The sequence below is a fragment of the Petromyzon marinus genome, chromosome 1, assembly GCF_048934315.1.
Source record: "Petromyzon marinus isolate PM22_M1 ecotype Great Lakes invasive population chromosome 1, UKy_Petmar_22M1.pri1.0, whole genome shotgun sequence".
NCBI lineage: Eukaryota > Metazoa > Chordata > Hyperoartia > Petromyzontiformes > Petromyzontidae > Petromyzon > Petromyzon marinus.
In genome coordinates, this window is record NC_133667.1 from 9,504,037 (window position 1) to 9,575,199 (window position 71,163).

Sequence of the window (71,163 nt, forward strand, 5' to 3'; positions counted from 1 at the left end):
TTTCCCATACTTAGCACTCCCATTACGTGCTTTGTATTGTTTGTCGTCTTGACGTTCTGACCACGTGCGGGCGGCGGGGTGGGAAAGCGCTTTTATAGCTCATCGGATTCCCTCCACTTAAAACAAATCAACAATAATTTCGATTTAAAGCTTTCACGACTGCAAGGATTGAGAATAAAAAAAATAAAACAAGAATTGTATTTTTTTTTCGTGACTGCAGTAATTCATATTCTTAGTTTTTTCAGTAAAGTCACGTTGAAGAGAAACTAAGAATATGAATTACTGCAGTCACGAAAGCTTTAAATCAAAATTTAATCGCCTCTACGGGGAGGGTTTTCACATAACTTTAAGATCCTTCAACAAACTCCGGGATAAGAAAGCTCAGCTGATCGAGTCTCTCACCTTCCTGAAGAGATGCCGCGACTCTGGGGTAATACCAATCGCATTTACACTGACCTCTGCTGCTGTAACTTCTTCTAATGCGAAACGAATTCTTTTCAAAACTAGCTTAGCTCTTATCTCAGAAAAAAATCAGACTTATACGCACCGAACTAGATCAGTTAGACAAGACACTCTACAAATCACACTTATCAGTGACGGCAACAATGTCCACATCGGATTGGGAACATGTAGACAATATGACTGCCTCTTCAGCTGCTACTATGTCGACCAAATGTAAGGAAAACCTGATTTCCAAATTTAACCTCCTCTTCAACAAAAGACCGGACCCACACACCAAAAAGTTAGACGTTAATAAAGTCGTAATTAATCGCAGTAACAGTTCTATTTCCGATGGTCTGAAATCCGTTTTAGCTAAAGGTCTAAACTTTGCAGTCACACCTAAACACATACCAGTTAATGATATAATTGCCCAAGTAGACGTTGCTCTCAGGGGCCTGGGTCACATCGCTGCAGACGTAGCAAGATCTGAAATCGCTGCAACCCTCAAAAACGCTAAGATGCCAGCTAGCAACCTCAGCAAAGATGAGTGTTTTGAATTATATAAATTAAAAAAGAGGAATGATATTGTAGTCCTCTCAGCTGACAAAGGCAATGCTACTGTCATCATGGATAAAATAGAATACAACAACAAAATTAAAGAATTACTCGACGATGGTAGTTATACAAAAATAAAAAGAGATCCCACCAACAGCCTCGTCACACAAACCAACAAAATAATTTCTGATTAAACCGCATTAATTGATCAATCTAAACAGTTTTCGTTGAAACCTTCTGCTGCCAGGCCACCAAGATTATACGGCTTACCAAAAATACATAAAGTAGATACACCCCTTCGTCCCATAGTCTCTACTATCGGCTCCCCCACCTACAAACTAGCTCGTTTTTTGTCTGAAATCCTGCGTCCTTTCACTGGAAAGACCACCTCTGCGGTACAAAATTCTACTCACCTGGTATCGACAATCAAGGGTATTTCCCTGTCCCCAGACGACCTGCTTGTCAGTTTTGATGTAGTTTCCTTATTCACCAAGGTTCCTGTACCTGACACCATTGCAATCATTGAAGACTTAGTTCATCAAGGACTAAACACTGAGGTACCCCCCCTGGTGAGACACTGTTTAACCAATACATACTTCACTTGGAATGGAACTTTCTACAAACAAACTGAGGGCACCCCAATGGGCTCCCCCCTTTCTCCAGTTATAGCTAACATTTTCATAGAGAAATTTGAGACTGACGCCATCCAGACTGCCACTCTGCGCCCAACCTTATGGAAGACGTACGTGAAATGACACTTTTGTCATCTGGCCACATGGCCGGCCTGCTCTAGACCAATTCTTCGACCACATCAATTCCATACACCCAGCCATCAGATTTACCATGGAAGTCGAAATAGATGGCAAGATACCTTTTTTGGATGTCCTAATTAAAAAGAGACCTGATGGTTCAATGAGCCACTCTGTCTACAGGAAAGCTACCCATACGGATGCTTATCTGAAACCGGATTCCCACCACCATCCATCACAGAAGAATTATCTCATCAAGACTCTGTATCATAGAGCCCAATGCATATCCGACCAGGAACACATAAGCAGTGAACTCAAGCACGTACACCAAGCTCTTAGGGCTAATGGTTACTCCGACTATACAATCCGCAAAGCTATCACTCAAACCATGAAGAAGAACCCTCTTGAGGAGCCTTTCAAAACCATCACTTTACCCTACATTGCTGGGATCACAAAAAAGATCTCCAAAATCTTGAATAAACACAAGATCCAGGTCCGTTTCAACACATTACATAAAATCCGTGATCTGGTTCCGTCTGTAAAAGATGTGATTCCGGACATACAATACCCTGGTGTCTACAAACTAAGTTGCCTCTGTGGTAGTAGTTACATTGGAGAAACCAAACGCCATGTCTCGGACCGCATTCGTGAACACAAAGCAGACCTTAAACACGGTAGGACCAACACCTCGGCCGTGGCAGATCATTGTTCTAATTCAGTAGGCTCACATGCCATTGACTTTTCCAAGACAGAGGTTCTTTGTAAGCCATCTGGCTTCCATGAGAGATTCGTTCATGAGGCTATCCACATATACAAGCACAGAGACAATTTCAACCGAGAAGATGGATTCTATCTTAGCAATCATTGGAAAGATTTGATAAACCATTTCAGGTCTTAATTGATTGTTCACGCTTACAGTGGCTTTCAGACAGCATACATTATAAAAAATTTCGTCTCCCCCCTCCTCTTTTCAGAATATAGATGGACTAGTCCTGGGTAAACTGCCAAATCGTTGCGCGTGGCGCAAACGTTTTTTATAAATAAATAAATGCGCCGTTTAAAAATACATTTATGCGAACCAACACACCTGAAGACGACCGTTTGAGTTATGGTCGAAACGTCGTGAGATTTTTTTATTGTTTTATATATATTTTATTATTTTGTTGTTTTTCTTCAACGTGACTTTACCGAAAAAACTAAGAATAAGAATTGTATTGTTTTATTTATTTTATTATTTTATTCTCATTCTACGTGACTTTACCGAAAGAACCAAAGAAGATAAATCAACAATAACTCCACGTGTCCACGACAGAGGGACGCGTGCGCGCGCGTTTCTCGCTGCACGCGCGACACATCGCCGCGGTCCCTTAGGGGTCGAGGGGTGTGAGAGGTGGGGGGGGCACTCGCACGGGGGCCAACAGAGCGCGGGCGACCCCCTCCGTCTCCAGCTCGCTGCTGCTCTCCCCTCTTCGTCTCGTCCACCTCCTCCTCGTCCACCTCCTCCTCGTCCTCCCCTCCACCCTCCTACACCTACCTCACTCGTCCGTCTTCACCACCACCAACCACCACCACCGTCTCCTCGTCGCCTCGGTGAGCGGCTGGAAGACTTCACAGCTGAGGGGAGAGGCCTGGTCGCGCCATACACTCGGTTAGCCTGTTGCCGACGCCGCGGGGTTTTTTAAAACAAATAAAATATATATAATATCTGGCCATCCCTCACCACGTTGTTAATGTACATTTTACACTGGGATATAGATTCTACGACAGATCACACTCCGTTACAGATTGCAATGGACTATACCGTGCTATTGATGACGCTGTAGACTAATCTGTGCTTTACACTGTGACCTACAGTGTCCAAGATTACACTGTAGACTCCTCTGTACTGTGCATTACACTGTTGACTACACGTGTGCTTTAGATTACACCGGCGTACACTGTGTTATATATTATACTACAGACTGTACTGTGCTATAGATGGCACGATAGACTACACTGTGCTTTACATTACACTGTGACCTACAGTGTCCAAGATTACACTGTAGACTGTGCTGTACATTACACTGTTGACTACACGTGTGCTTTAGATTACACTGGCGTACACTAATATACATTATACTACAGACTACTGTGCTAAAGATGGCACGATAGACTACACTGCAGAATGTCAGTGCACCAACACGTCATTGCACTGTACTATGCTCCCAGTCTTCAATCCGCAATAACCAGGGTGGTGAAGTATGGTCAAATCACCCGCACGACCTGCATTGAGTAGGGAGGTTCTCATCCAGCAATGAATTGACAAAAGGGCCGTGCATGTAGGTGTTCATACAGGTTATATTTTAATATTAGCAATATTCGAGGTGTGTTTTGTTGTATTGCTGTAACCCTTGCTTACCACACGAAACATCGAATACACAACACATTAAAATATGGAATGGGCGAAATATCCCAAATATAGCCCTTACCCAGAAAGCAGTAAACTTCGTGCACAAGTACTTGAGTTTGAGCTGTGGCAACAGCGGTTTAGCACACTGCATTATGAACCTGACAACCTGAGTTTGATTTCAGGCCATGGCTAACATCAGTGATTCATATCTGACCCAGTCCTGGGTACCACCCCCGTAACTCAGCCGCACTGACCAGCATGACAGTATGGTTAACCATCCTCTTGACCGAAGGCATTGGAAGGCCTTCAATCAGCAGTGGATAGATAAAGGTCGGCAAACAAACTATCAGCTGTCAAGTTAATAGAGAACAAAGTCTGACAATGTTTCGTTCAATTTGAGCTCTAGAGCTCAGTTATTTTAGAATTGTATTGCATGTTGTTTAGCGTAATGTCCGACGCTTTGCTCCAAGCACTGGGAGCTGAGCAGATAAATGTAGTTCCTGCAGAAGGTCCAAAAATAAGGAGCGAAATATCAGATATGCCAAAGTACACGTGGTACAACCCGAACACATTTGAGAGAAAAATTCAAAAATCCACCACCCATCACCTAAAATTAACCATTTAATAACTGTTCTCACAGTGTGAGGAATGGCGTGCGCGGTGGCATCCGTCCCAGCCATCGCCTCCATCCTGGAGCCGGGCAGGGACTTCCCGGCATGGCTGGAGACGCAGGGCGTGAACGCGGAGGTGGCCCGGGCCATGGACTCGGAGCTGGGCATCCGGGACTACGGGGTCCTGCGCGCCTGTGTCAGGGATGGTCTCGTGCGGGCCGAGCTGCTGGCCGCGGCGCGCGACCGCCTGCCCTTCGGCTTCTACGCCGTGCTGCGGCAGGTGGTGAAGACCCTGCAGGGAACCGAGCCCCACGACACCGCCGGGACACCACGCTGGGACGACGACGCGGCCGCCTCCTCCCCTGGTGACGTGACGCTGGGAGGGCTCGTGGAAGTGCTGCTCGCGTTGCTCAGCGGTTTGAGCCGGGAGCTGCTGCTGTCCATGCGGAGGCTGGGAGGTGGTAGTGGTGGTGATGGTGGCGGTGGCTGCGGTGATGGCAGTGGGAATGGAGGAGATGGACGGGTCTTTTCTGGGGACTCCCCGCCAGACCCGGAGGGACTCGCATCTGATTACAGGGTGGCTGATGAGGAGGAGGGCACGGCAAGCGTGAAGGATGAGTACTCAGGCTATGGTGAGTGAGCACCAACAGTGTCCACACAGACCAGGCTATAGACTTTGTCTTGTTTCTGTCTGGAATGCAGTGGCATGTTAACTCTCATGAAGATTACCTAATATGGACTAAACTTTAGATAAAGTTGCGTTTCAGATGAGCATCACTCAACACTTTTGAGCATTGAAAATCAATCCGGCATTGCTGAGATCCTGGTTTCAAATTTTTATTTTAGCCATACGCAATTAAAAACTGGGTTCTCAAGTTTCACATGGTGATGGTCTGAGCCTCGTCACCAATGTTTATACCAAATAATAATTTAAAATGCTTTTTTTGCTTTGGAAACATGCCAGCTTTGACAATTCAATTTATTAGTTCTACTGCCATTCCATAATTTTTTTTCACTGTAACAGTGAATGTGGGAAAATGTGGATAAGAGGTCACCTGAAGGGATCTCAGAGGCAGACCTGTAATATTTGAATCAATTGGCCATTATCGAATACGGGTTGGTGCACTGCTCTGAGACAGTTCGGAAAGGATTTTTTGTTTCAGTGTGATGCCGATAGCACAATTAGAATATAATTTTTACAACACAGCCACATTTTATTTATATTCATGATATACAAAATCACTCTCCATGATTCAGTGAGCAACATCCTCGAAATTAAGTGACTAATCTGTATGTATGTATCTTTTTTTAAGAACTCCTAGGCCACTCCACCAATTTCACAGAATGAGGTGTCATATGAAAGGTCATGATATGGAGTTTATGAAAAATCGTGAAAAGATTGGACCTTTGAGCTGATAAATTTGGCTTATTAGCCCCAGAATTTCTTTTCCACTCTACCATTTGCAATGATTCCTCCATACACCTGATTTTAAAATCATAAAATTCATAGCTGTGTGCCATTGGGGCAGGTGGGCGAGCAGTTGAATCACATATGCTTATTTAGTTTAATTAGTACATTAGTTAACTTTACTTGGTGTATTATTTAACCTCTTATATCCAAAAACTCAACACATTTGTCAATGACACTGGAAAAATACGTAATAGGTTTCCCACTATATTGTATGAATTGGCGAGAAATAAGAAGTGAGTGTTAGGTTAGTGGTAAATATCTGACGAGTGTCAGGTAAGTACTATCAAGTGTCAAGTCACCCTCTTTGTGTATGTATTAAATATAACCCATCCTATCTTCATTGGAACACCTTACAATCCACTTTTCATCGTGTAATCCTTCCACAGATGGCTGGAGAATGAATTACAAAATTTTTGTTCATCTAGTTTATTTACTAACTCAAGAAAAAGCTGTTTTCTGAAAAACAAGATTTTGTCGGTTTTGTTTCCTGGAAAACCCCTCAGTTGTCATAGTTCAGAGTCACAATTTTCAGTGTGTATAACATACTGGTATAAATTAGTAGAATGTACAGTATAGTGGTACAGTACTGTATAAATGTAACTGTCTCTAAAATGGTAAATTATTACACACAGATGGATAGATATATCATGAGCATAAGGTGAAGGGCTCAAGGTGCTGGCCTGCAATTGGCCAGACCACTGTTAGTGGACAGGCCTTCACCAGAGTGAACTCCTAGAGATTCCTGCTTGGGGGTGTTTGGTCTATGTTACCACGCTGCGCAAATGGGCGTCTTGGAAGAAGTGGGCGTACTACCCACGCTTTACCCCATGAGCATGCAAATCCGTTTTCAAAATCCATTGCGCATCTAATGTTCAAATGCATTTTGTGTTATTGTTTTAGATGCCACCACAGTGTTTGCCAACGCTGAACACCACTCGCCAACACAAATGGAAGACTATGGTGAACACTACTACAATCACCTGTCCGGTATGGCGCAACAGAATATTTTTACATTTTCTTACATTATCACCAGACGGGCAATACCACATGTAGCAGACTTCGCAGTGATAATTTAGTAATTATCCTAATCGTACATTTCCTATTTGTAGGTAGTGTAATTTTGAAGGTAATTGTAGGTTAAGAAAAAAAATGTTCGTGGAATAATCCAATAGTTTGACACATATACAAAACTGAATTCACCATCACCATCCCAGCATGGAATAAAAAGTTAGGTCGTCTGATTATGTCCGACTCCGTGGCATTTTATGAACATTTTTTCCTTATTCTCACAGAGAAGTGCAACCCTTGCACTCACGTGCCCTGCTGCAGAGAGTAATATTTATCGCATGACACAAAAGGATATTTAAATTCTCAAAGCCAGAATTTAGTCAAATAATATGAAGAAACAAATTGAATGTTGTGGGTGTATTGTGCAGTTATTGGTAACCAAACTGAAACCATCAATTAACTATACACGAGAACTCAGTTTAATAACAGCAGTTTGAGACTTGAATTCGAACTCAGGATCTCAGCAATGCCAGCTTGGCACTGTGACCTCTGAGCCACCCAGCCACCTCTTAAACCAATGTTCTGGGATGTTTTTTTTTCTCATTGGTGACCAGGCTGAGGTCATCCACTCATTAGAATCCAGGAATCAACATTTATTTTTTTGATCGGTCTCTGGATTCCCCATGGGCTAAGTGTGTTTTCACTGTCATGATTTTTGGCAGAGGAACCTCGGCAGACCCCAACCACAGCTGTTGACGGGAACAGCCCCAATGGCGTGCCTCACAACATTAAACTGGAGACATTTGAAGGTACTGTTTTATAAAGGTGTTTGTTAAGAAGCATGCGTGCAGAGTTTCAGTGTTTATCTTAAGTCTTCATTTGGGTAAGGGATGAGGAACCTACGACCCAGCCCGCAACTTAAGTTTATGCGGCCCAAGGCCATGTAAGGCCTAAAACATTTAAATGACCCAAAAACAATATTGTCACCGTAAGCATCTCAGCCACATTAATATGGTTCTGGAACAAACAATTTTCAACCTGGAAAAACTTTTGTTCCTAATGTCACCACGCTTTTATGTCCTCATGCATTGATAGAAGTGACTAAAGTGTGTGTGATAATGTGTGGCTTATTAATCATGGGCGGGCAAAACCCAAATTGGAATGCAGGATCTTGACAGTGCCAACTCAATTCTCTGATCTCTAAGGCACCAGGTTACCTGTGATAAAGGCCTTCATGCTACAGCGTATTGACAACTGTTTTTATACAATATACATGTGAGTCCATCGAGATATCTTCTCACCATGTGAAGAGAAATCTAGGTCAAACAAGCACCAAAGTGGAACCACCCTGTATGTTCTATCAAACATGCATTCTTGGTGCATTCTGCCCTTGTGTAGTGTTTTGCACTTGACTTGAAATCAGAGCTCATCAGTTTCAACCCAAAGCTATGCAGTGGTGTAAATGGTTACACAACAGTCGATGAGCAGGTTGTGTATGGTGGGCTAAAGCATAACACATTTGGCCATTGTGGAAGAGTAGGTCAATATCCCCTCTGGAGGAGCTGTCTGCTGGCAGTGGGCAAGTACTTGGGAGGGCTGCCCCTTTACCTTATTTAACTTTACATTCTTGGTGGTGAAGGGGGATATTGATATTCTTGGTTTTTCGGTAAAGTCACGTAGAAGGGAAACAAAATAATAAAAATATAAAACAATAATATTCTCACGACGTTTCGACTGCAACACAAGCAATCATCATCAGGTGTGAAAACCACAACAATAAAATTTGAAAAAAGTAGCGGTTATTTTCGGGGATATTGATGTCAAAGGTCAGGAGTGGGAGTTCGGGGACAGCGGGTGCCGTTGTCTCAGTTGTTGCCTCTGCCCGCGTCTCAGGGGAGGAGTCGAGGGCAGCACTGGGAGGAGAGGGGAGCGACCACCTGCGCTGGGAGGAGACGGAAGCCCACCACTCAGTGGCAGCAGGGACCGCAGCAAACAGCGGATCCCAGCTTGCAGGCAAGGGCCAGATTGATGTATAAATATAATTCAAGATTGGGTTCGATCCAGGAAAGCCACAACCATATCAGGGCCAACATGTTTTCATAACCTTTGTACAAATGGGCCTGTGACCTCATCGTAACAGAGCCTGTGTGTCTCAGTGAGTTTATTTTAAAACCATGGTTGATAATCACAGGTACAAAATGCCAAACGACCAGCAACAAACAGCACTATTGAAGGTATAAAATATTAGAGTTAATATGGTTCTTGAATTGAGTAAGGCTATAAGAACTTGGTAATAGAGATGATGCGATGGAATTTCAAAATCGAGCAGTATGAGGAAAGAAGCAAAGAGAGAAGAAATTTGACCTGCAGTACAGTGGTTCAACAAATTAATGCTGACCGAGTCCTCAACATGGGTGGAGGAAAATCAATGAATACATTTTATTGAATAACCGTGGTAGTAACACCATAAGAGTGTTAAGAAGGCAACTGACCATCGGTAAGTAAGTGACTGGGGTTTGTGTGAGTGGGACTGTGATGTCATCAGAAGTAGGCCTGCCCTCAGCTGGGGCAGCTGTGTTGGGCAAGAGAAACCCAGTCTGGTTTGCAATGGAAAAAGACGACATGCCCCCATCGCTGGAACCCAGGACAACAGGATTGCTGGCACTAGTGTCCTGAGTTACATCTGTCCCTCAGTGGCTGCAAAAGGTAACGGTGCAGCCCTGGAATTACTTGCTCATCCCATTGCTGGTGTAAAGGCCTCTATTAGAGGGAAATGTAGAGGACCCCCACGAGAGGATATTTGGCTTTCTCTTCCATGCTGACCAGATGTCTTGGATGAGTACCCACAATGCACCCCACCTGCCGACCGACTGTGGTGTGCATATTTATACTGTTTGGACAGAGTTAGCGAATTAAGAAACATGTCCATTGTCAACTACCATGCCGGAAGATCGAACCATCCAGTGTGTGAACCATTACGCCATGGCGCCATCACAAGTTGCCATATATTTCCAATACAAGGTGAGCCCAAAGAAATACAACCTTCACAGAGAACTCATGCAGAGGTATCTCCACTCCTTGTCTCCAACTCTGTTTAGCAAATGGGACACCTAGTGGCAGTTAATGGGAAGGAGTGATGTTTGTACTTATGTTGCACTCCTTTCACAGAGTACTTAGCCAACCATGCTAATCAGGTGTAGGGGAAGGACAACCAACAGACACAAAGAGCAGTTCTAAAGAAATTCGTTTTCAATCGAGATTTAAAAGTGCATAGCTCCAGTGGTTTCCGAATATTGGACGGAATAGCGTTCCAGACGGCCACAGAAGCGCATCTGAAAGTGCGCGATGCAGCGACCGCCTTTGTTCGATGGCTTGACAAAAGCCGCTGCAAGGATGACCGAAGTTCGCATGATGGTTTATGCTCCTTGACAAGATCAGCAAGGTATTGTAGTTCATTTGTGGCAAGCACATTGTGTGTAATGAGTGCGGCCTCAGAATGTATTCGTTTGGCAACCGGAAGCCAATGCAGCTCCGCGAACACTGAACGGACATGGTCGGATCTTGAAGTTTGAATTAAACGGTTGTCATCAACTATTAACTTATCCATCACTGTTGGATGAAGGCCTCCCAAAGCCATCGCCGTAGCTCATGGTCCTGCAATGGAACAATCTACCTAGCACCTGCACACGAGCTGATTTCATGGCTCCAAGTCTACGGTAGACATCCTCTCGGGAACTGTCCAGTCTTAATTTTCTTAGTTTATTTTAAATTGAGTTAAACTGCTGAATGCAGTTGGATTTCAGTACAGCTCAAGATTTGTTTTATGTAAACATGTTACAATGCTGTATGGCCAACTAAAACCAAGATTTTAGTTGTGACAATTTTTTTTTATTTTTTGGACATCGAATAGAAATTTAAATAAAGAAGCAGAATCACTTTTAATTTGAACTCTAGAAGCAACCAACAGCATCCCGCCTTGTGATGCTACGCCAAGGCGGCTGTAAAACTGCTTATTACTACTCGCATGACGTAGTTCTGTTCGCTCCATCGCATTATATCCAATTCGTATCCGCGTTATAAAAAATGTGTTCCCTAATTTATTGCATTAAATCCAATTCACGTTATGAAAACACGCGTTATAGGAGAACAGACTGTAGTTAAATAACTGATGACCCTGAGGAGACCCTTATTCAGCAGTCGATTAGTAAAAGGGCTGTATATACATAGAGCTTAAACCTCTGCCCCTTAAGCCCACATTGTCTCATCAGCAGTTATGCCAACGATTCCATATAAGTAATATGTCTTAGTGAGAAAAGTGCAATCCTTGATCTCATAATTATATTATCCAAAAATTCTAATGATTGGCATGACTGTTGATGGGACAGCCAATGGAAGTTAAGGGGTGATGTTTATGCATATAAGTAAAGCGTTTTTCACTGAGAATCTGAGATTGATGAAAGTGTCGTTGACAGATTGATAGGAACTAACGTCTCTCAAGAATACATTTTCAGAGGGACGACCATTATAGTAACACCAAGTCATATCCATGATGGTACAAACTGAAACTCTTAAAAAGTGGCAAAGCCATGTAGCTACACAATTCCCTGGATCGTTTGTACACGCACTCAACCTGTCTTCACTCTCATGTGGCCCATTAAAAGGCAGAATGTGCATGACAACTTCCTATGCAGAATATAAAAACCTATCATCCAAACAGGTAACTTGTATATATTTCAGGTATCACCGTGTCATGATCGGTGTAAATTATTTTCAGCGATGGTTCTGTGTCTTGTGAGTAGCGTAAAAATATAAACATGTCTATGCTCGTGCTTGGTTTAGGGCTCAAAATTCATCAAAATTAACACTGGCCCTGTCACCTTCTCCTCTAGGTAAACTGTTGGACAAAACCCCCCCAGGCTATGTCAAGGATGATAGACACACACCAGCAGAATCGCTTGTGCCTCATCCCAACCAATTCGACCGCCAATGGCGGCAACAGCAGCAGGAACCCCAGCATCAGGTGATGGGCGAAGACCGGGTTAGCACCGATTGTGCCGCAACTAGCACCACCGCAAGCCCACGGCTCCCCGCCAGCTGGCGCGCAGCCGTCATCACTGCAGCCGCTAGACGACGCAGCCGGGAGCCCGGCGGCGCAATTATCGGCGTTGGTGGTGGCGTTGGCATTGGCGGTGTCGGAGCCGGCAGGGGCGGGGGACGGCGCTTCGAATGCGCGCAGTGTGGCCGGCGCTTCTCGCGTTCCGAGGCGCTGGTGTTCCACATGCGCACGCACACGGGCGAACGACCCTACGGCTGTGACGTGTGCGGCCGTGCCTTTTCGCTGCACTCGAACCTCAAGGTGCACCGGCGGACCCACACGGGCGAGCGCCCGCACCGATGCGACGTGTGCGGCCGTGGATTCACGCATCGCTCCAGCTGGAAGAGGCACCAGCGTACGCACGACCGCATATACATGATGCAACAGCTACCAACGACGGTGCCACCGCCGCTGCAGACGATGGCGCAGCGACAGCATGGCGATCGTACACTCTAGACCTCCGCTTTGTGAGTTTCGACAATAACGGACTCCCAGTGCGTGCCACTCGGAGAGTGCTTAAGCACTTTCCAATGAGTCAGCGATCGGCGTCGGCATACAGGTTTCCGTTATTCCGCTGTCTGGAAGCCCAAATGGAATTTCTGGAGAGCTGACTGAAAATAATATATGGCCATCATCAAAAAGACGGTACGCCGTATTCCAGCACTATCAGTAAACTATACAAGACTGTAGCAAAACAACACATCACACGGGGATACCAGAAGTGTTACATTCCATGTTGCACCAAAGAAAGTAAATTTTTTAAAGCAGTACGAGCAGAACAATGACTCTGTCATTGATCAAGCTCCGCTTGACTTATTAAATGAGGCTAGACGACAACAGCGGTGTGGTACAGCAGAGGGCCTGGACTTCACAGATTCCAGTTGCAAGGCCTGGAACCTGCTCCGCACTCTTGGTACTGCAAAATCAACAGCCTCCCAAACCCCAGGAGTCACAGCGGACGCCATTGGTGCTCACATTCTCCAGAGAACACAAAGGACCCTCAAAATGCAGGAGGTATAGAAGCCATCCACAACCTCACCCCAGAGGCCCTGGATTGGCTAAAGAATTATGAAATGAACCTTGGACAACTTGCTGCTCCCCTCCAATAAGTCTGCTCGTCTGCAGGAATTCATGACGGAAGAAGAATCACGAGCATGATGGACCTATTGAACACATCGTGCGATTAATGATGCAGTTAAAACAAATGAAACATGTGCTTGGTTGCTAGCTTATGCTGTTGACAAAATAACATCGACCCACAGTAATGCAGTGATCTAAATGACATGCCCCCGTGTGCAAAAAAGCTGTGAATTCAACTCCTGACATTGTCGGGCGCCACTATTGCGGGTTTGGCACGTGCATATACCAACTTAAATCTTGATTTGAAGCTTTCATGACTGCAGGAATCCCTACTCTTTGGTTCTTTCGGTAGAGTCACGTAGGTAGAAAAAATAACATGACGTTTCCATCGTGATCTAGTGCTGGCGCGGCGGTCCCCTTTACGCCCGTCACCCGGGTGCTGCTGCGGGGTCCATTCTGCCCCGCCTCCTCCCACCCCCCCCCCCTTCTCTCTCCCCCCCCCCTACTGGCGAGACCTAAATAACCTCGTGCCACGGCAGATCTCTTGCCTAATTAGCAGTTTTTTTCTTGCTGTGGTTGTCCCACCTGATGACGATTGCTTGTGTTGCGATCGAAACGTCGTGATCTATTATTTTTTCTACCTACGTGACTTTACCGAAAGAACCAAAGAGTATACCAACTAACATTGGTTCAGTATAGCCAGCTTCTGCAATGTACCGTGCATTGCGACATGGATGTATTGAAAGGTGTGGCAGTTATGCCACAGTGATATCACTAGAGGCATGTCAAAGCCTGGAAGTTGCGTCTCTGATTTTCATTTATATTTTTTCATTCACAAAGGTTGAAAGTCATGTAAGACAGACTGGAGTATATAGTCTAGATATGTAACTTACAGATAACAGCTGATAACTGGATTTCTTTGGCATTTTTTTTCACAACATGACAGTAGTCGGATTTCGTGGCTCGTTTGACCACTCATGGTTCAGAGGCAGTGCTGGAAATTGCATGTTCCTTTTGTATGACTCTGGCTTTGCGTAACAAAATAAGATCCACAGGTGACTTCCCACGGAGTGGTAAAAGTCGCGCATTGTTTAGGTGAGGTCCAGTCAAACATTACACATTGCTTTGGCCAGGCTCTGGCCATTCTTAAAGCATTCACGATATAACATCCAACACCGAAGCTGATGTTGCCTTCGCCTGTGCCCAGTGGTGCAGACTGATTAAGTGCTGCTGATTCTACTGATATTTGAGAGGTGAGAATTAGGATAGTGACAATGAAGATGGTGATTTTACGGTCTTGGAGAGGTGATTGTGGTGCTGATGATTATGGTGATGAGACAAGAGTTGATCTTGACTGGAATTTTTGCCCACAACCTTGCGATTGTGAACCCAGAACTCTTTAGCAAGTGCGTTATTAAGTTAAATTTTCTTGGTAAAAAAATACAGATGAAAACTAACCAAGGTAACACCGAAAATTAAGCTTACATATAAAAATGTAAACGTGGTAATGTCATAATTAGTTACGTTTCAGTTACTGTAGATCATGTAAGTATAATTAAATTTGTAGCTATACCATCTGCCACCTGAACAGTCAACCAAATCAAGTTGTCACATAGGCAAATTAAGCCAAATATTTTTTTTCAGCAACCCGGAATGTTGAAAAGCAAGAAAAAAATTGACAAATGGAAACGACCTTTTACTGGTTATTCCATCCAGCATTATCAGGTGTTACCAGAAGTTCTGCTCTTGCGTTGAGCAGAGCTGCTGTTAACACCTGATAATGCTGAATGTAATGTCCAGTGAAACATCTTATAAAATTGCCAAAAAAAATTGCATATTTTCCCACGTGATACATTGATTTGATTGGTTCAGGTGGGTGGCGGATAGTAGAGCTCAGATGTTGGCAACCTGCGGCTTTAGAGCAGCATGCGGCTCTTTGGCTGCCCCTTTGCAGACAGCAGTTGATTTTCTACTTAGAATTCACTGTATTTGGTTCTTTACACTATAAGTGTAGGACAGGCGGTCCCCGCTATTACATTACAATGTGTTCATATAAACCCCGTTGTAAATCGGATTCTACTTTCCCATAGACGCAATGTTACTCTCTTGGTAACAAAATATAGTCAAACTGTATTGTTAAAGAATAACTCTGGAGGGGAAAAAACTAAACGGACACTGTTTATTCCATCACCTATTTTGTTTACGTCAGATGTGTTTGCCATCTGCCGCATACCTGCTGTGTATATGCACAAGTAGCTCTGCGTGCGATGTGGCTCTCGAAATCCGTTCGTCAGACAAAAAAATGGCTTCTTTGAAAGGTTGACCCCTGTTATCTCTGAAAATTTACATTTTACCTCCATATAAAATGAATGATCATCGTCGTTAAATAGAGAATGACATTTTCACTGTGAATGGAAATGTTACAAAGCGATCAAAAACTATAAAAAAAAGTTCTGCGTAAAAACTTAAACAATTTGCAATGTTGCAAGGTATTTTTGATGCTTGGTAATTGGCATCTATCTGCCTCCAATATCTCAGTGCCAATAAAGACACGGAACGGTTAATGTCAGGGAGTTGTTTTTGCGTGACCAGTTTTACTCAGGCTATGTTGTATGCAGCTGTACCAGTTGGTATGTAACGATTGATTAAAATCTCATGGTATAATGCATCAAATTCTGTGCAAGAATATATTATGTATAAGTCATGATAATTGCAAGGACTCCTCTACTTACGAACTTTTGACTTACAAACTTTCAGAGATACAAACAAACCTTTCCGTATGTCCAGTTGCCTGTTCGCACCGAGAGTCGTAAGTTCAACCAACGAGCAATACATGGCGGTGGTTGTTTGGTGTCATTACCTATTATATCTCACAAGTGTACATCTGCAGAACATGTAGAACCAGTGGCATCTGCAGATTATTCAACTTTTAAAGCGATTGCCTGTGTTTAGTGTACATGCCTTACAACGTGTTTAGAATCGACAGTAAATTTGGATTTACGAACAAATCGACTTACGAACAGACCTTTGGAACCAAACTCATTCGTAAGTAGAGGAGTCCATGTATATGCAAATGTAGGGGGTTGGCAGCAGAGGCACTGTGCTGTGAACTCAGAGACCCGAATTTGCACTAAAAGTGTGTTTCTATTGGATAATCTTTATATTATTTTGCCCTCCTGTTTTAGAGACATGGAGTTCATGAAAGCATTTGAAACAAATACAGTGAGGGAAAAAAGTATTTGATCCCCTGCTGATTTTGTACGTTTGCCCACTGACAAAGAAATGATCAGTCTATAATTTTAATGGTAGGTTTATTTGGACAGTGAGAGACAGAATAACAACAAAAAATCCAGAAAAACGCATGTCAAAAATGTTATAAATTGATTTGCATTTTAATGAGGGAAATAAGTATTGTCAATGATCTCAAGGCAGCTGGGACCATAGTCACCAAGAAAACAATTGGTAACACTACGCCGTGAAAGACTGAAATCCTGCAGTGCCCGCAAGGTCCCCCTACTCAAGAAAGCACATATACATGCCCGTCTGAAGTTTGCCAATGAACATCTGAATGTCGATTTAAAGCTTTCGTGACTGCAGGGATTCATCTTCTTGGTTCTTTCGGTAAAGTCACGTAGAATGGAAATTAAATAATGAAATAAAATAATAAAATTATCACGACGTTTCGGCCACAAGTGGCCTTCAGGTGAAGAAACAGGTCTATCAAGAAGACCGAACTTGAATGAACGCTGTCAAGAAAGGACCGCGTCTTTTGAAACTGTGGGCGGAGTTGAATTAGTATGTTACAAGCCCCACCTCCGGAGCGGGGGAGGGAGGGGGCTGGGAACAAAAAGCAAAAAAGGGGGCAATAACGATGCTAATGGGCAATTACGATGCTTTATATTGCCTTATGAGTTATGTTAAACATTACAATGTTATACTATTAATTATACTGCATGTTATAAACCATATCATTAACCGTGGTGTGAGAGGTATTAAGAGGCAATGCCAGCGAAAGGGCTGCGGTCTGAAGGTCACCGTAAAATACAATTAAGAACCGAAATGGTTTAAAAATCTTTCCAATGGTTACTAAGCCAGAATCCATCGTCTCGGTTGAAATTGTCTCTGTGCTTGTATATGTGGATGGCCTCATGAACGAATCTCTCATGGTAGCCGGTTGGCTTGCAAAGAACCTCCGTCTTGGAGATGTCAATGTCATGTGAGCCCACCGAATTATAACAGTGATCTGCCACGGCTGAGGAGTTCGTCCTACCGTGTTTCAGGTCTGCTTTATGTTCACGGATGCGGTCCGAGATATGTCGTTTGGTTTCTCCAATGTAGCTGCTACCACAGAGGCACTTTAGTTTGTAAACGCCCGGGTACTGTATGTCTGGAACCACATCTTTTACAGATGGAACTAGATCATGGATTTTATTTAGTGTTGAATCGAACCTAGATGTTGTGTTTATTCAGGATTTTGGAGATCTTTTTTGTGACCCCCGCAATGTAGGGTAAGGTGATGGTTTTGAATGGTTCCTTCCTTCTGACTGGAGCAGTGGTTCTTAACCTTGTTGGAGGTACCGAACCCCACCAGTTTCATATGCGCATTCACCGAACCCCTCTTTAGTGAAAAATAAAATGTGATTTTTTTCAAATTCAAGACATAGATATGTTTTTTACTGGTACACAAAATGAGCCGTGCATGAACATTACCTTGTTCAAAGAATAAAACCAACACAATGCATAAACTCACAATAAATTACATACCTGGAAATCAATGTGACTTCTGCTGTTGCCTTTGAGAGATCAGTTCAGATATGCGTGGCTTCACCTTGGCAAGTGCCACTCTCATGTCATTTTCACAGCAAAGTCTGTTCCTTTTCTTCGTTTTTATGTCCAGCATCCTCGAAAAGGATTGCTCACAAAGATATGTTGTAACAAATGGTATAAAAAAATCCAGGGCTTTCTTAGCAATAACTGGATACTTGTTCATTTGTCGACACCAAAACGTTGAGAGCGTTGTTGTTCTGAAGAGTTGCTGTTGAACCTGGCTCTGCTGAATTTCAATGATTTCGTCGAGGAATTCATCATTGACATCTGCTGTTTCAACAGCAAACGTGAACGGCTGTCTCACCCATGCTGGATATGACTCTCTTGTAGGGAAATATCCGTCGAGAGACTTTGCAAGCTCATCTAAGTGCGTGGCAATTGTTTGCTTCAGTTCCGTGGATACAGAAATATCTCCGATTCCAGACACATCTTCGATCTTACTTGCACAGTCGTCCAGAAGCGGGAAAGTTGCGAAGTTATTGTTCTCTGTTCGTCGTTTCCATAACGGTAGCTTTTTTTGAAAAGCCTTCAGGTGTTCTTCCGCTTCCATGATATTGACTCCACCACCCTGCATCTGCTGATTGAGATGATTGAGAGCTGCGAATATATCAGCCATGTACACTAAAATGAGAATGAACTCAGGATTTTTGAAGCAATCTGCATGGCAGTGTTGGTGCTCTTGCAAAAACAGGGCTAATTCCACACGCATGGCAAAAACACGATTCAGCACCTGTCCCCGGGATAACCACCGAATATTAGAATGGAGCAGAAGTACCTCAAATTCAGAGCCCATTTCTTTACACAGCTCACTGAAGATGCGGTGCCTCAGAGCACTTTTTCGCACATAGTTCACACATTCCACCACAGTTTTTAATACTTCTGCCATTTTTGGAGGTAAGGTTTTTGTTGCCAACGCATGCCTGTGCAGAATACAATGCGTCACAATGATGTGTGGTGCATCGGCCTTTACTAGCGCACCAAAACCAGACGTTCTTCCCAGCATGACTGGAGCTCCGTCCGTACAAACTGCAGAAACCATATCCCATGAAAGATTGTTGTCTCTGAAGAAGTCATCCACAAGCTTCTTCACATCGGCTGCCTTCGTTGTTGTAAGAGGCTTACAAAATAAAAACTCTTCTTTTATCATGTCTTTCACATAGCGTACAAAAACAGCAAGCTGGCTTAGATCAGAAACGTCTGTGGTTTCGTCGAGTTGAAGGCTGAATTTTGCCGGGCTTGAAATCAGATCCGCGACTACTTGAGCCAAGATGTCTTTACTCATGTCTTCTATTCTGTCACTGACGGTGTCATTTGAAAGGGGAATTTGGGATAATTTACCTTCGGCTGCTGTTCCGAGTATCAGATTCGCCATCTTTAATGCAGCTGGTTTCACAAGTGTTTCACCAATGGTGTGTGGCTTGCCCTGCTTTGCGATCAGGTAAGCAACTTCGTACGATGCTGTCAGGATCGGTTTGTTAACAGGTACAGATCCAAGAGCAGGCAGAGTGGCCCTTTCATCGAATCTGGCTCTCTTCACCCTGAATTCAGCAAGTGTTGTGTTCTTGTATTCCCCGTCTCCATGCAGCTTCAAGAAGTGTTCCTTTAGTTTTGCCGGTGCAAGACTAGAGTTGCTCAACTTGGCGTTGCAAATCATGCAGATAGGACGCTCACTCCCATCACGTTCCGTGATACATGAGAATCCATGTTGTACATATTCGTCCGACCACTTTCTTCTTTTGCCCGACATAGTTAGTATGGATAAAATATTAAAGAAATCACACGACGTACGACAACAACAGCCACACGTTGACTACTGAGTACGCACTAAATTCCCCGCAGCGCTGATTGGCCAAGCAGTGTAGCATGATCATCTGCAGCCAGTGATGGCCAAGCGGGCCGTGTGTGTCATCACAAATTTACACAATAATTCAAGTGTGTCCGGACCTCCGTGGCGGGGGCTCTGCCGAACCCCTGAGATCGACTCACCGAACCCCTGGGGTTCGATCGAACCCAGGTTAAGAACCACTGGACTGGAGTGATGGCTTTGCGGATTGTGTAGTCGGAGTAACCATTAGCCTTCAGAGCTTGGTGTACGTGTTTGAGTTCACTGGTAATGTGATCCTGGTCGGAAATGCATTGGGCTCTATGGTATAGAGTTTTGATGTGGGAGTTATTCTGGGATGGATGGTGGTGGGAATTCGGTTTTAAGTAAGCATCAGTATGGGTAGCTTTCCTGTAGACAGAGTGGCTCATTGAACTATCAGGTCTCCTTTTAATTAAGACATCCAAAAAGGGTAGCTTGCCTTCTTTTTCGACCTCCATGGTAAATTTGATGGCTGGGTGTATGGAACTCCTCAGCCGTGGCAGATCACTGTTATAATTCAATGGGCTCACATGACATTGACTTCTCCAAGACGGAGGTTCTTTACAAGCCATCCGGCTACCATGAGAGATTCGTTCATGAGGCCATCCACATATACAAGCACAGAGACAATTTCAACCGAGACGATGGATTCTGGATTAGTAACTATTGGAAAGATGTTTGTAACCATTTCGGTTCTTGATTGTATTTTACGGTGACCTTCAGACCGCAGCCCTTTCGCTGGCATTGCCTATTAATACCTCTCACATCACGGTTAATGATATGGTTTATAACATGTAGTATAATAATTAATAGTATAACATTGTAATGTTTAACATAACTCATAAGGCAATATATAGCATCGTTATTGCCCCTTAGCATCGTTATTGCCCCCTTTTTTGCTTTTTGTTCTCAGCCCCCTCCCTCCCCCGCTCCGTACGTGGCGCTGGTAACATGCTAATTCAACTCCGCTCACACAGTTTCAAAATACGCGGTCCTTGCTTGACAGCGTTCATTCAAGTTCGGTCTTCTTGATAGACCTGTTTCTTCACCTGAAGAAGGCCACTTGTGTTGTAGCAAAAACGTCGTGATAATTTTATTATTTTACTTCATTATTTTATTTCCATTCTACGTGACTTTACCAAAAGAACCAAGAAGAACATCTGAATGATTCAGAGGAGAACTGGGTGAAAGTGTTGTGGTAAGATGAGACCAAAATGGAGCTCTTTGGCATCAACTCAACTCGCCGTGTTTGGAGGAGGAATGCTGCCTATGACCCCAAGAACACCATCCCCACCGTCAAACATGGAGGTGGAAACATTATGCTTTGGGGGTGTTTTTCTGCTAACGGGACAGGACAACTTCACCGCATCAAAGGGACGATGGACAGGGCTGTGTACCGTCAAATCTTGGGTGAGAACCTCCTTCCCTCAGCCAGGGCATTGAAAATGGGTCGTGGGTGGGTATTCCAGCATGACAATGTTCCAAAACACACGGCCAAGGCAACAAAGGAGTGGCTCAAGAAGAAGCACATTAAGGTCCTGGAGTGGCCTAGCCAGTCTCCAGACCTTAATCCCATAGAAAATCTGTAGAGGGAGCTGAAGGTTCGAGTTGCCAAACGTCAGCCTCGAAACCTTAATGACTTGGAGAAGATCTGCAAAGAGGAGTGGGACAAATCCCTCCTGAGATGTGTGCAAACCTGGTGGCCAACTATAAGAAACGTCTGACCTCTGTGATTGCCAAAAAGGGTTTTGCCACCAAGTACTAAGTCATGTTTTGCAGAGGGGTCAAATACTTATTTCCCTCATTAAAATGCAAATAAATTTATAACATTTTTGACATGTTTTTCTGGATTTTGTTGTTGTTATTCTGTCTCTCACTGTTCAAATAAACCTACCATTAAAATTATAGACTGATAATTTCTTTGTCAGTGGGCAAACATACAAAATCAGCAGGGGATCAAATACTTTTTTCCCTCACTGTATAATGAAAATTGGAGGGGCAACAGCCGCAGAACCATCCATGAAGTCTAGGTTCAAGAGGTGGATAATTGCTGCATCAAATCCATTGACCAGCAACTCTGTGATACATGTTTAAAGAACTGGGGATGGGTCTCTCTTTCAAGTCCAGACAATGTCAGGGCACAACGCCAGCACACCTGGAGGACCTTAGCTCTTAATATTTGACGGTACATGGCCCCGTCCATCGTTCCTTTGATGCGGTGAAGTTGTCCTGTCCCCTTGGCAGAAAAACACCCGCAAAGCATAATGTTTCCACCTCCATGTTTGACGGTGGGGATGGTGTTCTTGGGGTCATAGGCAGCATTCCTCCTCCACCTCCAAACACGGCGAGTTGAGTTGATGCCAAAGAGCTCCATTTTGGTCTCATCTGACCACATCTTCACCCAGTTGTCCTCTGAATCATTCAGATGTTCATTGGCAAACTTCAGACGGGCATGTATATGTGCTTTCTTGAGGAGGGGGGCCTTGTGGGCGCTGCAGGATTTCAGTCCTTCACGGCATAGTGTTACCAATTGTTTTCTTGGTGACTATGGTCCCAGCTGCCTTGAGATCATTGACAAGATCCTCCCGTGTAGTTCTGGGCTGATTCCTCACCGTTCTCATGATCATTGCAACTCCACGAGGTGAGATCTTGCATGGAGCCCCAGGCCGAGGGAGATTGACAGTTCTTTTGTGTTTCTTCCATTTGCGAATAATCGCACCAACTGTTGTCACCTTCTCATCAAGCTGCTTAGCAATGGTCTTGTAGCCCATTCCAGCCTTGTGTAGGTCTAGAATCTTGTCCCTGACATCCTTGGAGAGCTCTTTGGTCTTGGCCATGGTGGAGAGTTTGGAATCTGATTGATTGCTTCTGTGGACAGGTGTCTTTTATACAGGTAACAAGCTGAGATTAGGAGCACTCCCTTTAAGAGTGTGCTCCTAATCTCAACTCGTTACCTGTATAAAAGACACAGCTGGGAGCCAGACATCTTTCTGATTGAGAGGGGGTCAAATACTTATTTCCCTCATTAAAATGCAAATCAATTTATAACATTTTTGACATGCGTTTTTCTGGATTTTGTTGTTATTCTGTCCCTCACTGTTCAAATAAACCTACCATTAAAATAATAGACTGATCATTTCTTTGTCAGTGGGCAAACGTACAAAATCAGCAGGGGATCAAATACTTTTTTTCCCTCACTGTATATTGCTTGCTGCTGTCAAAGCTTCTAGTACTGTTCATGTTGTTGCTGCTGATTTTCCTGTTTCCGCTGCTGCTATTTGTGCTTCTGTTGACGACACTTCTGCTGCTGTTGATGTTCATACTGTTGCCATTTCCAGCTCCGTGTAGATAGTGATGGGGGTGTGAGGCTGGACGGGTTTGTCGCCCATGCCTTACGAGGACAATGCCGTGAGAATCAATACTGAGGACTGCAAAGGTGTGAGCCCACGGCCCACGATCGATTGTGGGGTTTAGCTCTGCAGCATCTACTGCCTCAATTACATCACAACTTGGAGAAACAAGTGCCTGAACCAGGCTTGGATAGAACCAGAGTTCTATCCCAACCCGAGTTCTCTCCGTTCCCGCTGCGGCAGCCCACTTTATCAGTGGCCAAATATGTGCTCGGCATTTCCATGTTGAAGCATGCTGGCATCGGCTGATCCTAAAACCAACTGGCTCATCCAAACTAAAACAAGGACGAAATTTCATGCATATGCGTGGACTCTTTAATGGCTTTCCAACATGTTGGTCCTTGGAAGTACTTGGCAATAATGACTGTAATGATGAATCTGTGTGGACCTTTGAGTGTTATCCATCATATGCATAGTGGGTTTTCTCTGGCTACTCCAGTGTCCTCCCTCATAAAAATTCTGCTTAAACGCAAATGGGAGAAAAATACAATGTAGACGCCTTCTGAAAAAAAATATTCAGACCCATTCAGGCTTTCCTGGATAAATAAAATACGTCATTAAACCTTTGCAACGAAGGTTGAAATATTTTATGCGATGGGGGGGGGGGGGGCGCCATGTAATCTGGTCTGGGGGGCTCAGCCAATTTCCTGGTCCGGGGAAGCCGTGGAACGTCCCTGCTAGTGGGGTCCTCGGGTGAAAACCCGTCGTACCAGGTGATCCCTCCTCGAGACTCTACGGGGGTGCATGCGGGTGTTTTGTGGGGTGTGCGTGCGTTCGTGGGGGGGGGGGGGTGCGAGGAGCAGGTGGCGCCGGCCGAGCTGCTCCGCTGTGGTGGCACCACAATGTCAGTTACTTGCTGTATTGAAAATGGCCAAGTTAAATGCTGTCTTTATCGCTCAAATGAAGCTGTGGAGGAGGAGGTAGTGGAGGAGGAGGAACTGCATGGGGAAGGGACATTTGCACCCGTGTGGGACCAAGCAGAATTTGACGCCGTCATCAATGATGACTACAGTGATCCTGGAAGCAAGTGCTGCTTGTTAAGGTGTTGTCAATTGTACATCGATGCGAGAAGCTCACGAACCTAGAAATGCGTTGCCTGCCAATGTGTGCCGCTTGCTTAACAGTGGTGTTTTTGCAAGTGTATACAGGATATCCTTAAATATCACGGGTGTATCGTTCACAGTTTCGACCTATCGTGAGCAACCTCTTTATATACCAATTTAGCTATTGTGGGGGTTAATTGTGGCTTTTCACTTGTATACTGTACCCGGAGGTACTGTATCATTGGCTGATACCATGGTGCGAGGCAGACGAGGGACGCGACAAGTCGGTGTCACTTCAACCGTTGCCGTACAAGCATCTTGCAGACAAGCCTCGACTGAGGGGAGGCCCAGGACTAATTCAGATAATTGTCAATGGTGTTAGATATGAGCGGGAATCGAACTCGGGTTGCTGTGTTCGTAGTGCAGTGCGCTAACCATAACAGTACCACTCCCCACTCGCGCACAAACACACCCGTTAAGTACAGTATTCAGTATTTATACCCCTATTTGTCTATTAATGTTTTTGTACAGGGACTTAACGTATTTTAATTGTTTTTAGTTTATTTCTCATAAAGTACAGTACTTATTTCATTTCTAATGTCTATTTTTGGTTGCTGTGTACCTAACCCCCATTATTTAGGTGAGGCTTCGGTATTGAATATCGTAGTTGGCTTTCACGGACTTTCCAAGAACGTAACCCCCTCAATATTCAAGGGTCTCTTGTAGAAATGTCTATCCTGCAACATGCATGTATAACCTATGGCTCGCTGGCTGTATCCGCAACACAACTTCATTTGCAATGGCCACCCGACCACATGAGGCTTACCAATTTGAAACAATCCGCAAAGATCTTGGCCATTCCAATCAGACACGACAGGGGGATATTTTTGACCTGGCAACCTTAAATGTATAATTTTAGTACATTCGGTCACATCTCTCACTGCACGAGGCTCTTGCAGTTACAGAAGTGATTAAGGCAGGGGTGTCCAAAGTTTTTTTAGTGAGGGCCAAATACAGAAAAATAAACAAAAGGCCGGGCCACACACTAGAGGTGACGTATTGACACATGAATACTGTGTGTATTTCTCACTCACCTATAATGTGAAGAACATTGCACTCAGTGGGAGCAGTGATGCTGTCCTTTGGATTGAAGGATGGCTGACATGTCAGGAGAAAGTTTGGTGGTTGAGACACGAAGGACTTCACAGAGATGGCTATCAGCCATTCTGGTTCTCAGTCTGCTTTTGTTCTGATTTAACAGAGAAAATGTTTGTTCACATATGTATGTTGAGCCGAACAGGCTCATCATTCTTTTTGCGTGGCGTCTCATCAGAGGAAACTTGGCATTATCCAAACTCTGATAGAAGTCAGGGAGGGAGAGAAGCTGATGTTGACTCTTCAGAGAATCATCACATTGCATTTCAATCAGTTCTAACTGCAGACTCTCTTCCACTTCTTCTGCATCCACCAGGAAGGGGGTCGAGAACAGCTTGATTTGTTTTTCAATGACAGAAAAATCTTGGAAATGCTGGTTGAATTCTGTCACGAGAGATACAATCACAGACACATATTTCTCCTTTTTAGCAGAAAGGTTGGCCTTTGGAAAAGCAGACTTGATTTCAGACAGCGCAGGGAAGTGTGCAGCATTAAAGCTTCGTAGTTGTGACTCAAACAGGCGGAGCTTTACACAGGCTTTCATGTGCGCATACAGGTGTGGCACCAGCTGTTCTTTGCCTTGTAGGTTCTTGTTCAGTGTATTCAGATGATGAGTAAGATCAACTAAAAATGCCAGGTCTGCCAGCCACAGAGGGTCACTCAGTTCATGAAGAGGTCGGCCCTTCTCTTTCAAAAACTGGTCGATTTCTGATCTCAGCGAATAAAACCACTGCAGCACAGAGCCGCGGCTGAGCCAGCGCACATCAGAGTGGTAGAGTACATCCCCTTATTCAGCATCCACATCAGATAGGAAAGCTTGAAATTTTCTGTGGTACAGTCCTCTAGCTCGAATTATGGTGACAGTTTTTACAACAGTGTTCATCACATCGCCCAGCTGGACAGTCTTGGCACAGTGCTTCTTGGTGGATTATACAGTGCATCCCAACAGCCTCACCTCTGCTCTCTTTTACCTTGGCGCACACCATCGATGCCATTCCTTTGCGCTCGCCCGTCATGGCCGGAGCTCCATCCGTTGTTACTCCGCAGAGCTTGTCCCATTTAAGCCCCATCTTTTCAACTGCCTCTAACACAGCTTCAAAAATATCTCTACCCGTCGTTGTGCCTTTTAGGCTCATAATATCAAGCAGTTCCTCCGTACAGCAAAAATTATCATCTACTCCCCACAAAAAAATTAACAGTTGCGCGGTGTCTGTGGCATGTGCTCTCGTCGCATGCTATCGAGTAAAAATCAAAAGCACAAGCTTTGTCTCTCAGCTGAAGTTTCAAGTTAGCTGACAAGTCCTCGATTCTCCGCACCACTGTATTTCTGGATAAGCTCACGCTGTTGAAATCCTGCACTTTTTCCGGGCACATTATTTCTCTGACTTTGATGAGGCACTGCTTTATGAAATCACCATCTGAGAATGGTTTGCCGTGCTGGGCAATAAGTTTAGCAACTTCATAGCTTGCTGTTGTGGCGTTTTCCTGTATTTTGTTAGCACGAAAAAAATTGTTGTTGAGCTTGCAGGCTAGCCGTCATTGGCTTGACTTTCTGTGTTCGTTCGGCACCGGTGTACGATGTGTAGCTCTGATGTTTGGTCTCATAGTGCCGACGGACATTATACTCTTTCATCACAGCAACATCTTCATTGCAAATCAAACAGACACACTTTCCGTTGATTTCTTTGAAAAAATATTCATTTTCCCGTGTTTGAAATCTTCTACACTCACTTGCTATTTTGCGTTTCTTCGGTGCTGCCATTTCTGGTGACTCGCGGTAAAAGTTTTTCTTTGCTTAATTTTGTTTAGTGGAGAAGCACGGTTTTCCGTGGCTGGCTCCATCTAGTGTTGAAACTAAGAAGTGCAACAGAGTTGAGCTCAAGCTTCTTGTGCGGGCCATATTCAATTATATTTTCAGAATTTGCTGCGGGCCAATAAAAACTGGACCGCGGGCCGCAGTTGGCCCGCGGGCCGTAGTTTGGACACCCCTGGACTAAGGTGTCTTAATACGTGTCTCGCGAAAGGTATTTGAAAGTTCAATTCAGCCCTCGATAAGGAAAAGATATCTCCAACCATGGTTTAAATAAATAACTACGGCATACTAGAATCGGTTTACGGGCTTCTCTCCCACACTCTGTGCGTCTCTCCCTAAACCGTGCAGTACGCGGGGATGAGGGCGTGGACAGGATGTGCATCACCAAGGAGGATGGCCACGGCAGTGCTGACGATGCTGAAAGAGATGAAGCCTTGCTACTGAGGCCTCCTCCGCCCCTCTGAAGGTCTCCACTACCCATGACTACACTGCCTGGGCCGTCGTCCTCTCTGCCACCGCTTCCACAGCCGCCCCTGATGCGGCCACCCCTGTCAGGCCAGGTGGCCAGCTCCCGATGGCACAGCAGCAGCAGGCGGAGGAGAGAGAGGTGACGAGAGGGGGTGGCCACCTCCCGCCAGAGAGGCTGGCGTCACCACTGTTGCTGCCACCGCCGCTCGGAGCGCTGGGCGTTGTGATCCGCAAGCCCTTCGTGTGCCAGCTGTGCGGCGAGGGCTTCACGCACTCGAGTGGGCTGTTGCGCCACAAGCGCATCCACACCGAGAAGCTTTACAAGTGCGACGAGTGTGGAAAGGAGTTCCTGCTGGCATACACGCTCAAGAGGCATCGGCGTGTGCACGTGACAGTGGTAGATGGGGGAGAAGGGGGGAATGGGATGGGGTGGCATTGGGTTAGATGTGAAAAGCCTTGATTATGATGGACTGTTTTCATTTTGCTGTAGGCATAGGAGGGGATGTGAGAGAGAAGTTGAGTAAAAGGACACCGCGGCCACCCTTCACCCAAAATAGCACGGCCCACACGCGATGCATCCCGACACAGCCCGACGATCCGTGACCCCAAACCCGATGCACGAGGTGGGTGGTTTGGCTGTGTGTGGGGTGCACTGTGACTTGCCTGTGGGCCCCAATGAGAGGCGGAGGGTCGGTTGTAGAACTGCGGCGTCATAGGAGGTCTTGGTCATGGAGCGCGGCAGCCGATGGAGACATGTCCCGGCAGGCCGCATTTAAAGCACACCACCGGCCCAACCCTCTGGCGAAGAGAAGGATCCCTAGGACGTCCACGGTCGTCGTGTAGACTCGTCTCGGCCCTCCTTCCCCTACCCCCGGAGAAGGAAGCGTAGGCTCCTTGAGATGCTCCGTCTTCCCCGACGGCTAGGACTCCAGCAGCCACGTCGGAGCATTGCTGAATGCTGAAGTGTGCCTCCAGGCACCGCGCGATCCTGAGCGAGGAGAGGACGTCATCGTCGGTCGCAAGTTGTGGGACCTGTAGTTCTTGGGCAAGCTGAAGCATCTTCTCCAGGACCAGCGAGTCCTTGCCGACCTGGTCCATTACGGGGGTAGGCTGACTTCGCCAGTGCCAGAAGCGCGCTGCGGAAGGCAAGTGGCATCTCGGCCTCCCCAAGCCTCCGCGTGGCGAACTTGTGGCACTTGTGGGACTGAGGAGCGTAGATGAGCGCCATATGGGCCAGGGCTTGTGCCAGGAATAGCGTCAAAGGCCGCCAGAACGTCGCAGTCCAACGCCGTCGGTAGCACACGTAGCGCCTCCTCCTCAGTCCAATTAGCTAACTTAAAAGTGGCAGTAAAACGGTGTCGAAAAGCTTCCCAATCGCCACCAGTAGCTGTGAATTATTTGACGAAGGGCAGCCTCTTCTTGAGTGCAAGATCTGTGTTCAGTGCCGTCGGCGGGTCTTGCAAATTGGCGGGAGCCGTTTCCCGCCCGCTGTTCAAAATAGCAGCCGCTTGCGCGGCTTGCGTCCTTCCGGTTTCCCACGCGCTGGAAGTGGCTGCGGTTGAGGTCCCGGGATGCTGCACGGGCGTCCCCTCGTCGTCCTCCCTCTGCATTAGGGCGGCCAAAGCAGTGACGGCGGCCAGGAGGTCTCCCATAACTTCTTTCTTTGTCTGGCGATCACTGCTTGGAAGCGGCGGCTTCCGCCGCTTCCAAGCAGTCGCTGATGTATCAACCAGCTGCTCCATTTCTGGGTCTTGAGCAGCCCGGGTTGCTGGTGGTGGAGTACAGTCGTCGTGGTTATCCTCGTCCGAAGACGACCATGTTTCCTCCTTGTTAACATTAGTAGCCTACGCTCTCACCAACTATTGTAACTCCTGACACCAGTTGTAGTGCTTCAATAAAGACATACACACTACGTGAGTTGAGGCAAGTCTTTTATTAACACTTCCCTTACGGGACTGGTTCTGTAACTGGTGTAAACGTAACTACCCCTATGTAACACTTTATAACACTATGTAACCCCTTTACACACGAGGCTATTGAAGATCCCAACCCGACGACATGACCCGACCCACCGAGTGTTACCCACAATGACGACCTTTTACCGTATCCACGTTGCCCTTTTATCCCCCTAGCGGGGCCTCCCGCTCCCTTAATTACCCGAATGACGGGATATACCGGAGTTTCACTAGGCTTACTCCCCTGATTACCCGAATGACGGGATGTACCGGCATTACACAATTGTCAAACTTTTGCTTGCTTTTCAACATTCCGGGTTGTCTCATAGGCAAAAAAATTTGCCTATGAGACAACTTGATTTGGTTGGCTGTTGGGTGGTGGATGGTATAGCTACAAATTTGATTATACTTACATGATCTACAGTAACTCAAAAGTAACTAATTATGAGATTACCATGTTTACATTTGTATATGGAAGCTACATTTTCCTTTTTGTGTAGCTTAATTTTCGGTGTTACCTTGGTTAGTTTCCGTCTGTATTTTATTATCAAGAAAATGTAACTTAATTAATAACGCATTTGCTAGAAAGTTCTGCGTTCACAATCGCAAGGTTGTAGGCTAAAATTCCAGTCAGGATCAACTCTTGTCTCATCACCATAACCATCAGCACCATCATCACCTCTCCAAGACCGTAAAATCACCATCTTCATTGTCACCATCATTATTCTCACCTCTCAAATATCAGTATAATCAGAAGCACTTAATCAGTCTGCACCACTGGGCACAGGTGAAGGCAACATCAGATTCGGTGTTAAGGAGAGATGGGACTGACTGTAACTTGGAACTTTTCAGTATGTTATATCGTGGATGCTTTAAAATGGACGGAGCCTGGCCAAAGCAATCTGTAAAGGTTTGACTGGACCTCACCTGAACAATGCGCGACTTTTACCACTCTGTGGGAAGTCATCTGTGGATCTTATTTCGCGCAAAGCTAGAGTCTTACAGAAGAAACATGTCATTTCAACACTGCCTCTGAACCATGAATGAAGACAAGCAATGCCTATCGGTCAAACGAGCCACGAAATCCGACTACTGTCATGTTGTGAAAAAAACATACCAAAGAAATCCAGTTATCAGCTGTTATCTGGAAGTTACATATCTAGACTATATACTCCAGTCTGTCTGTCTTACATAACTTTCAACCTTTGTGAATGAAAAAATTGAATTGAAAATCAGTGATGCGACTTCCAGGCTTTGACATGCCTCTAGTGATATCACTGTGGCATAACTGCCACACCTTTGAATACGTGCATGTCGCAACGCGCATTGCATTGTGGAAGCTGGCTCTATTGAACCAATGTAAGTTGGTATATGCACACGCCAGTAAACTTCAAACCAGCAATAGCGGCGCCCGACAAAATGTCAGGCGTTGAATTCACAGCTTTTTACACATGAGGGCATGTCCTTTAGATCACTCCATCACCGGGGGTCGATGTTATTTTGTCAACAGCATAACCTAGCAACCAAGCACATTTCATTTTTTTACGTCATCATTAATCGCACGATCTCTGTTCAATAGGTCCATCGTCCTTGTGCTTCTTCTTCTTCTGTCATGAATTCCTGCAGACGAGCAGACTTATTGTAGGGGAGCAGCAAGTTGTCAAAGGTTCATGTCATAATTCTTTAGGCAATCCAGGGCCTCTGGGGTGAGGTTGTGGATGGCTTCTATACCTCCTCCATTTTTAGGGTAATTTGTTTTCTCTGGAGAATGTGACACCAATGGCATCTGCTTTGACTCCTGGGTTTGGGAGGCTGTTGATTTTGCAGTACCAAGAGTGCGGAGCAGGTTCCAGGCCTTGCAAATGGAATCTGTGAAGTTGAGGCCCTCTGCTGTACCACACCGCTGTTGGCGTCTAGCCTAATTTAAAAAGTCAAGCAGAGTTTGATCAATGACGGTCATTGTTCTGCTCGTATTGCTTTAAATTTTTAACTTTCTTTAGTGCAACATGGAATGTAACACTTCCGGTAACCTCGTGGGATGTGTTGTTTTGCTGCAGTCTTGTATAGTTTACTGGTAGTGCTGATGATGGCCATATATTCTTTCAGGTCAGCTCTCCAGAAATTATATTTGGGCTTCCAGACAGCGGAATAACGGAAACCTCTATGCCGATTGCTGGCTCATTGGAAAGTGCTTAAGCACTCTCCGTGTGGCACGCACTGGGAGTCCGTTGTTGTCGAAACTCGCGAAGCGGAGGTCTAGAGTGTACGATCGCTGTGCTGGCGCTGCGCCATCGTCTGCAGCGGCGGTGGCACCGTCGTTGGTAGCTGTTGCATCATTTATATGTTGTCATGCGTACGCTGGTGCCTCTTCCAGCTCGAGCGGTACGCGAATCTACGGCCGCACACGTCGCATCGGTGCGGGCGCTCGCCCGTGTGGGTCCGCCGGTGCACCTTGAGGTTCGAGTGCAGCGAAAAGGCACGGCCGCACACATCACAGCTGAAGGGTTGTTCGCCCGTGTGGGTGCGCATGTGGAACACCAGCGCCTCATAACGGGATAAGTGCCGGCCACACTGCGGGCATTCGAAGCGCCGTTCCCCGCCCCTGCCGGCTCCGACACCACCGACGCCAACGCCACGACCAATGCCGATAATTCCGTCGCCGGGCTCCCGGCTGCGTCGTCTAGCGGCTGCGGTGTTGACGGCTGCGCGCCAGCTGGCGGGGAGCCGTGGGTTTGCGGTGGTGCTAGTTGCGGCACAATCGGTGCTAACCCGGTCTTCGCCCATCACCTGATGCTGCGGTTCCTGCTGCTGTTGCCGCCATTGGCGGTCGAATTGGTTGGGATGAGGCACAAGCGATTCTGCTGGTATGTGTCTATCATCCTTGACATAGTCTAGGGGGGTTTTGTCCAATAGTTTACCTAGAGGAGAAGATGACAGGGCCAGTGTTAATTTTGATGAATTTTGAGCCCTAAACCAAGCACGAGCATAGACATGTTTATATTTTTACGCTACTCACAAGACACAGAACCATCGCTGAAAATAAATTACACTGATCATGATACAGTGATACCTGACATATATACAAGTTACCTGTTTGGATGATAGGTTTTTATATTCTGCGTAGGAGGTTGTCATGCAAATTCTGCCTTTTTATGGGCCACATGAGAGTGAAGACAGGTTGAGTGCATGTACAAACGATCCAGGGAATTGTGTAGCTGCATGGCTTTGCTGCTTTTTAAGAGTTTCAGTTTGTACCATCATGGATATGACTTGGTGTTACTATAATGGCCATCCATCTGAAAATGTATTCTTGAGAGAAGTTAGTTCCTATCAATCTGTCAACGACACTTCCATCAATCTCGGATTCTCAGTGAAAAACGCTTTACTTATATGCATAAACATCACCCCTTAACTTCCATTGGCTGTCCCATCAAGTCATGCCAATCATTATAATTTTTGGATAATAGAATTATGAGATCAAGTATTGCACTTTTCTCACTAAGACATATTACTTATATGGAATCGTTGGCGTAACCTGCTGATGAGACAGCCAATGTGGGTTTAAGGGGCAGAGATTTAAGCCCTATGTATATACAGCCCTTTTACCAATCGACTGCTGGATAAGGGTCTCCTCAGGGTCATCAGTTATTTAACTACAGTCTGTTCTCCTGTAACGTGTTTTCATAACGTGAATTGGATTTTATGCGATAAATGTATTAGGGAACACATTTTTTATAACGCGGATGCGAATTGGATATAATGCGATTGGGCGAACAGAACTACGTCGCCTGAGTAGGAATAAGCGGTTGTATGGCCGCCTCGGCGTAGCATCACAAGGCGGGATGCTGCTGGTTGCTTCTATAGTTCAAATTAAAAGTGATTCTGCTTCTTTATTTAAATTTCTATTCAATGTCCAAAAAACAAAAAAATATTATCACAACTAAAACATTGGTTTTAGTTGGCCATACAGCATTGTAACATATTTACATAAAACAAATCTTGAGCTGTACTGAAATCCAACTGCACTCAGCAGTTTAACTCAATTTTAAATAAACTGAGAAAATTAACACTGGACAGTTCCCGAGAGGATGTCTACCATGTACATGGAGCCATGAAATCAGCTCGTTTGCAGGTGCTAGGTATATTGTTCCATTGCAGGATCATGAGCTTTGGCGATGGCTTTGGGAGTCCTTTATCCAACAGTGATGGATAAGTTCATAGTTGATGACAACCGTTTAATTCAAACTTCAAGATCCGACCATGTCCGTTCAGTGCTCGCCGAGCTGCATTGGCTTCCGGTTGCTGAACGAATACATTCTGAGGTCGCACTCATTATACACAAAGTGCTTTCCACAAATGAACTACAATACCTTGCTGATCTTGTCAAGGAGCATAAACCATCATTCGAACTTAGATCATCCTTGCAGCAGCTTTTGTCAAGCCATCGAACAAAGACGGTCGCTGTATCGCGCACTTTCAGATGCGCTTCTGCAGCCGGCTGGAACGCTATTCCTGCCGATATTAGAAAAACCACTGGAGCTATGCACTTTTAAATCTCGATTGAAAACGAATTTCTTTAGAACTGCTCTTTGTGTCTGTTGGTTGTCCTTCCCCCGCATCTCTGATTAGTATGGTTGGCTACGTACTGTGTGAGAGAAGTTCAACATACATACAAACATCACTCCTTCCCGTCAACTGCCACTAGGTGTCCTATTTGCTAAACAGAGTTGGAGACGAGGGGTAGAGATACCTCTGCATGAGTTCTCTGTGAAGGTTGTATTTATTTGGGCTCACCTTGTATTGGAAAAATATGGTAACTTGTGATGGCGCCATGGTGTAATGGTTCGCACACTGGATGGTTCGATCTTCCGCTATGGTAGTTGACAATGGACATGTTTCTTAATCCGCTACCTCTGTCTAATCAACAGTATAAATATGCACACCAGTCGGTAGGCAGGTGGGGTGCATTGTGGGTATTCCCACCTCATCCAAGACATCTGGTCAGCATGGAAGAGTCCTCTAGAGTTCCCTCTAATTGAGGCCTTTACACCATCAAAGGGATGAGCAAGTAATTCCAGGGCTGCACCGTTACCTGTTGCAGCCACTGAAGGACGGATGTAACTCAGGATATTAGTGCCTTCAATCCTGTTGTTCTGGGTTCCAGCGATGGGGGCATGTCATCTTTTTCCATTGCAAACCAGACTGGGTTTCTCTTGCCCAACACAGCTGCCCCAGCTGAGGGCAGGTCTACTTCTGATGACATCACAGTCCCACTCACACAAACCCCAGTCACTTACTTACCGATGGTCAGTTGCCTTCTTATCACTCTTATGGTATTACTACCACAGTTATTATTCCCATAAAATGTATTCATTGATTTTCCTCCACCCATGTTGAGGACTCGGGTCAGTATTAATTGTTGAACCACTATACTGCAGGTTAAATTTATTCTCTCTTTGCTTCTTTCCTCACACACCTCGATTTTGAAATTCCATCCCATCATCTCTATTACCAAGTTCTTATAGCCTTGCTCAATTCAAGAACCATATTAACTCTGATATTTGATACCTTCAATAGTGCCGTTTGTTGCTGGTCGTTTGGCATTTTGTACCTGTGATTATCAACCATGGTTTTAAAATAAACTCACTGAGACACACAGGCTCTGTTACGATGAGGTCACAGGCCCATTTGTGCAAAGGTTATGAAAACATGTTGGCCCTGATATGATTGTGGCTTTGCTGGATCGAGCCCAATCTTGAATAATATTTATACATCAATCTGGCCCTTGCCTGCAAGCTGGGATCCGCTGTTTGCTGCGGTCCCTGCTGCCACTGAGTGGTGGGCTTCCGTCTCCTCCCAGCGCAGGCGGCCGCTCCCCTCTCCTCCCAGTGCTGCCCTCGACTCCTCCCCTGAGACGCGGGCAGAGGCAACAACTGAGACAACGGCACCGGCTGTCCCTGAACTCCCACTCCTGACCTTTGACATCAACATCCCCCTTCACCACCAAGAATATAAACTTAAATAAGGTAAAGGGGCAGCCCTCCCAAGTACTTGCCCACTGCCAGCAGACAGCTCCTCCAGAGGGGATATTGACCTACTCTTCCACAATGAACAAATGTGTTATGCTTTAGCCCACCATACACAACCTGCAGATCGACTGTTGTGTAACCATCTACACCACTGCACAGCTTTGGGTTGAAACTGGTGAGCTCTGATTTAAAGTCCAGTGCAAAACACTACACAAGGGCAGAATGCACCAAGAATGCATGTTTGATAGAACATCAGGGTGGTTCCACTTTGGTGCTTGTTTGACCCAGATTTCTCTTCAAATGGTGAGAAGATATCTCGATGGACTCACATGTATCTATGTATAAAAGCAGTTGTCAATACGCTGTAGCATGAGGGCCTTTATCACAGGTAACCTGGTGCCTTAGAGATCAGAGAAATGAGTTGGCACTGTCAAGATCCTGCATTCCAATTTGGGTTTTGGCCGCCCATGATTAATCAGCCACACATTATCACACATACTTTAGTCACTTCTATCAATGCATGAGGACATAAAAGCGTGGTGACATAAGGAACAAAAGTTTTTCCAGGTTGAAAAGTTTGTTCCAGAAGCAAATAAGTGTAGCTAAGATGCTTACAGTGACAATAAATATTGTTTTTGGGTCATTTAAAAGTTTTAGGCCTTATATGGTCTTGGGCCACATAAACTTAAGCTGCCGGCTGGGTCGTAGGTTCCTCATCCCTTACCCAAATGAAGACTTAAGATAAACACTGAAACTCTGCACGCATGCTTGTCAACAAACACCTTTATAAAACAGTACCTTCAAACGTCTCCAGTTTAATGTTGTGAGGCACGCCATTGGAGCTGTTCCCGTCAACAGCTGTGGTTGGGGTCTGCCGAGGTTCCTCTGCCAAAAATCATGACAGTGAAAACACACTTAGCCCATGGGGAATCCAGAGACCGATCAAAAAAGGGAAAAGTTGTTTCCTGGATTCTCATGAGTGGATGACCTCAGCCTGGTCACCAATGAGAAAAAAAAATCCCAGAACATTGGTTTAAGAGGTGGCTGGGTGGCTCAGAGGTCAGAGTGCCAAGCTGGCATTGCTGAGATCCTGGGTTCGAATTCAAGTCTCAGACTGCTGTGACTAAACTGGGTTCTCGTGTATAGTTAGTTGATGGTTTAAGCCTGGTTACCCATGATTGCACAATACGCCCACAACATTCAATTTGTTTCTTCATATTATTTGGCTAAATTCTGGCTTTAAGAATTTAAATATCCTTTTGTGTGTCATGCAATGAAAATTACTCTCTGCAGCAGGGCACGTAAGTGCTGCCCACTAATACGTTGACCAAAGGTCACAAGAAGGGATCATACAGTTAGCTCTGTGATTTCCGCTTCTGTGGGCCATTCTCTAACAACAGTTGCACTTCTCTGTGAGAATAAGGGAGTAATGTTCATAAAATACCACGGAGTCGGACATACTTAGACGACCTAACTTTTTAATCCATGCTGGGATGGTGATGGTGAATTAAGTTTCACCTATGTGTCAAACCATTGGCTTATTCCACGAGCATTTTTTTTTCTAAACCTACAATTATCTTCAAAATTACACTACATACAAATAGGAATGTATGATTAGGATAACTACTAAATTATCACTGCGAAGTCTTCTACTTGTGGTATTGCCCGTTTGTGAAAATGTAAGAAAATGTAAAAATATTGTCGCGCTATACCGGACAGGTGATTGTAGTAGTGTTCACCGTAGTCTTCCATTTGTGTTGGCGAGCGGTGTTCAGCATTGGCAAACACTGTGGTGGCATCTAAAGCAATAACACAAAATCCATTTTTAACATTAGACACGCAATGGATTCTTATAACGGATTCTTATGGTCATGGGGTAAAGCGTGGGTCGTACTCCCACTTCCTCCAAGACGTCCATTTGCCCAGCGTGGTAACAAAGACCAAACACCCCCAAGCAGGAATCTCTAGGAGTTCACTCTGGTGAAGGCCTGTTCACTAGCAGTGGTCTGGTCAATTGCAGGCCAGCACCTTGAGTCCTTCACCCTATGCTAATGATATATCTATCCATCTGTGTGTAATAATTGACCATTTTTGAAAGAGGCCGACCGAAACTGAAAATTGACTTTCGGCCGAAACCGAAAGTTAACTTTTTGGCTTCGGCCGAAACAGAAACTATGCCGAAAGAGGCCATTTGCAAACTTTCGGTGCCGAAACCGAATTTCGGTCGGCCTCTAATTGTCAGACTTAGAATCTCGGTATCAACACGCGTGTAGACTGAAGTGAACGCAACACATAAGCCAAGGCGGACAGGCGGCTGGGAACAGACAACAGAGGCACTTTGTTGTCGTCCCGCCAAAGAGACTCCACCCACGGATGGAGAAGCAGGCTGCCGTCTGTTGACCGGTCGTATATACATTAGCAGACCATGGTTGCGGCTGTAACCTTGCTCCCAAGCTGCTGCTGCTGACGTGTGTTTGTGTTTGCAGCCTATCACCTAGGATTGCTGAGCGCTGACTGACTGGCCGATAGGCAGAGTGATAGATGTAGCACTAGCGTTATATTCTAAAAATAGATCTTCGGTTGACGAATGACGACTGAAAGTTAATATCAGTTTCGGCTGAAACCGAAACCAGACCGAAAGTAAAAAATTGACTTTCGGCCGAAACCGAAATTCGGTCGGCCTCTAATGTTAGATACAGATATATTCATACAGTACTGTACCACTAAACTGTACATTATTCTAATTTATACCAGTATGTTGCACACACTGAAAGCAGTGACTCTGAACTGTGACAACTGAGGGGTTTTCCAGGAAACAAAACCCACAAAATCTTGTTTTTCAGAAAATAGGTTTTATGTTGAGTTGGTATATAAACTGGATGGACGAATTTTTTTAATTCATTCTCCAGCCATCTGTGGAAGGATTGCACAATGAAGAGTGGATTGTAAGGTGCTCCAACGAAGATAGGATGGGTTATATTGAATACATTTTCAAGAGGGTGACTTGACACTTGATGGTACTTACCTGACACTCGGCAGATATTTACCACTCACCTAACACTCACTTCTTATTTCTCGCCAATTCATATAATATAGTGGGAAACCTATTAAGTATTTGGATATAAAAGAGGTTAAATAATACACCAAGAAAATTGAACTAATGTACTAATTAAACGAAATAAGCATTTGTGATTAAAATGCTCGCCCACCTGCCCCAATGACACACAGCTATGAATGTTATTATTTTAAAATCAGGTGTATGGAGGAATCAATGCAAATGGTAGAGTGGAAAAGAAGTGCTGGGGCCAAATTTATTAGCTCAAAGGTCAAATCTTTTCACCATTTTTCATAAACTCCATATCATGACCTTTCATATGACATCTCATTCTGTGAAATTGGTGGAGTGGCCTCGGAGTTCTTAGAAAAAGATAGACTATTAACTTTATTTCCAGGATATTGCTCACTGAATCATGGACAGAGTGATTTTGTATAGCATGGATAGAAATAAAATGTGGCTCTGTGTTCTCCAATTCAATTCGAATTGTGCTATTGGCATCACACTGAAACAAAAAATCATTTCAGAACTCTCTCAGATTAGTGCACCAATCCGTATTCGATAATGGCCAATTGATAAAAATATTACAGGTCTGCCTCTGAGATCCCTTCAGGTGACCTCTTATCCACATTTTACCACATTCACTGTTAGTGATAAAAAATTATGAAATGGCAGTAGAACTAATACATTGAATTGTCAAAGCTGGTATGTTTCCAAAGCAAAAGCCAACATTTTATGTTATTTGGTATGGACATTGGTGACGAGGCTCAGACCATCAGCATGGGAAACTTGAGAACCCAGTTTTTAATTGCATGTGGCTAAAATCTAAATTCGAAACCAAGATCTCAGCAATGCCGGCTTAGTAGAACTAATACAGAGAGGATGTATACCGTGGACGTAGAGCCATGAAATCAGCTCGTGTGCAGGTGCTAGGTACATTGTTACATTGCAGGACCATGAGCTACGGCGATGGCTTTGGGAGGCCTTCATGCAACAGTGATGGATAAGTTCATAGTTAATGACAACCGTTGAATTCAAACTTCAAGATCCGACCATGTTCGTTCAGTGCTCGCCGAGCTGCATTGGCTTCCGGTTGCCGAACGGATACATTCTGAGGTCGCACTCATTACACATAAAGTGCTTGCCACAAATGAACTACAATACCTTGCTGATCTTATCAAGAAGCATAAACCATCATGCAAACTTCGGTCATCCTTGTAGCGGCTTTTGTCAAGCCATCGAACAAAGACGGTCGCTGCATCGGGCACTTTCAGATGCGCTTCTGCGGCCGTCTGGAACGCTATTCCTGCCGATATTAGGAAACCACTGGAGCTATGCACTTTTAAATCTCGATTGAAAACGAATTTCTTTAGAACTCTTTGTGTCTGTTGGTTGTCCTTCCCCCGCACCTCTGATTAGTATGGTTGGCTACGTACTGTGTGGTTCAACATACATACAAACATCACTCCTTCCCCTCAACTGCCACTAGGTGTCCCATTTGCTAAACAGAGTTGGAGACAAGGGGTAGAGATATCTCTGCATGAGTTCTCTGTGAAGGTTGTATTTCTTTGGGCTCACCTTGTATTGGTAATATATGGTAACTTGTGATGGCGCCATGGCTGAATGGTTCGCACACTGGATGGTTCGATCTTCCGGCATGGTAGTTGACAATGGACATGTTACTTAATTCGCTACCTCTGTCCAATCAACAGTATAAATATGCACACCACAGTCGGTCGGCAGGTGGGGTGCAGTGTGGGTACTCCCACCTCATCCAAGACATCTGGTCAGCATGGAAGAGTAAGCCAAATATCCTCTCGTGGGGGTCCTGTAGAGTTCCCTCTAATGGAGGCCTTTACACCAGCAAGGGGATGAGCCAGTAATTCTAGGGCTGCACCGTTACCTTTTGCAGCCACTGAGGGATGGATGTAACTCAGGATACTAGTGCCTTCAATCCTGTTGTCCTGGGTTCCAGCGATGGGGGCATGCCATCTTTTTCCATTGCTTCCCTCTTTGCTTCTTTCCTCACACTGCTCGATTTTGAAATTCCATCCCATCATCTCTATTACCAAGTTCTTATAGCCTTGCTCAATTCAAGAACCATATTAACTCTGATATTTTATACCTTCAATAGCGCTGATTGTTGCCTGGTTGTTTGGCATTTTGGATCTGTGATTATCAACCATGGTTTTAAAATAAACTCACTGAGACAAACAGGCTCTGTTACGATGAGGTCACAGGCCCATTTGTACAAAGGTTATGAAAAAATGTTGGCCCTGATATGGCTGTGGCTTTGCTGGATCGAGTCCAATCTTGAATTATATTTATACATCAATCTGGCCCTTGCCTGCAAGCTGGGATCCGCTGTTTGCTGCGGTCCCTGCTGCCACTGAGTGGTGAGCCTCCGTCTCCTCCCAGCACAGGCGGCCGCTCCCCTCTCCTCCCAGTGCTGCCCTCGACTCCTCCCCTGAGACGTGGGCAGAGGCAACAACTGAGACAATGGCACCCGCTGCCCCCGAACTCCCACTCCTGACCTTTGACATCAACATCACCCTTCACCACCAAGAATGTAAAGTTAAATAAGGTAAAGGGCAGCCCTCACAACTACTTGCCCACTGCCAGCAGACAGCTCCTCCAGAGGGGATATTGACCTACTCTTCCACAATGGCCAAATGTCTTATGCTTTAGCCCACCATACACAACCTGCTGATCGACTGTTGTGTAACCATTTACACCACTGCATAGCTTTGGGTTGAAACTGATGAGCTCTGATTTTAAGTCAAGTGCAAAACACTACACAAGGGCAGAATTCAATAATGCATGTTTGCTAGAACATACAGGGTGGTTCCACTTTGGTGCTTGTGTAGTGGGTTGAATAACTAGAAGATAACTTCCCTGAGGCAACACAGTTTTTACTTAACAATTAACACTTAACACAGGGGTAACGGCCCTTCACACCCGATACTCTATGGAGAGTGTCCCTCCAGACTAATACGCCTCTCACTGGTTAATCTACAAGTCCTCCTTGAGTGAAGCTTGGATCTTCACTGGTATACAAGCTGGAGCCGACCCTTGCCAGGGGTGCGGCTCTGCCCTTGGGGCTTTTCTCTTCAGGAGGCTTCTTGTCTTCAGCTGGATGACGACTGACCCGGAACGTTCAGGGGTCCGGCTTTTATGCAGGGCCGTGGCTCGCCCCGCCCCGGCCACGCCTTCCTTCCCGAACCTTCGAGAAGGATCTGGGGGTGATGTCATCCCCCAGCCCCCCTCCTGGGGTCTGTCTCTTTAACATACCGTTCCATAGGGTAACCGTTGGTGCCTATGGCTCATAGTCTCTCAGCACTGGGGCTCAGCCCCTCTGTTGCCCCCTATCGACATGTGGCCGGTACTGCCGGCAAATGCATGGGAACGGCGCCTCTTAGCCCAATAACACCGTTACACTTGTTTGACCCAGATTTCTCTTCAAATGGTGAGAAGATATCTCGATGGACTCATATGTATATGTGTGGTGAGTCCAACTGAGTCGCAGACGTCTTTAGTAGCAGCACATTTATTAACTTTTAACACAACATACACCTAGGGTGGTGACCAGCCAACTAACCACGCTACGGTGTTAACACACTCTGTTTCGCGATCCCGGTCCGGACCACAAGCTGGGTCCCGGACCGCGTGGCTGGAGTTCTTCTTCAGCTTGATGTGGAACTCCTTGCCTCTCCAACACAAAGAACCCCGGGCCCCTCCCTTATATTTGTCCGGGCTGGGGCCCGCTCTGCCTCTCGCCCCGCCCACTTTCTCGATCTTTCTCGCCCTTACCCTAAGGCTCTCGAAAGCTCTTCCCAAACCATGTGACCACCCTTTGGCCCCCTCCACCTGTGGCCCCCCTCCGGTAACGACCCGTCACGCGGCCAAAGGTCAACCAGAGTACCATCACCTGATGTTACCCTGACTAAGCCGACGCTCTCTCGCTCCCTCAAGTGGGAGACCGCACTGCACACAGCGCATGGTGCTATCGCGCTAACCAGCGCTCTCCCAAACCCCCACGAGGGTTGGTACTGCACCCCGTGTCCAGGGTGTACACAATGATGGTGCATCTTCCGCCGTGGCCTCGCAGGCGCGGCACCACACAGTGACCTTCCCAGTCACTACATATGTATAAAAGCAGTTGTCAATATACTGTAGCATGAGGGCCTTTATTACAGGAAACCTGGTGCCTTAGAGATCAGGGTATTGAGTTGACACTGTCAAGATCCTGCATTCCAATTTGGGTTTCCGCCGCCCATGATTAATCAGCCACACATTATCACACACACTTCAGTCACTTCTGTCAATGCATGAGGACATAAAAGAATGGTGATATTAGGAACAAAAGTTTTTCCAGGTTGAAAATAGTTTGTTCCAGAAGCAAATTAGTGTAGCTAAGATGCTTACAGTGACAAAAAATATTGTTTTTGGGTCATTTAAAAGTTTTAGGCCTTATGTGGCCTTGGGCCGCAAAAACTTAAGTTGTGGGCTGGGTCGTAGGTTCCTCATCCCTTACCCAAATGAAGACTTAAGATAAACACCGAAACTCTGCACGCATGCTTGTCAACAAACACCTTTATAAAACAGTACCTTCAAACGTTTCCAGTTTAATATTGTGAGCCATGCCATTGGGGCTGTTCCCGTCAACAGCTGTGGTTGGGTTCTGCCGAGGTTCCTCTGCCAAAAATCATGACAGTGAAAACACACTTAGCCCATGTGGAATCCAGAGACCGATCAAAAAAAGAAAAGTTTATTCCTGGATTCTCATGAGTGGATAACCTCAGCCTGGTCACCAATGAAAAAAGAAAACATCCCAGAACATTGGTTTAAGAGGTGGCTGGGTGGCTCAGAGGTCAGAGTGCCAAGCTGGCATTGCTGAGATCCTGGGCTTGAATTCAAGTCTCAGACTGCTGTGATTAAACTGGGTTCTCATGTATAGTTAGTTGATGGTTTCAGCCTGGTTACCCATGATTGCACAATACACTCACAACATTCAATTTGTTTCTTCATATTATTTGGCTAAATTCTGGCTTTGAGAATTTAAATATCCTTTTGTGTGTCATGTGATGAAAACTCTCTGCAGCAGGGCACGTGAGTGCTGCCCACTAATACGTTGACCAGAGGTCACTTGAAGGGATCACAGAGGTAGCTCTGTGATTTCCGCTTCTGTGGGCCATTCTCTAACAACAGTTGCACTTCTCTGTGAGAATGGAGAAATGTTCATAATATAGCACAGAGTCAGACATACTCAGACGACCTAACTGTTTAATCCATGCTGGGATGGTGATGGTGAATTAAGTTTTGTATATGTGTCAAACCATTGGATTATTCCATGAGCATTTTTTTTCTTAACTTACAATTATCTTCAAAATTACACTACCTACAAATAGGAATGTACGCTTAGGATGATTACCAAATTATCACTGCGGAGTCTGCTACTTGTGGTATTGCCCGTCTGGTGAAAAAGTTAAAATATTTTGTCACACCTTACCGGACAGGTGATTGTAGCAGTGTTCATCGTAGTCTTCCATTTGTGTTGGTGAGCGGTGTTCAGCGTTGGCAAACACTGTGGTGGCATCTAAAGCAATAACACAAAATCCATTTTGAACATTAGACACGCAATGGATTCTTATAACGGATTCTTATGCTCATAGGATAAAGCATGGGTAGTACGCCCACTTCTTCCAAGACATCCATTTGCCCAGCGTGGTAACATAGACCAAACACCCTCAAGCAGGAATCTCTCGGAGTTCACTCTGGTCAAGGCCTGTCCACCAGCAGTAGTCTGGTATATTGCAGGCCAGCACCTTGAGCCCTTCACCATATGCTCATGATATATCTATCCATCTGTGTGTAATAATTGACCATTTTAGATACAGATATATACAGTACTGTACCACTATACTGTACAGTCTACTAATTTATACCAGAATGTTATACACACTGAAAGTTGTGGCTCTGAACTGTGACAACTGAGGGGTTTTCCAGGATACAAAACCCACGAAATATTGCTTTTCAGAAAATAGGTTTTCATTGAGTTGGTAAATAAACTGGATGAACAAAAATTTTGTGTTCATTCTCCAGCCATCTGTTGGAGGATTACACAATGAAAAGTGGAGTGTAAGGTGTTCCAACGAAGATAGGATGGGTTATATTTAATATATTTTCAAGAGGGTGACTTGACACTTGATGGTACTTACCTGACACTCGTCAGATATTTACCACTCACCTAACACTCACTACTTATATTTCGACAATTCATACAATACAGTGGGAAACCTATTATGTATTTTTCCAGTGTCATTGACAAATTGGTTGACTTTTTGGATATAAAGGAGGTTAAATAATACACCAAGTAACATGAACTAATGTACTAATTAAACTAAACAGGCATTTGTGATTCAACTGCTCGCCCACCTGCCCCAATGGCACACAGCTATGAATTTTATGATTTTAAAATCAGGTGTATGGAGGAATCATTGCAAATGGTAGAGTGTAAAAGAAATGCTGGGGCTAATAAGCCAAATTTATCAGCTCAAAGGTCCAATCTTTTCATGATTTTTCATAAACTCCATATCATGACCTTTAACATGACATCTCATTCTGTGAAATTGGTGGAGTGGCCTAGGAGTTCTTAAAAAAAGATACATACATACAGATTATCCACTTAATTTCCAGGATATTGCTCACTGAATCATGGACAGAGTGATTTTGTATATCATGAATAGAAATAAAATGTGGCTCTGTCTTGTCCAATTCTATTCTAATTGTGCTATCGGTATCACACTGAAACAAAAAATCATTTCAGGACTCTCTCAGAGCAGTGCACCAACCCGTATTCGATAACGCCTATTGATTCAAATATTACAGGTCTGCCTCTGAGATCCCTTCAGGTGACCTCTTATCCACATTTGACCACATTCACTATTACAGTGAGAAAAATGTATGGAATGGCAGTAGAACTAATAAATTGAAATGTCAAAGCTGGCATGTTTCCAAAACAAAAGCCAACATTTTAAATTATTTGGTATAGACATTGGTGACGAGGCTCAGACCATCACCACGTGAAACTTGAGAACCCAGTTTTTAATTGCATGTGGCTAAAATCTAAATTCGAAACTAGGATCTCAGCAATGCCGGCTTCGTAGAACTAATACAGAGAGGATGTATACTCTTTGGTTGGTTTTTCACACCTGATGATGACCGTTTGTGTTACGGTCGAAACGTCGTGAGAATTTTTATTGTTTTATATATATTTCATTATTTTATTGTTTCCCTTCAACGTGACTTTACCGAAAGAGCTAAGAATATGTACACCTGGCCCTCAAAAAGGAATGGATACTCTGACCGTAACATCTGCCAAGCTGTTTCTCCCTCGATACAGAAACAACCACTTGATACTCCGGTCAAAACCATCACACTACCATATATAGCAGGCGTTACTAAAAAGATTTCCAAAATTCTAAACAACCACAAGATCCAGGTCCGATCCAACACAGTACACAAAATTTGTGATCTGATCCCATCCGTGAAGGATGTCATTCCTGACTTAAAGTACCCTGGGGTTTACACCTGCGGTGATTGCTATATCGGGGAGACTAAGCAACATGTCTCTGACCGAATTCGCGAGCACAAATCAGATTTGAAACACGGCAGAACGAATTCTTCTGCCGCAGCTGATCACTGTTACAACGCTGTGGGTGATCACGATATAATTTTCTCCGATACCAAGGTTCTTTGCAAACTCATGGGTTTTTATCAGAGATTTGTTCACAAGGCAATTCAGATTTACAAACACAGACACACTTTCAACCGAGAAGATGGTTTCAAATTAAGCAACCATTGGAAAGATGTTCTAAATCGAACCAAACATTAAACTAATTTTCAATGGTACAGTATATTTTTTCAAGTAGTGGTACCCCAAACTTTCGCAGCTCTTAAATTCCCTTTTCACACCATCAATAGAGAAACTCCCCCCCCCCCGCGCCAACCGGCATGTGCACCCGCATGTACACCACCTCTATGCTAAGTTGGCCAATCAAATGCTAATTTTTATGCTAATTCCTTTGTCAAGGCACCTTGTTTCTTCGCACACAGCTTAAAGGTCGCTGTCTGAGCGTGGCTGTGTTCCACTCCAGCGCTGTCCTCGAGACAGCCTGATCCCATCACCTGATGAAGGCCGCTTGTGTTGTGGCCGAAACGTCGTGATTTTTGCTGTTTTATTTTTACCTACGTGATTTTACCGAATAGAACCAAAGAGTATGGATCCTTGCAGTCACGAATGCTTTAAATCTAGAACAGAGAGGATGTCTACCGTGGACATGGAGACATAAAATCAGTCCGTGTGCAGGTGCTAGGAAAAGTGCCAGCTTTATTTTCATTGCTCAAAAGAGTGTTGGGTGATGCTCATCTGAAATGCAACTTTATCTAAAGTTTAGTCCACACTAGGTAATCTTCATGAGAGTTAACATGCCACTGCGTTCCAGACAGAAACAAGACAAAGTCTATAGCCTGGTCTGTGTGGACACTGTTGGTGCTCACTCACCATAGCCCGAGTACTCATTCTTCACGCTTGCCGTGCCCTCCTCCTCATCAGCCACCCTGGAATCAGATGCGAGTCCCTCCGGGTCTGGCGGGGAGTCCCCAGAAAAGACCCGTCCATCTCCTCCATTCCCACTGCCATCACCGCAGCCACCGCCACCGCCACCATCACCACCACTACCACCTCCCAGCCTCCGCATGGACAGCAGCAGCTCCCGGCTCAAACCGCTGAGCAACGCGAGCAGCACTTCCACCAGCCCTCCCAGCGTCACGTCACCAGGGGAGGAGGCGGCCGCGTCGTCATCCCAGCGTGGTGTCCCAGCGCCGTCGTGGGGCTCGGTTGCCTGCAGGGTCTTCACCACCTGCCGCAGCACGGCGTAGAAGCCGAAGGGCAGGCGGTCGCGTGCCGCAGCCAGCAGCTCGGCCCGCACGAGACCATCCCCGACACAGGCGCGCAGGACCCCGTAGTCCCGGATACCCAGCTCGGAGTCCATGGCCCGGGCCACCTCCGCGTTCACGCCCTGCGTCTCCAGCCACGCCGGGAAGTCCTCGCTCGGCTCCAAGATGGAGGCGATGGCTGGGACGGATGCCACCGCGCACGCCATTCCTCACACTGTGAGAACAGTTAATGTTAACACAAAAAATGTCACCTTCTGATTGGAATCACGTAGACAACATGACTGCTTCTTCTGCTGAGTCACTGTCAGTCAAATGTAAAGCTAACCTGATTTCTAAATTCAACCACCTATCAAAGAAGAACCCAGTTCCACATATAACAAAACTAGATGTTAACAAAATCGTCATTAATCAGAGTAGCACCCCGATTTCGGACAATCTGAAAACGGTACTGGCTAGGGGACTAAATTTTGCTGTCACCCCAAAACACATACCAATAGATGATATCATCTCTCAGGTCGATGTAGCCCTCAAAGGCGTAGGACACATCCAAGCAGACGTTGCGAGAGCTGAAATAGCCACTATTCTTAAGAATACTAAGAAACCCATTAGTAACATCAGCAAAAATGAACGCTCTGAACTCGCGAATTTAAAAAAACAGAAGTGATATTGTCATCCTCTCAGCCGATAAAGGCAACGCTACTGTTATTATGGATAAAGATTCAAACAACAAAATCCAGAATCTGCTCAACGATGGAAGTTACTCAAAAATAAAAAAAATGACCCTACTAATAGCCTAGCGATAAAAACCAACAAGATCATCACAAGTTCGACCTCCCTAATCGACCCAACTAAACGTCCCTCCCTAAAACCTTCTGCTGCAAGACCCCCTAGATTCTATGGTCTTCCCAAGATTCATAAAGAAGGCACCCCACTTCGACCTATCGTATCCACGATCAACTCCCCTACCTATAGACTAGCCCGTTTTCTGTCAGATACCTTGCTGCCTTTCACTGGCAAGACCGCCTCAGCAGTACTTAACTCAGCCCAATTGGTCTCTATGGTCAAAGACGTTGTACTGTCCCCTGACGATATCCTTGTCAGCTTCGATGTGGTCTCTTTGTTCACCAAGGTCCCAGTACCTGATACCATTGAAATAATTGAAAATTTGGTCCAACATGGATTAGACCCCGACACACCTGCACTGGTTAGGCACTGCCTCAACAATACCTACTTTACTTGGAATGGCTCCTTCTACAAACAAAATGAGGGTACCCCCATGGGATCCCCCTTATCACCAGTGATAGCCAATATTTTCAAGGAAAAATTTGAATCAGATGCCATCCAGACTTCCACCCTCAGACCTTCCCTGTGGAAGAGATATGTGGATGACACTTTCGTCATTTGGCCACATGGCCTCCCAGCTCTGAACCTTTTCCTACACCACATCAATTCCAGACATCCCGCCATCAAATTCACCATGGAAGTGGAGAAAGATGGCAAGTTACCATTCTTAGATGTTCTGTTTGAGAGGAGACCTGATGGCTCATTGGAGCATTCTGTCTACAGGAAACCCACCCACACAGATTCCTACTTGAAACCTGATTCCCACCACCACCCAGCCCAAAATAATTCTCTCATCAAAACTTTATACCATAGGGCTCATTGCATTTCGGACCAACACCACCTGACCAGTGAATTAAAACATGTACACCTGGCCCTCAAAAGGAATGGTTACTCTGACTGTACCATCCGCCAAGCTGTCTCTCCCTCCATACAGAAACAACCAGTTGATACTCCGGTCAAAACCATCACACTTCCATATATAGCAGGCGTTACTAAAAAGATTTCCAAAATTCTAAACAAACACAAGATCCAGGTCCGGTTCAATACAGTACACAAAATTCGTGATCTGATCCCATCCGTGAAGGATGTCATTCCTGATTTACAGTACCCCGGGGTTTACAAATTGAGTTGTACCTGCGGTGATTGCTACATCGGTGAGACAAAGCGACATGTCTCTGACCGAATTCGCGAGCACAAATCAGATTTGAAACACGGCAAAATGAATTCTTCTGCCGTGGCTGATCACTGTTACAACGCTGTGGGGGATCACGATATAATTTTCTCCGATACCAAGGTTCTTTGCAAACCCACGGGCTTTTATCAGAGATTTGTTCATGAAGCAATTCAGATCTACAAACACAGACACAATTTCAACCGAGATGATGGTTTCAAATTAAGCAAGCATTGGAAAGATGTTCTAAATCGAACTAAACATTAAACTAATTTCAATGGTACAGTATATTTTTCAAGTAGTAGTACCCCAAACTTTCGCAGCTCTTATAAATTCCCCCTTTTCACACCATCAATAGGTAACCCCCCCCCCGCGCCAAACTGCAAGTCCACCGGCACGTACACCACCTCTTTCCTAAAATCCGCCAATCAAATGCTAATTTTTATGCTAATTTCTTTGTCAGAACACCTTGTTTGCTCGCACACAGGTCCGATGTCTGAGCGTGGTTGTGTTTCGCTAAATTCTCCTGTTTGATGAGTACTAGGTGCCTCGGTGAATGTATATGCTCTAACTTTAACACAGCTATTTCTGTGACCAGTTACAAGCCAATCACTCAGCTATTTCAATGCTAAATTCGATGCTAATTCCTTTGTCAAGGGGTACCTCTGCGGATGTGTATACTTTAACTTAGCTATTTCAATGAGCCATTTCAATGCTAAATTATATGCTAATTCCTTTGTCAAGGCGCTTGGTCTTTTTCTTCTCACACAGCTTAAAGGTCGTGATTTAAGCGTGGCCTCTTCCACTCCAGCGCTGTCCTCCAGACAGTCTCGTCCCTTCACCTGATGAAGGCCGCTTGTGTTGTGGCCGAAACGTCGTGATTTTTTGTTGCTTTATTTTCACCTACGTGACTTTACCCAATGGAACCAAAGAGTATGGTTAATTTTAGGTGATTGGTTGTGGATGTTTTGAATTTTTCTCTCTTGTACCACGTGTACTTTGGCATATCTAATATTTCGCTCCACATTTTGGGAGCTTCTGCAGGAACTACATTTATCTGCTCAGCTCCCAGTGCTTGGAGCAAAGTGTCGGACATTACGCTAAACAACATGCAATACAATTCGAAAATAACTGAGTTCTAGAGCTCAAATTGAAGGAAACATTGTCAGATTTTGTTCTCTATTAACTTGACAGCTGATAGTTTGTTTGCCAACCTTTATCTATCCACTGCTGGTTGAAGGCCTCCCAATGCCTTCGGTCAAGAGGATGGTTAACCATACTGTCACGCTGGTCAGTGCGGCTGAGTTACGGGGGTGGTACCCAGGACTGGGTCAGATATGAATCACTGATGTTAGCCATGGCCTGAAATCAAACTCAGGTTGTCAGGTTCATAATGCAGTGTGCTAAACCGCTGTTGCCACAGCTCAAACTCAAGTACTTGTGCACGAAGTTTACTGTTTTCTGGGTAAGGGCTATATTTGGGATATTTCGCCCATTCCATATTTTAATGTGTTGTGTGTATTCGATGTTTCGTGTGGTAAGCAAGGGTTACAGCAATACAACAAAACACACCTCGAATATTGCTAATATTAAAATATAACCTGTATGAACACCTACATGCACGGCCCTTTTGTCAATTCATTGCTGGATGAGAACCTCCCCACTCAATGCAGGTCGTGCGGGTGATTTGACCATACTTCACCACCCTGGTTGTTGCGGATTTGAAGACTGGGAGCATAGTACAGTGCAATGACGTGTTGGTGCACTGACATTCTGCAGTGTAGTCTATCGTGCCATCTTTAGCACAGTAGTCTGTAGTATAATATATATTAGTGTACGCCAGTGTAATCTAAAGCACACGTGTAGTCAACAGTGTAATGTACAGCACAGTCTACAGTGTAATCTTGGACACTGTAGGTCACAGTGTAATGTAAAGCACAGTGTAGTCTATCGTGCCATCTATAGCACAGTACAGTCTGTAGTATAATATATATAACACAGTGTACGCCGGTGTAATCTAAAGCACACGTGTAGTCAACAGTGTAATGTACAGTACAGAGGAGTCTACAGTGTAATCTTGGACACTGTAGGTCACAGTGTAAAGCACAGATTAGTCTACAGCGTAATCAATAGCACGGTATAGTCCATTGCAATCTGCAACGGAGTGTGATCTGTCGTAGAATCTATATCCCAGTGTAAAATGTACATTAACAACGTGGTGAGGGATGGCCAGATATTATATATATATTTTATTTGTTTTAAAAAACGCCCGCGGCGTCGGCAACAGGCTAACCGAGTGTATGGCGCGACCAGGCCTCTCCCCTCAGCTGTGAAGTCTTCCAGCCGCTCAACGAGGAGACGAGGAGACGGTGGTGGTGGTTGGTGGTGGTGAAGACGGACGAGTGAGGTAGGTGTAGGAGGGTGGAGGGGAGGACGAGGAGGAGGAGGTGGACGAGGAGGAGGTGGACGAGACGAAGAGGGGAGAGCAGCAGCGAGCTGGAGACGGAGGGGGTCGCCCGCGCTCTGTTGGCCCCCGTGCGAGTGCCTCCCCCCCACCCTCACACCCCCTAAGGGACCGCGGCGATGTGACGCGCGTGCAGCGAGAAACGCGCGCGCACGTGTCCCTCTGTCGTGGACACGTGGAGTTATTGTTGATTTATCTTCTTTGGTTCTTTCGGTAAAGTCACGTAGAATGAGAATAAAATCATAAGAATTTTAACAGGAATTTTATTGTTTTATTTTGTTATTTTATTCTCATTCTACGTGGTGACTTTACCGAAAGAACCAAAGAAGATGAAATCTTGCAGTCGCGAAAGCTTTAAATCGAAATTATTGTTGATTTGTTTTAAGTGGAGGGAATCCGATGAGCTATAAAAGCGCTTTCCCACCCCGCCGCACGCACGTGGTCAGAACGTCAAGACGACAAACAATACAAAGCACGTAACGGGAGTGCTAAGTATGGGAAAGTTAAACGTAAAATGTAAATACATTATTCTCGGTTCTTTCGGTAAAGTCACGTAGAAGGGAAATAATAAAATTACAAAAATAAAATTATCACTTTTATTTAATTATGTTCTATTTTTACTATTTTAAAGATAAAATAAAATTCTCACTATTTTATTCGATTATGTTTTATTTTAATTATTTTATTGTTTCCTTTCTACGTGACTTTACCGAAATAACCAAGAATATGAATTCCTGTAGTCACGAAAGCTTTAAATCGAAATGTAAATACAGTGAGTCCCCAGGTCCTATGTGCGAAGCAGTCATGGTATGGGGAGATTTTAGTTTTTAATCGCAGATAAACTATTTAAACTACTTAAACAATGTTTTGCTTTATTTTTATTTTACCAGGTAAGGTCCCACTGAGATGTGTGTATATATTTGTTTTTCAGAAACGACCTGGTTATCACAAAAATCTGGAGCACCTGGAGAAAAATCCACGCGACCACGGGGAAAGACACCGCAAACGCCAACTATACAGCAGGCATCGTCATGGTCAGGATTAGGGCTGAACGATTTGGGGAAAATATCTAATTGCGATTTTTCTGCAGATATTGCAATTTGATTTGCGATAAAATGTTTTAAAGTCAAGCTTCAGTTCAATATTCACTGTGTAATAGATTTAAAACGTGATGGAGCATTACCAAAATATTCAAATATTTTTGTGTGCTCACAAATATTTTTTCATTAACTTGCTCATTATTAATATATTTATCATTGTGTCACCATGTTGATAGTAACCTATTTTTTTATTATCACCTTGGTAATATTACATTAATATTTGTGTGCAGACAACTAATATTTGTATTCCTTGCTTCTTTCGCTAAACTCGCGTACGTAGAAACCTGTTATTTTAATAATCACCTTGAAATTTTAAAAATATTTTTGTTTGTGTGCTGACAACCAATATTTCTAAAAAATATATTAACATATTCCTGTTTGTGTGCTGACAATGAACATTTCTAAATGTACTTGGTCAATATTAATATACTTTGCATTGTGTCTGAGTCCTTGTGTGCGTGTGAGTCCATGTGCGTGTCTGCCACCATGTGTGTGCCTACATCCGTGTGTTTGTGTATCAGTCGATGTGTGTGCGACTCAAGGTTTGTGTACATGAGTTGATATGTCTGTGTGTCAGTCGATGTGTGTGTGTGAGTCGATATGTGTGTGCCAGTCGATGTGTGTGTGTTAGTCAATGTGTGTGCGTGGTGTATGTGTGCGTAGACAACTAATATATTGAAAATAAGTTAGTAACTTTTTAAATATTTGTGTGTGTATCTCAGTCCATGTTTGCGTGCGATTTGATGTGTGTGTCTGCATCGATGTGTGTGAGTGCGTGCGATTTGATGTGCGTGTCTGCATCGATGTGTGTGTGAGTCTGTCTGTGTGAGTCGATGTGTGTGTGTGTGAGTCAATGTGTGTGTGTGAGAGTCCGTATGTGCGTGAGTCGATATGTGTGTGTGTCAGTCGACGTGTGTAACGCAGTACCGCTGCTCGGTCGGAGACAGCACCCTACTGTCGTATGCGACCACGTGCTCTACCCCATTTACAACCTGCGACAACACTGCTCCAATGCCGGTATTACTATCATCCGTATCCAAGACAAATGGAAACGAAAAATCGGGATAACGCAGGGGAGGGGCATTCACCAGCCCCTCGCGAATGGCCCTAAATGCGGCCTCCTCTTGCCAATGAAATTTTTGCCCCTTAGCCATCAAAGCGTGGAGAGGTTTCGCAATGGACGCCCAACCCGGCGACAAAACGGCGATAATATGACACGAAGGCGATGAAACTGCGCACTTCAGTCGCCGAGGTGGGCGTTAGCCACGTTCGAACACATGTAGTTTTCTCCGGGTCTGTCGCAATACCCGACTCGCTAACTATGTGGCCAAGATACCGAACAGATTTCTGAAGGAGGTGACATTTCTGCGGCTTAAATTTTAAGTTGGCTGCACGCATTTTAAGGAAAACAGCACGCAGAAGATCCAAATGCTCATCGAACGTACGACTGAAAATGATAACATCGTCTAAGTATATCAGGCACGAGTCCCACTGGAGGCCCGCTAAAAGCAGCTCCATCAACCACTGGAACGTGGCTGGCGTGGAGTGGAGCCCCATAGGGAGCCGGTTAAATTCGAACAACCCTTGCGGCTTGAGTCTCAAAGCCTCGTCAAGTGGCAGCTGCCAAAACCCCGATAAAAGGTCAAGGGTGGAAAAAACCGCGCCCCCGCTAAGGCGTCCAGCGAATCGTCCATACTAGGCAAGGGGTATGCATCCGCAACGGAAACCTCGTTAAGCTTGCGAAAATCAACACATAAACGCAAGTTGCCGTTGTGTTTCTTAACAAGCACAATCGGAGCTCCCCATGGGTTGGTGGATGGTGAGATGATGTCCGCAGCCAACATCTTATCAACCGCCAGCCGAACATGTTCCTTCTTGGCTGGGCTCAATCGGTAAGGATTCTGGCGGATTGGGGCGGCATCGCCCGTATCAATATGGTGGCTCAAGAGAGATGTGCGGTCAATTTTGAATTTACTCTTACTGAAAATGTCGGAAAAATCGTGCAAAAGCGCTCTCAACTTCCCCATTTGGCCCACAGACAAATTGCCACACTCCGCACATAGTTTATCAAGCCAACCCTCATCAGCGTCGCGGGGCCAGGGTGTTCGAACGCCAGCACCGACACTCCCGACAATGTCCCTCTCAGGTTGCGCCGGCAACGCATGAGCCAGCACGGTACCCTCCTGAATAACCGTCATGTCCAAGCCGGCGTTAAGGACCTGAATGAAAGGTTCCTGGTCTCGGGATACCAATGTCTGAGCCGCCACTGGATTTATTCGAGGGTCCCAACACAATGCCGTCCCTCGTAGCATCCAAATTAAGCGGTTTTCGCAACCGGAGGGGTACTAACATTTGCGCGTCGGGCGAAATCCGCACCGTTCGGCACGCAAGGGCCTGCACCGTGGCATTAGCGGTACTCATACGGGTGGGGGAAGGCAAAAATGCCATACGACGTCCCGATGGTAGTTGCAAACATCCCTGATCAACACAAATCTTCAGGGGCATCTTGGCTAGGAAATCGGTACCGAGAAAACAAGGTACATCTAGGGCCGTGGAGATCAGAACATGACCTGTCAGTTTAACATCAGTGATACGCAATTCGGCCGAAATGCGACCGATAATGCCCAGCGAGTCGCCGTTGGCGGTGAAACATGGAGCATCTACAGGTTCCAAAACCCGACACCGAGGGGGCAAAATATTGTATATAAGTTCCGAAATGATGGTCGAGGACGCGCCGGTGTCCATGAGCATCCGAATCTCTACCCCCTCAATAAATCCGAGCACGGCCGATGACTCTGCGGCTGCAGCTACTACCCGATGGGCCAGCTCCGACCACTGATCCGGTCGAACGCGCACCGACTCCCCCCGTACCTGCGCACGACCTGACGCGAATCGGACCCCCCCCCCCCCCCCCGATGAATGAGGGGAACCTAGGGGCCGATTGTAGGGTATGCCACGACTTGCCTTGGGAAGCAGGAAGTCGTAGGACGGCGGAAGACCCGGGAGGCTCCGTCGAGGAACACGGCAGCCCCCACCCCAATGTGCAGATATTAATATTACAGAGCGCTTAGATAGTATTATTGTAGCGCGGCCGGGGGAGCGGCCCAGCCTCCAGCCTGCCAAGGTGCCACCTCGGGCCGGCTGGGCAATCTTGGCGAGGCCGCAGGCTCTGCACGGGACTAGGCCTCACCACGGCAATGTTAAGTAGTAATTTCTTCCTTCGTTCACTACACTCACGTACATAGAACACTTATTAGAAAAATAAGTTTGCAAATATTTAAATACCCATGTTTATGTGTAGACAACTAATATTTCAAAATTAAGTTGCTAAATATTTACGTATGTTTTTATAAAGCTGCGCCAGTGTTCTGGCAGTCTGTGATGTGGCCTGCTACCTGCTTATTAATTCACGTCAGTGCACTGGCAGTCTATTATCTACACTGTTAATATTGCTTTTGGGCATGATGAGTGTATGCCAGTCTATAATCTGTTGCCTGCTTCTTTACCTCACTCAGTGTACTGCCAGCCTTCCATGTAGACTGTATCCTGCTTTTTAAGCTGCTGACCGTATTGCCAGCTTATTATGTGGACTGTAGCAATGCTTACGTAATTGAGTCAGCGTACTGGCAGTCTATAATACAGACTGTAGCCTGCTTCTTAACTTACATGTGCCTACTGTTGCTCTATCATGTAGACTTATTCGAGTTTTTTTCTTCAATGCATTTCTATTGTTTCGATTGCTCACGTCGCGCTATTTACTGATATGTAGTACTGCGATGCTGATTATTATGTTATACTGCTAAATATGTTGCACTTTCTTAGCTACAGCCGATTACATTTCGTCTATCATTTTGTTACATTGGTGGGAACATCAACCATTTAAAATTTGGCCTACCGCACCTTTTATTGCCACCCAAGCAGAGAGCACGGTTCAATGCCCCAACTTTTGTTGAGGTTGCTGTTCTTACGGTGGGTGGGGAACATGGTAAGAGAGACATTGTGCCTCGATACCAAGAAAACACCATCAAACGATTTCCTGAGACAAACAGAGCATATGATGCCCAACAATACCACATTTTACTGTCGCAAGGCCAATGGGTACCACGTCCAGATTTCTCAAATTATCAAATCCACAGGAAAGAGACATCCTCACGAAACTGTCTCCTCTACAGACTTTTATTCCTTCGTGATCATGGACAGAGAAGGAGGAAACCACATATTACGGTGCGGCAACCTCTTTCACCGGTATGTTGTCGATGAGTATGCCAAAATTGAGAGTGAGCGCCTTCTTTACATTCAACTCAATCAAAAACGCCTGCGTGTAGACCAGTATGCTCATCTCAGGGATGCTATCAATGCCGACAGATATGCAAACACTCAGAATGTGGGCAGATTAGTTATTTTGCTTTCATCCTTCATAGCTGCACCAAGATACAAGCATGAGCAGACTCAGGATGCCATGACATACATCAGCCAAAATGGCCGGCCCTATTCCTCTTAATCACCTTCACTTGCTATCCTAAATGGAAGGAGATCCAGGTTGAGCTTTATCCAAACCAAAAGCCAACAGACAGACATGACATCTTAGCGTGGGTCTTTAAACTCAAAGTTGATGACCTCATTAGGCTTATTGCAACTAACGAAGGCGGCGTCTTCGGAAAGACAACCAGTAACTTGCACACCATTGAGTGGCAAAAAAGTCGTCTTCCTCATGCTCACATTTTTCCATGGCTAAGGAAAAATATTAATGCAAGTGACATTGACACATTTATCAGTGCTGAGCTACCTCACCCCCATCAAGACCCTGCCCTTTTTGATGTGGTCTGCAAGCAAATGGTCCATGGCCCATGTGGGCAGTTCAATGCAAATTTGCCATCTATGTAAGACCGCAGGTGTACCAAGAAGTATCCACGAAAAACTTCTTGAAAGACACTCAGGCCATGATGGCTATCTATATTGTCGCAGAAATATTGAGCATGGTGGATTTGAAACAACACTCACACCTGCCACTAACTCTGAAATGAAGGTTGACAACCGGTGGATCATTCCCTACTGCCCTCTTCTGTGCAAGATCTTCGAGGCCCACTTTATTGCGGAATTCTGCAATTTTGTGAAAGCCATCATATATGTTTGGCAATACATCATCAAAGGCTCTGACATGCCTGTCTTTGCCTTACAAAATAGAGGGGCAAAGTGTAAATGAGGTTAAACATTTTGTCCAAGGAAGATACATCAGCAGCAATGAGCCCATTTGGAGAAATATTTGCTTCCCCATCCATGAGTGTCCCCCCAAAGTTGTCCATTTGGCAGTTCACCTCTAAAAAGGTCAACGCATCTACTTCACCCAAGGAAATGCCCAACAACAAGCCCTGGCTCCACTATATACTACTCTGGTGGCGTTCTTTGGTTTGTGCCAGTGACCCATTTGTTGCAAACCTGCTCTACCATTAACTTCCCTCCTACTATATATGGACTGCTAAAAAAAAACGTTGGACGCAACGTGCTGCTGACGGTGAATCTGATGCCATACGAAGAGTCTACACATTTAATTCCAAAAATCAGGACAGCTACTTTGTCAGAATGCTTCTCCATGTTGTCAAAGGGCCCAAATCTTTCCAAGACCTCAAAACAGTGGAAGGAGTTCTCTGTCAAACATACAGGGAAGCTTGCAATATTCGTGGAATTCTGGAGGATGATCAGCATCTTGATTAAGTAATGACATAAGCTTCTGTTAGTCCCCTTCCCAACTGAAATTGCTCTTCTGCATACATCTTCAGGTTTGCAGCCCATTTAACCCCATGGGACTCTGGCAAAAATACAAAGAGGCCATGAGTGAGGACATCCTTCACAGAGCTCAATGGAAAAATCCAAACCTCGACATCAACTTTTTTGATGTCATCTTCTACCAGGCCCTCATCCTCCTCGAGGACAAACTGCACTCCATTGGTGGAAAAGACCTGACGTCTATGGGACTACCAACACCATACAGGGACAACCTGCATGCCGTTTCTCAAGAGATCCTACGTGAAATATCCTCTGATGTTTTAAAGTTTCTTAAATGTATTTAGGAAAATGAACCAAAGCTGATGGATGCACAAAGAGAAGCCTACACAAAAAATTTGGAAGACATTGAGACAAAAGATTTAGTCATTTTTTTCCTTCATGCACCTGCCAGTACTGGGAAGACCTTTGTTCTCAACCTGCTCCTCGCTAAGGTTCGCCAAAGGGAGGAAATTGCTCTAGCTGTGGCATCATCGGGGATTGGTGTGTAAGTCGATGTGTGTGTATGAGTTGACGTATGTGTTTGAGTCCATATGTGTGTGCGTGTGTGGTGGGTAATTGTCAGGCGTAACACGCCGTCACCACTACTAGAAATATGTAGCTCCAGCCATGGGCCAACAGGGGGCAACAGCGGGACCGTCCTGTACCAAGTAGGGCTGTTGGGTCAGGCAATCTGGAGGGCAGTTAGGAACTGGAGGTGGACACCCCAGGCCCCCAGTGGGGGCTGGGGGATTGCGCAACAATCTAGGTCCCTCCAGAAGGTTCCAGAGAGTGGGCATGGCCAGGGGCGGAGTTACCCTGGGAGCCCCATAAAAGCCGGACCCCAGAGCGGCTCCGGCAGTCAGCGTCAAGCCAAAGATCGAAGAGCTCGCCTGAAGACTAGGACCCTGAAGATCCCCGGACCCGACGTCCTTTTCAGGGCCGGGTCTAAGTGGGTCAGTGGTCGAGACCCGAGGACCTTGGCTGGGTCGGGTCGGCCTCCCCTACGTCCCGTTAGCCCGGAGGCTATACCTCCTCAGGTCGTCGGGGAGAAGGGGCCATTATCCTTTAGTGTTAGGGACCTCGTGTGTTAATGTTATTGTTAAATAAATACGTGTTGCCTCCTAAAGAAGACTCGTTCTCCATACAACCCACTCTACGTGTACGTTTATGTGTGGGTCAATGTCTGTGTGTGTCCTGCCTGGGTATTTTGTACCATTGGACACTCCACCCCCACAACTCCCAATTGCTGATAGGGCAGCTGTGGAGAGAGTGTAGAGTTTTCCATACCTTGGCAGTGTGCTCATGACCGGCTCCGGTTTAACAGCAGAGGTCTCACTCTGAATCAGTCGAGCGGCATTATCTTTTCATCGGTTGCGTAACGCTGTGTGGAAGCTACCTGGTCTATCACTCCACACGAAGCTTCAGGTCTTCTCGGCCACGGTCATTCCCTTCCTTCTCTACGCTTGCGAAACGTGGCCCCCCCTAATGGAACACCTTCGCCGGTTTGAAACATTTAGGCTGGCCTGCCTACGATCCATCCTGACTTTAACCAGGCTGGATTGTGTGAGGAGCTCACAAATCCTTGAAAGATGTGGACAAAGTCCCATCGGTGAGCTCCTCCGGCAGGCAATGCTGCGTTGGCTGGGTCATGTAGCCTGCATGCCCAGCCACCGCATGCCTAAACAGCTTTTGTTCGGCCGGATCGAGGGGGCTAAACAGGCGCGGCACGGGCTAGAGAAGAGATGGAGTGATGTGGTACAGGAGGACATGGAGCTGAGTGGACTTGCCGATGACTGGTACCAGCGGTGTCAAGATCGGCCTCTGTGGAGGAGGCTCGTGAAAGACGCTACTGGGCAGTTGGAGGCAGTTGCCCTCCAACAACAACGGAGAGCGGAGGAGCGACGCTCACAACAACGAGCGGAGTGCCGGGTGGCTAAAGCAGGGTTTTTCTGTACAAATGTTAAACAGCCACAAGGCGTATGTGCTTTATTTTAGTGACTTTTCTTAAGCAATGCTGCATAACAACAATATTCACATTTAGGTTCGTGCTCCAGTAACACCATTTGATACCGAGCTTGTAACGATGCAGCCAAACCAAATGACAGCATTGAGGCTATCTCTGACATCATCTTTACGTTCATCTCAATGGTAAGTGTGTAATACAGTTTATACCCACTATGAGAAGACATTTTCTGCTTCTCAGCTGCTTATCTCTTTCGTTATCAAACATTGCCTCCCATCATCTCCCCAAGCCTCCGATCATCATTGACATAAAGCAAGAGTGTCGCAATTTTCCTTCTCTCAACTGCCCGTGATTGTTCTCAGACAATGGGATTTTGCCACTTATTTTAGGCTGCTCTAAATAACCCGGGTGCTGCCGCGGGGTCCACTTTCTGCCCCCCCCCCCTCTCTCTCACCCCCTGCAGCCGATCTCTCCAGTGCTGCCGCAGTGGTCCACTTTACTCCAGTGACCCGGGTGCTGCTGCGAGGTCCACTTTCTGCCCCGCCTCCTCCACCCCCCTTCTCTCTCCCCCCCGACTGCCAAGGCCTATCTAACCTCGTGCCATGGCAGATCTCTTGCCTACTTCAGCAGTTTTTGTATTGCTGTGGTTGTCCCACCGGATGACGATTGCTTGTGTCGCGATCAAAAAGTTGTGATCGATTACGTTTTCTACCTACGTGACTTTACCGAAAGAACCAAAGAGTATGGATTCCTGCAGTCATGAAAGCTTCAAATCAAGAATGAACCTCTACGGGGAGGATTTCCACGCAACTATTATATCTTTTAACAGACTGCGAGACAAGAAGGCTCACCTGATCGAGTGTCTCACCTTTCTGAAGAGATGCCGCGACACCAAGGTAATACCGATCACCTTTACACTCACATCTGCTGCTGTCACTTCTCCTAACTCTAAACGGATCTTGTATAGGGCCAGCCTAGCTCTAATCTCAGAGAGAATAAGATTGCTCCGATTTGAACTTGATAATTTAGACAAGATTCTCTTACAATCACACTTAGAATTAACAGATAAAATTTCCACATCTGATTGGGAACATGTAGATAACATGATAGTTTCTTAGCTACTTCAATGTCAACCAAATGTAAAGTTAACAATTGCTAAATTCAACCTCCTGTCAAAAAATAAGCCAGAGCCACACGCTAAAAAGTTAAGATGTTAACAAGATTGTCATCAATCATAGTAATATCCCAATTTCCGACAGCCTAAAATCGGTACTAGCTAAGGGGTTCAATTTCGCAGTCACCCCTAAACACATCCCAGTGGATGATATAATTGCCCAGGTCGACGGAGCCCTCAAAGGCTTGGGACACATCCCGGCAGACGTTGCAAGATCTGACATCGCTGCTATCCTCAAAAACGAGCATTTTGAACTCTCTCATTAAAAAACAGAGATGACATAGTCATTCTCTCAGCCGACAAGGGCAATGCCACTGTTATCATGGATAAAACCACTTACAACAACAAAATTCAGGACCTTCTTAATGATGGCAGCGATACCAAAATCAACAGATCCCACCAACCGCCTACCTACAAAAACCAAGAATATCATCACTAATTCGACTTCTCTTATCGATTCGACCAAGCAGCGCTCTCTAAAATCTTCGGCTGCTAGACCACCCAGATTGTATGGCCTTCCAAAGATCACAAAGATGGTACCCTGCTCTGTCTTATCGTCTCCACCATTAACTCACCCACCTACAAACTGGCCCGATTTCTGTCTGAGACCCTGCTTCCTTTCACGGGCAAGACTACCTCAGGTGTACTTAACTCAGCTCACTTGGTTTCTCAATTCAAGGATATCTCACTGTCTCCAGATGATTTACTTGTCAGTTTCGATGTAGTCTCCCTGTTCACCAAGGTACCTGTACCTGATACCATTGCAATCATTGAAGACTTGGTCCAACAGGGACTGAATCCAGATCTACCAACTTTGGTAAGGCACTGCCTTACCAACACTTACTTCACTCGGAATGATACATCTACAAACAAAATGAGGGTACCAAAATAGGGTCTCCCTTATCGGCAGTGGTAGCCAATGTTTTCATGGAGAAATTTGAGACAGATGCCATCCCGACATCCACCCTATATCCTTCCTTGTGGAAGAGATATGTAAATGACACGTTCGTCATCTGGCAACATGGCCTGCCAGTACTGCACCAATTTCTCAAAATCATAAATTCCATACACCCATCTCTCAAATTCACCATGGAAGTGGAAAAGGATGGCAAGCTACAATTCCTGGATGTTTTGATGGAGAAGAGGCCTGATGGCTCGTTGGGACACTGTCTACAGGAAAGCCACTCACACGGATGCCTATCTAAAGCCTGACTCCCACCACCATCCAGCCCAGAAGAATTCCCTCATCAAAACACTACACCATAGGGCCCGTTGCATCTCCAACCAGCATCACCTACAGTGAGGGAAAAAAGTATTTGATCCCCTGCTGATTTTGTACGTTTGCCCACTGACAAGGAAATTATCAGTCTATAATTTTAATGGTAGGTTTATTTGAACAGTGAGAGGCAGAATAACAATATCCAGAAAAACGCATGTCAAAAATGTTATAAATTGATTTGCATTTTAATGAGGGAAATAAGTATTTGACCCCCTCTCAATCATAAAGATTTCTGGCTCTCAGGTGTCTTTTATACAGGTAACGAGCTGAGATTAGGAGCACACTCTTAAAGGGAGTGCTCCTGATCTCAGCTTGTTACCTGTATAAAAGACACCTCTCCACAGAAGCAATCAATCAATCAGATTCCAAACTCTCCACCATGGCCAAGACCAAAGAGCTCTCCAAGGATGTCAGGGACAAGATTCTAGACCTACACAAGGCTGGAATGGGCTACAAGACCATTGTCAAGCAGCTTGGTGAGAAGGTGACAACAGTTGGTGCGATTATTCGCAAATGGAAGAAACACAAAATAACTGTCAATCTCCCTCGGCCTGAGGCTCCATGCAAGATCTCACCTCGTGGAGTTGCAATGATCATGAGAAAGGTGAGGAATCAGCCCAGAACTACACGGGAGGATCTTGTCAATGATCTCAAGGCAGCTGGGACCATAGTCACCAAGAAAACAATTGGTAATACACTACGCCGTGAAGGACTGAAATCATTCAGCGCCCGCAAGGTCCCCCTGCTCATGAAAGCACATATACATGCCCGTCTGAAGTTTGCCAATGAACATCTGAATGATTCAGAGGACAACTGGGTGAAAGTATTGTGGTGAGATGAGACCAAAATGGAGCTCTTTGGCATCAACTCAACTCGCCGTGTTTGGAGGAGGAGGAATGCTGCCTATGACCCCAAGAACACCATCCCCACCGTCAAACATGGAGGTGGAAACATTATGCTTTGGGGGTGTTTTTCTGCTAAGGGGACAGGACAACTTCACCGCATCAAAGGGACGATGGACGGGGCCATGTATCGTCAAATCTTGGGTGAGAACCTCCTGCCCTCAGCCAGGGCATTGAAAATGGGTCTTGGATGGGTATTCTAGCATGACAATGACCCAAAACACACGGCCAAGGCAACAAAGGAGTGGCTCAAGAAGAAGCACATTAAGGTCCTGGAGTGGCCTAGTCAGTCTCCAGACCTTAATCCCATAGAAAATCTGTGGAGGGAGCTGAAGGTTCGAGTTGGCAAACGTCAGCCTCGAAACCTTAATGACTTGGAGAAGATCTGCAAAGAGGAGTGGGACAAAATCCCTCCTGAGATGTGTGCAAACCTGGTGGCCAACTACAAGAAACGTCTGACCTCTGTGATTGCCAACAAGGGTTTTGCCACCAAGTACTAAGTCATGTTTTGCAGAGGGGTTAAATACTTATTTCCCTCATTAAAATGCAAATCAATTTATAACATTTTTGACATGCGTTTTTCTCACTGTTCAAATAAACCTACCATTAAAATTATAGACTGATCATTTCTTTGTCAGTGGGCAAACATACAAAATCAGCAGAGGATCAAATACTTTTTTGCCTCACTGTAGCCAGTGAGCTCGAGCACGTACACCAAGCCCTCAGGATGAACGGATATTCTGACCGTACAATCCGCAAAGCTGTCTCCCCATCAATGGGGAGACAACCATCTGAGGTACCAACCAATACCATAACTTTTCCATACATAGGGGTTACCAAAAAGATTTTCAAAATCTTAAACAAACACAAGATCCAGATTCGTTACAATACAGTACACAAAATCCGTGATTTGATCCCATCTGTAAAGGATGTGATTCCTGATATGCAATACCCGGGTGTCTACGAACACAAGGCAGATCTGAAACACGGTAGGACCAATACCTCTGCCGTTGCTGATCATTGTTTTAATGCAGTGGGCTCACACAAAATTGACTTTTCCAAGACGAAAGTACTCTGCAAACCCACCAGCTATTCTCAGAGATTTGTTCATGAAGCCATCCAGATATATAAACACAGACACAACTTCAACCGAGCAGATGGGTACAAACTGAGTAATCATTGGAAGGACGTTATTAACCAGATAAAGTCTTAACTGACTGTGATGTTTCCATCCTACCTGCCTATGTCAGCTGTTATTTCCAACTGTCTGTGTCTTTCTCTCTCTCTATGCATCTCTCTCCGATCTCTACTCCAATGACCCGGGTGCTGCCGTCGGGTCCACTTTCTGCCCCGACTCCTCCCCCCCCTTCTCTCTCCCCCCCTACTGCCGAGGCCTATATAACCTCGTGCCACGGCAGATCTTTCGCCTACTTAACAGTTTTACTTGCTGTGGTTGTCCCACCTGATGACGATTGTTTGTGTTGTGATCGAAAGTTTTGATCTATTATTTTTCTACCTACGTGACTTTACTGAAAGAACCAAAGAGTATGGATTCCTGTAGTCACGAAAGCTTCAAATCAAGATTGATACGATGGGAGGTCTTTCATTCTCGTTGTCAGCTCCTTCAGTTTCGGTTAGCCTGTTTCTTGCCGTTAATGTTTCAGATGTTTTAACTATTTAATAACTAAATATTTGCATCTTAACTATTGTGTATAGTTGCATTACACCTCTCTTTCACTGTACATATGAATACTCTTAAGATGTCGTTCTAACCTTTGGGGCTCTGCAACCATCACAATCCAGGGTAAAACAGAAATCTTGGGATAACAGAATCTGAATATTTATTTATACTGGATGAATTCGATGAGCTATGAAGCTCTTTTTCACAGATGTCCAGTACCTATAAGGCAGGTAACACGATCTATAGATAAATAAAATCTCTATGATTGATATAACAAACTGTAAAAAAGTAAAACTAGATTACCTGCCTTATAGGTACGTTATTAACCAGGTAAAGCCTTAACTGTTTGTTGATGTTTCCATCCTACCTGCCATTGTCAGCAGTTATTTCCGACTCCCTGAGTTACATTACCAAGTTAAATGTCTTTACTTTAACGGGCTAAATGTCTCACTAACAAAGCCAACGTTGCCCCCCTTTCCCTCGATGTGGCGGTGGCTCTCGTTTTTTAGCAGAGTATAACTGGTTGTGATGTTGTGTGTGTCTCTCTCTTTGTGTCTCTTTGTGTGTGTGTCTCTCGGTTTGTGTGTCTCTCTCACTGTGTGTCTCCCTGTATGTCTCTCTTCCTGTCTCTTTGTGTGTATGCGTGTGTCTCTCTCTCTGTGTCACTTTGTGTGTGTCTCTCTCTGTTTTTGGGTATGTCTTTCTGTGTCGCTCTTTCTGGGTGCGTCCCTCTGTGCGTGCCTCTCTAGGTGTGTGTCTCTCTCTATGTGTCTCTGTGTGTGTGTCTCTCTCTCTCTATGTGTCTCTCTCTGTGTCTCTCTGTGTGTGTGTTTCTGTCTGTGTGTCTCTCTCCTTTCCTCGATGTGGTGTTGTCCCTTTGTTCATAACTGGTTGTGATGTTTCCGCGCCTTCGTCTTGGATGCCGCTCTCCGATCTTACATTAACATGCTAATCTGTCACATTAACACAGCCACTTCCGCGCCCTCGTCGTGGGTTAGATCGCGTTATTTATAAATGTGACGTAACCCTCCACCACCCGACACGGCCAATCAGCAAAAAAGTGTCACGTTTACAAAAGACAAATAATTCACTACTTTAGCCCACCGGTGTGTTGAAGAGTGAATCCACAACATTTACAGTTTGAGTACGACGTTTCGCTTTTAATTACATCCAGCATCATCGGGCAATTCGCCAGAATGGCAAAGCCCTCGCTTGCTCCCGGTTTTAAATAGAGCAGCAGGGTGACGTCATCATTTAACTCATATCAGGTGCAGTGATTTGAGGCGGAGGGGGGGGTATTGTAATTATATAATCGATTAGTAATCAGTCAATGTTTATGATTAGTAATGAGTTGTAGATTAGTAATTAGTTGTAATGTGTGTTAGTGATTATATGCTATGTTAGTAATCCGTTAATTAGTATGTGTTTTCCCTATAAGGAATTGTAATGTGTATTATTTAATAATACGCTTAAAGGCCGCACTAAGCCTGTAGCTGTCAGAGCGATTAAAGTTATTTTTATTCCTCTCAATTTCAATGGATTCTCTAATTAGTCTTTGTCAGTAATAATTAGTTTTACACAACACTGCAAAATTATCAAAACCAATTGAGTGTCCTTGTTGACAACAAGGACACACAACAAGGACACTCGATATAATTTTCTTCGATACCAAGGTTCTTTGCAAACCCACGGGCTTTTATCAGAGATTTGTTCATGAAGCAATTCAGATGTACAAACACAGACACAATTTCAACCGAGAGGATGGTTTCAAATTAAGCAACCATTGGAAAGATGTTCTAACTCGAACTAAACATTAAACTAATTTCAATGGTACAGTATATTTTTCAAGTAGTGGTACCCCAAACTTTCGCAGCTCTTATAAATTCTCCCTTTTCACACCATCAATAGGTAAACTCCCCCCTCCCCCCTTTCCCCCCCCCCCCCCCCCGCGCCAAACTGCGAGTCCACCGGCACGTACACCACCTCTTTCCTAAAATCCGCCAATCAAATGCTAATTTTTATGCTAATTTCTTTGTCAGAACACCTTGTTTGCTCGCACACAGGTCCGATGTCTGAGCGTGGTTGTGTTTCGCTAAATTCTCCTGTTTGATGAGAACTAGGTGCCTCGGTGAATGTATATGCTCTAACTTTAACATAGCTATTTCTGTGACCAGTTACAAGCTAATCACTCAGCTATTTCAATGCTAAATTCGATGCTAATTCCTTTTCAAAGGGGTACCTCTGCGGATGTGTATATTTTAACTTAGCTATTTCAATGAGCCATTTCAATGCTAAATTATATGCTAATTCCTTTGTCAAGGCACTTGGCCTTTTTCTTCTCACACAGCTTAAAGGTCGTGATCTAAGCGTGGCTTCTTCCACTCCAGCGCTAATTCCTTTGTCAAGGGGTACCTCTGCGGATGTGTACACTTTAACTTAGCTATTTCAATGAGCCATTTCGATGCTAAATTATATGCTAATTCCTTTGTCAAGGCGCGTGGTCTTTTTCTTCTCACACAGCTTAAAGGTCGTGATCTAAGTGTGGCTTCTTCCACTCCAGCGCTGTCCTCCAGACAGTCTCGTCCCTTCACCTGATGAAGGCCGCTTGTGTTGTGGCCGAAACGTCGTGATTTTTTGTTATTTTATTTTCACCTACGTGACTTTACCCAATAGAACCAAAGAGTATGCGTCTTTAACGTGTTTGATCTCTCTCACTAGACTCTCACCATCTGAACTGTTTTAGCCCGATGTATGAGCGTCTTGATAAGAGAGGATTTCTGAGCTGGATGATGATGTGAATCTGCATTCAGATAGGTATCAGTGTGCGTTTGCTTTCTATAAACGCTGTGTGTTATTTTACCGTTTAGGCCATGTCCAAGCAAAATATCTAGGAATGTTAGTGTGTTATTCACCTCCATTTCCATGGTGAACTGGATGGCCGGGTTTTGTGCATTGAGATGATTTAGAAAATCATTAAGTGTATCTTTACCATGTGGCCAGACAACCAAAGTGTCATCCACATATCTAAACCAAAAAGATGGTTTTAATGTGCTCGAGGCAAGTGCTCTTATTTCAAAGTTTTCCATGTACAAATTTGCTATAGCAGGGGATAAAGGAGAGCCCATTGCTGCTCCTTCCTTTTGTTTAAAGAAATCCCCTCTCCATAAGAAGTAAGTGTTATTTAAACAATGGTCAGCAAGTTTCGGAATATCTTTTGGTAAACCGGTATTCTTTACTAGTGTATCAAGTAATTTAAGCGATTCTTTCACCGGAGCCTTAGTGAATAGAGAAATCACATCAAAACTTACCAGAATATCATCAGGAGTAAGTTTAATATCTTTAATCACATTCACAAGATGTTCTGATTTTTTTTATGAATGAAGATGTCCTACCGATATAGGGCTGTATTTGTTTGGTTATATATTTTGCCAATTGATATGTGGCAGAGCCAATTGTACTGACTATGGGTCGTAATGGGATGCCGATTTTATGAATCTTTGGTAGCCCATAGAGTCTAGGTGGTTTTGAGACCCTTGGCTTAATTTGGTATTGCTAATTTTTAGGGATGAATGAATTTGCAATTATTGCAGTGGTCTTACGTTCTAAAGTATTAGTTGGATCTCGTTTAATTTTAATGTAGGTACTTTCCTCTAGTAAATTTCTAATTTTATTATCATAATCGGCTCGTGACATCACTACAGTAGTGCGGCCTTTATCAGCTCCTAGGATTTGGATATCCTTATTTACACGCATCTCTCTTAAGGCTTTTGCCTCATTAGAGCTAATATTTACTTTTGGAACTTTTCTATTCTCAATTATTTTGGCAACCTCATGTCTAGTCATTTCTGCCTCATTATGTGGAAGGAGTCTAACTGCTGATTCTACCTCAGCAAGTATCTCATCCACTGGAATTGTGCGTGGGGTAACGGCAAAGTTAAGGCCTTTAGAAAGGACAGAGATCATGTCACTGGTTAAAACAGTGTTAGTCAAGTTCATTACGGTTTTGTTTTTAAATTGTTCGTTTTTAGTAGGGATTTGTTTATTATGAAGTCTAGAAAATTGATTAATTTGCTTAGTTTTTGTTAGATTAAACACATTATCAGCCGATTGTTGTGTTATGGTATCGATTATATTCCAATAATGCATATATACACTATTGCTTATATCTAAGTGTAACTGCTTTAGCGATTCCAAAATGTAAGATAATTCCCTCCTGTTGTGCTGTGTTCTCTCTATTAATAATAATTCGCTAGCTTTGTGTAGTATTTGGTTAGCTTTAGAAGACTTTATGTGATGTGTTATTTTAACTGCGTTTGGTATTACCTTTGAATCTCTGCACCTTTTGAGGAACGCCAGTGAAGATATAAATTTCATCCGCTTAATGCGGACGGAGCTTCTCCAATTTTCTGGTTTTAAGAAAAGTATCCTCCCCATAGAGGTTAGTCAGTTTAACACATAGGCTTTCGCGACCAATATTATTCATAATAAAGGTTTTTGGGTTAGATCGCGTTATTTATAAATGTGTTCCTTATAGGGGAAACACATACTAATTAACGGATTACTAACATAGCATATAATCACTAACACACATTACAACTAATTACTAATCTACAACTCATTACTAATCATAACCATTGACTGATTACTAATCGATTATATAATTACAATACCCCCCCCTCTGCCTCAAATCACTGCATCTGATATGAGTTAAATGATGACGTCACCCTGCTGCTCTATTTAAAACCAGGAGCAAGCGAGGGCTTTACCATTATTTGTCTTTTGTCAACGTGGCACTTATTTTGCTGATTGGCCGTGTCGGGTGGTGGAGGGTTACGACACATTTATAA

At 44.9% G+C, this 71,163-nt stretch overlaps 2 protein-coding genes across 16 annotated transcripts; one reads left to right on the plus strand and one right to left on the minus strand.

Moving 5' to 3' along the window:
• The first annotated feature begins 3,129 nt into the window (after positions 1–3,129).
• On the plus strand, positions 3,130–16,072 carry LOC116942498 (uncharacterized). Of its 3 annotated transcripts, none has more exons than XM_032954499.2 (6): positions 3,130–3,393; positions 4,775–5,377; positions 7,117–7,203; positions 7,947–8,033; positions 9,118–9,237; positions 12,114–16,072. In XM_032954499.2, exons 2-6 carry the CDS (start codon positions 4,783–4,785, stop codon positions 12,773–12,775), a joined length of 1,551 nt encoding a protein of 516 aa, XP_032810390.2. In that variant the 5' UTR covers positions 3,130–3,393; positions 4,775–4,782; the 3' UTR covers positions 12,776–16,072. The 3 variants fall into 3 exon arrangements, with proteins under 3 accessions (XP_032810390.2, XP_032810405.2, XP_075917877.1); XM_032954514.2 differs by having other exon boundaries at positions 3,130–3,335; XM_076061762.1 differs by lacking the exon at positions 9,118–9,237 and having other exon boundaries at positions 3,130–3,335.
• A 13,825-nt stretch (positions 16,073–29,897) lies between these two features.
• On the minus strand, positions 29,898–52,588 carry LOC116942367 (uncharacterized). Of its 13 annotated transcripts, none has more exons than XM_032954197.2 (9): positions 52,284–52,572; positions 47,582–48,190; positions 44,528–44,614; positions 43,627–43,713; positions 41,366–41,485; positions 37,703–37,762; positions 36,762–36,848; positions 35,724–35,843; positions 29,898–32,852 (listed from the first exon to the last, which is right to left on the minus strand). In XM_032954197.2, the coding sequence occupies exons 2-9, from the start codon at positions 48,180–48,182 to the stop codon at positions 32,272–32,274; spliced, it is 1,743 nt and encodes a 580-aa protein (XP_032810088.2). In that variant the 5' UTR covers positions 48,183–48,190; positions 52,284–52,572; the 3' UTR covers positions 29,898–32,271. The 13 variants fall into 13 exon arrangements, with proteins under 13 accessions (XP_032810088.2, XP_032810069.2, XP_032810125.2 ...); XM_032954178.2 differs by having other exon boundaries at positions 37,676–37,762; positions 52,284–52,568; XM_032954234.2 differs by lacking the exon at positions 35,724–35,843 and having other exon boundaries at positions 37,676–37,762; positions 52,284–52,582.
• Between the last annotated feature and the right edge of the window lie 18,575 nt (positions 52,589–71,163).

What these genes read in the sequence shown, in the direction of transcription:
- LOC116942498 (XM_032954499.2), top strand. Translation starts at nt 4,783, where the DNA reads ATGGCGTGCGCGGTGGCATCCGTCCCAGCCATCGCCTCCATCCTGGAG. An exon ending in GGATGAGTACTCAGGCTATG is followed by an intron (nt 5,378 to 7,116) that starts GTGAGTGAGCAC and finishes TTATTGTTTTAG; the next exon opens with ATGCCACCACAGTGTTTGCC. An exon ending in CTACTACAATCACCTGTCCG is followed by an intron (nt 7,204 to 7,946) that starts GTATGGCGCAAC and finishes GATTTTTGGCAG; the next exon opens with AGGAACCTCGGCAGACCCCA.
- LOC116942367 (XM_032954178.2), bottom strand. Translation starts at nt 48,182, where the DNA reads ATGGCGTGCGCGGTGGCATCCGTCCCAGCCATCGCCTCCATCTTGGAG. An exon ending in TAAACTGGAAACGTTTGAAG is followed by an intron (nt 41,486 to 43,626) that starts GTACTGTTTTAT and finishes CCCACGTCTCAG; the next exon opens with GGGAGGAGTCGAGGGCAGCA. An exon ending in CAGCGGATCCCAGCTTGCAG is followed by an intron (nt 37,763 to 41,365) that starts GCAAGGGCCAGA and finishes TTATTGCTTTAG; the next exon opens with ATGCCACCACAGTGTTTGCC.